Here is a 72,089-nt window from a genome sequence, read left to right as displayed (position 1 = left end):
ACCCGTGTATATAATGTAAGATGATTTATCGCTTCAGAGCCCCTTAAGCTCCACCAGTTCTATCATCATAATATATGCCTTAGAGAGTAACCTTAGAAGTACATCCCGCCTTGATTTCGAAACAGAGAATCCCCAACCTCTATTAATGATTTAATTCTAAATATATAATGTAATATGCTGTAATATATGTATTTCAGCACATTCATTTGTAATTCTGTATATGCTTACCTTGTCTGCAGATACAATGGCAAAGAACTGGGGAATAACTTTTATCCGGTCAACCTTAAGAAGTTAAACTTTGTCTACAGGTTGTAGCTCTTCTGCTTTATTGATAAATGGAACACTGTTAGCAATGTCCTGTGATTAAGACTAAGTATTTCCCACCTTTGACCTGTCTATCGTCTTTAAAGTAAAGCTGATTCCAGTTATATCGCTCTGTGGACAGCTGCCCAAACGCTGTAAGCCCATATGCTGTCTAGGCCGGGATAAAGCCCTGGTTGTCACCTGTGGGGTGAAGCGAGATGGCCAGCTCAAGCTACATAATAAATTGCTATTTAACAAGGGTTGTGAGTGCTGAGCTATCAAAGCCGAATTTAGTCCCCATTTAAGCTATTAAAATGCACAATCTGGCATGACATAAAATGGAGGAGGAGTTTTGGATACCGGAGAAAGAAATAGCTCTGCAGTTCATGGTGTCTGGCATCCCTCTCAGCAAGTGCTCCTAAACGCATCATGTTGTAAATCTTAAGAGAGATGCATCAACGGGAATCCGGACTATGCTTTGGTTTAAACAGCTTTCTGTATTCAGCAGTATCAAGATGGGGAGAGAGCCTCACTTTGTAATGTCTGATCTTAGACCACAACCGCGCTTGGCAGCAATTCAACCCCGTAGCGTTACCTGTCCCGTGGTTACATTGCTACCTGAGAAGTTCCCCTAATGAATCCACTTTAGCACAACCCATAAATACATCACCTCCCAACAGTGACTAATGCTCAGCTTGCAAAAACTCAGCGAGATAAATATCACATCCCTCCACTATTGAGTGCTTTGCAGCATAAACAAAGTAACAGCCCATTGCAAGGTACTTGAATTTAGCAAATGTCTCTTATCGATTACTGATTTCTGCTTGCGTTTCCATTCTGCTCATTCTCTTCAGATGTTGTTTTCCTTTGAATGAAAGAAAAAGCTCGATGTAAAGTTGCATGTATTACGTTCATTCATTTTGTGTTTGACAGTCAAGTTTTTTTCCTCTTTCACAAGTATCAGCATTGCTATCCCTAACCTTGAAATGACTCCTACGCCAGTAACCTTGTTCTCTGTTTCTCTTCATCTGTGAGAGTTGTTTTGGTGAAATAACCGAGTGTGAAATCCAGGTTTATGCCAACTGGTTCTCAATTTCATGTTTAAAAAAAAGACAAGTGTGGATATTTTCATTTGCATCACAATGGCAGGTGCACACAAAAATCAGTAATGTTTTCAAAATGAAATTCATTTTTTGTCAAGAAAAGGGTGAAGCCAATTCTATTTCTGACATCCTAAAAAGGCTATGTAGATAGCATAGCGTAATAAAATCAGGGCTAGCAGATTTTGGAGCTAAATGACAAAACTCATTCATATTAAATACCTCATTGGGAGCTGGGGGGCTATTTTCATCACGTAACATTGTTTTGGTTGAAAGCTGGTCTGGTCCAGTGTGCTGGCTGTAACAGGCTTCAAGAGTGCATTCCGGGTTGTGGCAAGAGCTGAAGCATTGATTTGCTAAGTGAAAAGTGAACTCGGACAAAGTTCTTTACACTAGAGAATAGGGGGGCTGCCTCTGAGTAGTATTTGGCGCTTTAATGGACTGAGTGCAGAGACTGCGAAGGAAAAGGGAGAGGAGAAAGCACCTTGACCTTGCTGCCGTGATTGTGAATTCCTCTGTGCTCGATGATGCTTGAGTCAGCTATTTAGCTACAGTAACACAGTTGGCTCTGACTGGCATATTGTTCATAAGGTGCTTAATGGCCAGATGGTGGAAGCAAATCAGTTACTGCGAATTGATTTTGCATATTTATGAAGTGTTGTGAATAATTAATAGGACCGAAATGGAACTGAAGGGAGGCAGAGGCCCGACTGTGATAACCCTGTATTCACCAGCCCTGAACCCGACCATCGACATTGCCATGCAAGCTAATGATGTATACTCTGCAGAAGCGGGAAGCTCCTTCCTCTACACCAGCTGTACACATTGTTACCTAGAGGAGCAGGACTATAGTAGGTATGCCATAACCCAGGGCGGGGATGGTGCCAAATAAGCTTTTGGTTCAAGCTCTTGGTATTAGTTGATTTTTATTGAACTTTCATTGTCTTTTTTCACATCTAGTCCTTTCAAGCAGTATGCTTGAATCTTACCCTAGTCACGTGTTCTATGGCAATGAAATTCACTGTCATGCTGTGCGCATCCATTAATGCTTTTAATTTGCAATCTGTATTTGTTTTGTTTACGGATTTGGATCCTGTCCCCTTGTTCGCTGTGTCATTCTGCCTTGGTGACAGGCGTGTAAAACATTTAAAGGACATTGTTGTGAGAGGTTTCAGAGTCTTGACTCAGGCTGGACAAGCGGTTGGGCGCCTCTCAGGGCTTTCCCTACATCTCTCAGAGCATAGCGGTGTCCTTAAGCGAAGGAGGAATCAGCTAATGAGCTTTTAACAAAGGCTGTGCCATATCTGTGCCATGTCACTTTGGAGACTCTACAATCAGGGCAGGTCAGTGTGGAATGTGCCCACGGGGGTGGAGCAAAGGACTCGTTTCGGGCAAAGTGTTTAATGTGAAACAAATTGGTTGCCCAATGCAAAAAAGGGGGAAAGAATGTTGAAAAAGTGGAATGATTTACCACTCATTCGCGCTCAGCTGAATTCAGAGTCCCTTTTTTCTTACAGGAATAACGGTTGCAATTTTTCAAGTGAATTACAGTGTGTATCTAAAAACAGACCCCCCCCCCCAGGATATGCTGTACTGGAAAAAATTAGGTTTGTCCTATAAAAGTGGTCAAAAGGATTATTGCTGTTTTTTTACTGGTGTGATGGAGAGGAAAAACTACTACTTATTGCTTTTTGTGGCCCTGCAGACTGATTTCTTGGAAATATGTGTGTTTCTTAATCATATTGGACAGAGCTCATAGTGCACTTTGTGAGTTGTTGTTTAAACTTCCCTGAAAGTCCAAGGATGAAATTTTAATTTTCAGAATCTCAGCTGGGATTTACTCAGAGAAATATGATACGATATAATATTAATTCAATTTTACATTAGCTTTAATTTAATTTTGTGAGGTTCAAAATTCAAAATCATTTCAAAATCGGTTAAAGCATTTTTACAATCTGTGAAATAGGAAGACTCTAGCACTGGCATTTAGCCAGTTGTCTAAATAAAATCCACATCATGCAGCAAGATTAAAATACAAAAGCATTTTCTTTTGTTTCATATCTTGTTCATGTTTTTGTATGATTTTGTATTGTCAAAAATGTCTAATTAGGCTAAAATTCCAAGAGAGGTGTCTTCACTAGAGTAAAATAGCTGTTAATTGATTAAATGTACCAGATCTTTTTCCAAGCAATTAAAGATTAGAATGTAGAACTGTTAGATTTCACTTGTTCAAATTTGTTCCAGCTCTAGTGTCATTGCAAATGAGAAACCCTCACTACCATCTGGATAAACAGCAATAAAACAATTAAAGCTCACGTTTCCTTACCAGTTCTTGCTGATCCCCACTGTTTCTTACACGCTGACTTTGCCATGAACTCACTTAGAGTTCGGTGAACTATCTCTGGTGGGTTTTACTCAAAACACAGGAATGGCCTTGATGTTGTCTGCTCCTGGCCAGACAGGACTGTGACTGTGAGGCCATTGTTCCTTCTGCTGCCTGGAGCATCTCAGGTTGCACTGCATATCGATGCCATAGATCAATTGGATGTTTATCTTTTCATGTACCAGAGTCAGAATAAACTCAGAAATAGCAGAGTTCTCTTTTTCAGTGCACATTGGAGGGGAATAATGCTCTTTTGTGGTAACAACTTAAAGAACAAATGCATTTTCAGAAGCACACTTGAAAAGCAGCCCCTGGTCTGCATTTTACTGTTGAAGAATTAAGCTGCTGCTGCTGAGTCCTGACAGATGTTTATGCATGCAAAGAAATTGGATGTTTTGGAGGATTCTTAACAAGGCATTGTAATAGTGGAAGAAAAAAATATTAAGTAAACAAACCCCAGGGTTAAAAGAGGCTTTTCTTTTTTTGTAGTGTGTGACTGAAGTCTCACTTTTTCCTGAATCCTGAAAGTGCATAAATCCTCTGCAAGTGCATTACCAAATGCATTATTCAAGTGTAGCGTGTATCGCACAGTTCTCCCATAACCTTCACTTCCAATATGAAAGTGTATTGTTTGTACAGTCATGTACGATGGATTCTTGGCCATTTCACAGACTCAAAGGGGACTATGAGAAGATAGAGGGAGAAGCAGCAGAGGTGAGAATTGTCCTGCATGCCAGAGTGAAGCAGCGTCCTGAAGGCAAAGCCCATGTCCTCTTTCACACTGCCTGTCTCCTCCTGCTCACCCCAGAGAGACATGCGGCTCTGAAGCACTGCTTGCGAACAATGCCCTATTTCATGGAGCCTCACAGAACAGTTTAGCTGTGAGGATCAGAGACTCCCCAGAGGAGTCAGACCCCCACAGCAACCAAAATAATTAGCTTCAGTTTTGTTTTCGGTTTCCTGATCAGATTCCAGAGCGCTGTTGTCTTTGCACTTCAGAACCGTAGGGGAAACCATGAAAGTTATTAATTTCCTACAAAGCATAACACAGAAATAGTATATGCACCCATGTTTAATTAATAACCAAATTAGGCTCTAAAAATAAATAATAATCAGCAAATTATTTTTGCAATGATGTGTTTATCAGTAACGGATGATTTCATGTCCCATATTCTCTCGGTGCCATTTATTAATAGCCCCCTTTTGCTACTGAGTTCTCAAGAAATATACGGTTCAATTTCTTAACACGCGGCCGGGATGGGGCATCGAGTACATGATGTCACATGACAGGTCTGTACTGTGCCCTTTCAGCCAGGCTCAGTGTTTCAGACACAGTGTTTAGCGTTCAGAGTTAAATTGTGTCAAGCGTTCTGGGTAGCAGACAATGACAGCTCCCATGTTTGCCTTTTAGTCAGAGAGCGCGGAGCATCTCCTGCGGCGATATTCCTCCTCTGTCCCCTGGCAGAGCTGTGACCTGTCAGTGTCGGGCCAGACTGGAAGGAATGCAGTTCTGTTTGCCTGGGTTCACAACACTTAAAGACATGCCCCGCTAGTCATATCCTTTCAGTCATTTTGTTCTGTGGAGCTCAAGGTGCTTACCTGGCCCAAAAGTTTGTTTTTTTTTTTTTTTGCATTGTTTTTTTTTTCTCAGGGTCCTCTCATTCTCATGTGTCTGCCTCTGCAGAACATGCTGCATGCTGTCTGAATCAGAGTTCAGATTAAACTTGCTGTCATGTTAATGTATTAAGTGTATATTTGCTGAGACACATATAAGCTCATCACGTTTGCCATTCATACCATGCAACAATATTGCATTTTTGAACTTAACAGGAATTACATCACATCAGTGGCCAGTGCAGTGCTGAATGTTTACCATAAATATATTTACCCACCAGCACCATACGACATTTACAGAAACATACAAGCCTAAATTATACATTGCAGCAATTGGTTTTAATACATTGGTGAGAAATCCTGAATGATAACCTAAGAAATTGACACCACAGTTTTGGGATGAGAGGCGCTTTAGACTTTTTTGTGTTTTCCCTTCAGCTGTAGCTGTTGGGGAAATGTCCCACTGGTTTTCATTGGCACAACAGATTATGTCTGGACTCTTTACTGACCTATAAATAGGTAAGGTTAAATGATCAAGCTTTCTTTATGCTGCTGTAAAATGGTAGTTATTTACCCTGTTTCTGTGTATCGAAACATTCTTTAATCTGCTGGATTGTGCCCTTTAGTGCAATCTGCATTCTAATTGACATGAAAGAATTCTGTCGATCTCGCTCTTTATTGTCCTTTTATTCTGCTTCTACTCTAAGGCCATCCATGAAAGCCTGCCATGGATGGGAATCATTGCACTGCTACTCTTTTTCCTTATCTGTTCCTGGCCTGACACACAGAGCACAGGACAGGAACACAACATTAAAGTAAATGCAGAGCCCCCTGCTTCTCTGTCTCGTTCATCTTTCCATCCTGGCCCCTGAATCACTATCGGCATCACCAGCGACAGCTCAGTTTTTGATTCGACAAATAAGCCATTATGGTTTTTTGAAATGGTTCTCAGTAGGAGGATGCTGTGTTGGCTGGGAGCTCCCATAGAATAAGAGACAAGATGGAACATTAATCTCATTGTCAGTGTGTGGCATATGTGGGCATTCTGTGGCGTGCATTGCTATTCAAACACGGAGCCCACCCAAAGAGCTGATGGCAAATAGCAGCTGATACTGAGCGATTACCCCAGGCAAAACACATTAAAATCTCAGAGTGCATGTCGAATAATAGCTTTCTTCACATTCTGACGTACAACAACATTCACCTCCTAATGTGTAAAGAATCATTGCCTCATGCAAATCTGCAGGACAGCTTTTTTTTCCAACCAATGTGTATTCTGAAAACCTCATTTGCCCTCTTTTTCTTTCCTTCACTCTCTGGCACAATAGGATATCTGTGTTTCTTGACAGGCAGAATTAGCACAGGTTTCTCTCCATTAAACTGACAGTGCATTACAAAAGACGGGATTACAATCCCCAAGCTCGACCATGGTCTTGTACCAGATTGCACACTTGGCTTTTACAGGGTTGAAATAACAGCTGCCCCTTGCCCATTTTATAACAGGGAGGAGAATGAAGAGTAATGAGTTTTGACAGGTCAAGAAACAGCTTTGAAAGAATTGAGAAGTTAACAAGCTGCACATTTGAACTGTTTGGAGCCCCTTACAGAAAGAGAAGATTGAAGTGCAGATGCTCAAAGTTGTATTCACATTAATTCCTTTTTTTAGACTGCTCACAGGAGATGGTATAATAGTAAATTAAATGTTATCTCCGTAAGCATTGCAGATTTGTAGAAAAGTATATAAGGAGTGTTAATACTGTTAATCTTAGTTTTAAATCCTCCTAATTTCTTACACAGTGTGATAAGTACAGAGTTACAGAAGGGGCAGCTCTTCACCTCATGATCAGAGTGACTGAACAAATGCAGCAAGCCCCTGTTGCTATGCATCAAAAAGGGGTTTATGGCAGTGAAATGACAGAACAGAATGCCATTCCTGGTGAACAGATCAGAATAACTGCTCATGCAGAAATGAACTTCATCTCATTTTTTCCACGGTGAATTGGTGATCGGCAAATTACAGAATATACGTTCACCAGTAGTGAGCCTTGAAACCGTGGCTAAGAGATATATCATATCATAAGTGCTCGCTCCATTTGCACGGTGTCAAAGCGACGCTGCACATCTTGTTATCGTAATCCCCTCTTGGCTTCCCTGACCCTCATCATATCCTTCAAAGTATGCATGAACTAAAAAGTTACCCACTGCCTTTTGACATTCCAAGTCAGACTGCCGTAATTGTGCAATCTTAAATGATTAGTTTGCAAATGTTTCACACAAGAACTGGATGAAATACTAATGGATTTCACAAACAATTAATATTCATGTTATGCTCATCGTCAATCTGAACTTCTTCATTTAAAAATTTCTTTTTTTTACCACATATTTTCCTAGCACACTGTATTACTCAACATTTTTGCAATCGCATACTGGATATCAGGTAATATAATGTTTCTGCAACATATACTGTGCTGTGTGTGGAATCCTGAACACACCTAATAAAGTAAATAAAATGCATTGTTTGGGTACATCATATTTACTGTGAGGTTAATGACAGGTACCATTTATCTCCTCAGGCCATAATAAACCCCAGACTTTATTGTTTCTGTATCATTAAAATCTTATTTGAGTAATTAAAACACAAACTACAACTGTGTGAGCTTAGACTCTGCTCCATATTGCCTCCAAGGTGGTCTGTGAAGTCTGTGCTTGTTTTTACAATGTCCACAACATGTTTCAAGCCAATATGTCCGCAGTTGGCTATAAACAACAGAAGACAATGGAATGGCTTCAGTAAATGCCTTTTTAACTTTCAGTGTCCGATTATATTCTAAGAAAACATTTCTCGCTGGTAATTATTGCCGATGAGACAGGAGGAAATGTTTAACACCAGCAAAAATAATGAATTGCTGCATCTGCTAATGTCTGATCATCAGCAATTGAAGGATATTAATTTGTTTGATATCACCTTGGGATTGGTGGAGAATTTGCAAGGTCAGTTTGAAATCATTCTGAAAACAGGTCCCTGTCGGATGGAATACAAGAATAATAAAAGGTGTGCAACTGTTGGGGGGAGGAATCTCCCAGTCGGTGGACCTGAGCATGTGATTTCAATACAAAACAGCATAGGAGTCAGTCAAACAGAGCTATACATGACAGAGCTATATTTAGTCTACAATTTATCTCAGTTATTCCCGCACCATCTCGGATGTATTGCCAGCCACCCCACCCCCCACCCCCTAACCCCCCCTCCCCTGAGTGAAATGTATGATTATCATAGGAAACATTGGTGGTGTTTTGCCACACATATAAGCTATGTTACTTCTTCCGTCAATTAGAACTATGAAGAAGTAGTGCAAACTTAAAGCTGAAACACAGCTGATCTTCATTTCCATAAGTGCTGGCTCACAGCAAACGGACAGCATCTGATAGTGTTTTGCTCCTCTGCAGCCCAAGGGCAATCAGTTAAGGGAAGATATTTAAGGAGATTTGCATTTTTTGCACATACTGTTTTTGATCTAGTGGAAAAAATTATTTACTGGATTTTAAGAGTGGTATGAGGAAGAGGTTTCTAAACACAGATTTTTTCTTTCAGTAAATGGGTCGATACAAGAAGGAGCCCATTTTGAATCTTTGAAGCTGCACTTTGTCTTTGATTTCTAGTCCGTGCTGCCATTTTCCTTGGGGCTGCACCTTTAAAAACAGAGGGAAATACAGAGTGTTGACACATTTCCCACAGGGCCTGATTCTAAACCGGCAGTAGAGACATTCTCCTGATATGGCAAAGTCAGACAGTGAGGATATAAAATAGGCCGTGGCACTATTGTGTCAGGTCTACCGCCTGAAAAGGCTGAAAGACAAAAATCCCACCTCTGCCAGTCAAGTTGATAACGAGGCCTAACCTGAGCAGGCAGGGGGGTTCTGGGGCCCAGCTGCAGTTACAGAGGCCCCTGGTACAGGACAGTCACTCACAGAGCCATGCAAATCTCCCAAATCACGAGTCACAAACAGTAGCACTCAGCAGGGATGCTCGGGCAGATTCCCCTGCAAATTATTTATGTAAGTCAGTTTTTTTCATCATTCCCTCCCCTGTGAAAACGAGTTGCACTGGTTCCAGGGATCTGAAGCCTTGAATGTGAGTGCTCGCCTTGGGAATGGAAAGCCAGAGCACTGTAAATGTAAATTTTACTGTTAGCCATGCCTTACATTAAGTATGGAAACAAACAGAATAACTTTAGCTAAGAAATGCATGCTTTTAGCTGGTTGGGCTCACACCAACAATTCCAGCTACTGGGAAGAGGGAGAGGAGACAGATGTAGAGGAAGAGGAAGTACAATGATTTTTTATATATATATATATATATATATATATATATATATATATATATATATATATATAATTTTTTTAAATTTTTTTTTATTTTTTATATATTTTTTTTTCCTTTATGAAATATTATTACATACATACTGACATACTGGTACTAAGTATATATATAAAATTCTGTCAGAATGAGAGCGAAGTTTCCAAACTGGAGGCAGGTGCCAGAAGGCCAATTTTGACTGTGTCTGCGATTTATGGTGTGAGGGCTCAAACATGGCTTATCAAATACATTGCACTGGTGAAAGGCATAATCCATCAAGGCCTATTTGGCTTCCCACTGGCACTTTCCCCACAAATGTTTCCATTCCAGGGACAACTGGGAGACTGGCCTGATTGACGCAGTTGTCAGTCCAGGTATCACCTAGAGAAATGAGCCTGACTGCTAGTCCACATGCCCTGCTTTCAAACTGTCTGGACGTGGCTATATATGCAGGTGTTGCTATGAAGGTGTGACAGTCACAAAAGGCCAGTAGTGAGGGTAAAAAGCATGTAGGTTTGAATTGTGCATGGGGCACTACATGAGCAGAACTGAATTTCTTCACCATAATCCACTTGTATGAGTAAATAACCCTTTCTTCTTGAATGAGGGTATATGCTAACCAAATACCTACCAATAAATGACAGTATATATTTCATCGTTCTTCAGTTGGGGGCTTAGTTAGATGTCTGCATTATCTCATGTATTTCTGAGGAGCTTTCAATGTATTTTTCCACCTGTACATTTGATGCCTCTCTCCGTTTATGTTTTGCACTCAGTTTGGTGTGAAATTTTTGTCATTATCTCCCTTGTGGTTGCTTGAGGAAATGAGCGGTGTGGCTCCTCACTTCTCTACCTCCAGGTCTAACTGGGACACAGAGTCACTCAGATGTGAAATCAAGTTCACAAAAATACATTCTGTGTCTTTGCAGCCATTTCTCTGTGGCTTGGCAGAGCAAAGCTCCTGAATAAAAACATAACCAAAGTCACATGCTACTTTAACCTCCATTTATGTTTATTAGAATTTTGTTTTCCGCCTTGTCCGCTGGTTGCCATCGTGGTTATTATACAAATACAATTTGCTTTGGAGGAAGTGTGTTACAGAAGTATCATTTTGCTTTGCTCTTTAAGTGTTTAATTTTAGTCAGCTGTGTATTTCTTAGGTATCTGTCATCATGCAACGTGAATGAATTGCTCCCCTGACCTGCTGTCTGGTGGAACTTAACCTCTGTAACCCTGTCTCCACAGTGAGTCTTCCCACGTGTTCTCCTTTAGAATGTGTCCCTATGGAGCGGGGGCCACTAGGGTGATGTTCTGGTGAACTGAGGGGGTGTGCACTAAGGTAGTTCATCTCTCCAGGAAAGCAGCAAGCAGCATGCAAGGTGCCAGAGTAAGAACCAAACAAACCCCATCGCTACAGTTTCCGACCCAAAGATCAGCACTTGGGGTTCATTCAGCCAACAAAGGATATCTTTCTTATAATGCCCTCCCTCATCTATGTGCTCCCCATACCCCTTGGTGTCTGAGTCTCTGTCTTTTTGAATATTCTCTGAGTGCCACACTTGCATACCAAAGCCCCACACTCAGGCATTCTCTCTTTCTCTTCGCATTTCTGACAGGAGCCCCAGGCCTTTTTTAATACCGATTATTTTACTTTATATTTTATTCCTAAATATTTCATTCATTCACATACATTATGTAGGCATTCTCAAAAAAATTTAAGACTTGCACAGTTTGTACCTTGACTGATCTCTCCGCTGGTCCACGATAACACCATTCATCAGTATTGTATTATATTATTTTTTTAATACACCTTAACAGCCACTACCCTAATCAAACATATCTACTAGAGTAACTGTTGTTTCTGTTTCTCTTATACTCCTCAAAAGAATGATGCTTTCAGTTCCCGAAAGCGCTGGCACTCTGTCTTTGCAAATGAATTAAGTTGTGCTCTTTGTAATCTGCCTTTTATCTATTCATAGTTTTTTCCCCCTTCTGTGTTCCCCCGTTCACGACGCAACTCAGACTGACACAACTGAAGTATGGAGCATGTTGAATGAAAGGACAAGGATTGTGTTATGATAGCTGAGTTGACAAAATAATTAGCTTTTTCCCCCCTTTGTGTTCCAGCGCTTTGAAGTTTCACACACTGTGAGAAGCGCTGGCTGCAGGGGCACACAACAGTTCCACAATCACAAGTTTCCGTCACAAAATTTAAAAATCTGCTCAATACCGTAAATGACATGTCATTTGTTTTGCTCTCTACTTTCTGCCTCCTTTTCAAAGCTTGTCATGTTATTTTTAAGTACACAGGGACCGGGGAGGGCAGCAGTGCTGGGATAGCCTTTGTAGTTACCCCTCAACACAATCTGCCAGAATTCCTCTCAAGTCTTTTGCAGTTAGGTCTTCATCGCCGTGGCCGTGCAGATCACTGCCCTTTGTGAATAGGCACAGTCAACATCAAAGGCCATCCAGAGTGCATGTCTCTGCTGTTTCGCCAGAGGTTGTCATAGGGCCCAGTGTCTGCTCCATCAAGCATCCCTGCTCTCTATTTGTGTCATCTGCATACTAGCCCAGCAGGAATTCTGCACATTCACTAGGTGGTGTTTTGTCTCTTCAGTGGTTACTCATTAAGGTTGTGTCATGACCTGGATGTGATTGGCGTGGACCAAGTTTATGACATCACTTTAGTTTGATGTTTTTAATCACAAAATTGAACACACCATACTGTTTTTTTTTTTTTTTTTTTTTTTTTTTTTATCACAGCCAAACAGTAGGATCTGATATTTTACCTAACGATTGATTTTAAAACATCAAGACCACTTTCACAACCCTTGATGGACATCTGTAGTTAATGCATCACTGCTGGGTGACATATGTTCTATGGTGGTACTGTTTGTAATTTAGCCAATCTCTTAAAACATTTGCATAATCATTGAAAAGAAAATATGCAGTACATGGCAATTTCATATCATCTAAAGGCTGCAAATGAGTAGTGCCGGGGTCAATGAAAAAAATATGAAATCATGGTATGTAATAATATTCTCTTTCATCATTGCATTACTTTCATATTGTTAATTACCTGTAGCCTTTGAGTGGCCTCAGGTGGACCATAACCATTATGTGGACCATTAATGTTGCAGTTATATGTGTTGCAAAAGCCCTTGCATCATGAGGTGGAGATGATCGTCTGGTTAGGATCATTTCCATGGCATGTAATATGCTTTCTACTGCATACAGTCTCAGTTTGGACAATTTCAACAACAAAGTATGTTGTTTACCACTGAGTCCTTTCAGATCGTAAGACCCCATTTATAAGTGACTTGGTGCTTAACTGTGGGAAATAATATAGCAGAATGTGAAAAGACTGTCATGAAAAATAGGTTAGATTGAGATCCTGAGATACAGCACTGAGTGTTTTCCAGATTACCAAATATTTCATGATTTTACTTTAGAATTCACAGGGTAATATGTATCTCTAAATCCTGAGTTTTGTATTATGCGATGTCAAGGTAGATTTTTGGAATTTCAAAATCAAGATAATCTTCTGGTGTTCATGAGATAACAAGCCACAGAATTATTATTTTAAGATGGCCTTAAGGGCTGAATGCAGTAAAGACTTGAGACTTTTTGTCTTTATGGTCCACCACCTTTTCAGAAATGTTTACCCTTTTTTCTTAACATTACACACCTCTGTATAGTCTAACAAGAGTATGCATACACTGTTTATCATTCATATCAATCCAGTTGTCCTCATATGCATCTTGACAGGCTATTTTTGTCAACTTCACATAACTCCTGTCAGTAGTGGGCCAGAGTCAGTCAGTCATATTTGGAATGAACCATAGCTCCCCAGTGTTAATGTTTAGGGAGTGGAGATTGCTCCAGCTCTGACAGACCACTGGGGGTTACACCTCCCTCCCTGACTCCCCATACCCCACACTTCATGCATATCACAAACAGGGAAGGGACTAATTAGAGCAACACAAACCACATCTGAGGAGGGAGGGTGTTAAAGGAGTCTGTGCTTGTGTAAAGGGATGCACTTACAGACTCCTCAGTACCCCCCCCCCCCCCCCCACCACCACCAACTCCCCTGTCTGATTTATGGGTCATACTAAAGAGAACACTGTACAGGCTGTACCTGTTTAAGGAAACACATTTGGAACTACGAGAGGCATCCATTAAAAACAGGTCAAATTTACATTTACATTTATTCATTTAGCAGATGCTTTTATCCAAACACTTATCCACTTACAAGTGAGGCAGAGTACAACACAAGTAAAAAGCCATGTAAGGAGTCAACAATATTAGAAGCGCTGCATGAAGTTTCAATAGTTGGCCAGACAAGGTACAAGCTAGCTGGTAGAGGGTAGAGGTCCAGGTTCACAACATTCAACACAAAATCCTCTCTTTACAAGGAGAGAGAAAGAGAGACTAGGGACTGAGAACAAGAATGAAAATAAGTAATAATAACTCTTGAGGGAAAGAGAACTGAGGAAGACTCATTTTTATCTTGCTTTCTCATTAGCCCAACTGACACCTGTCCAAAGACCATCATTTCTTTCTTTCTATTTTCAGTGTCTTTTGAATGTCTTTTTACTAAATATTAATAGATGTACAAATTTTGAAAAAACTATTCATATCTTTTCAATATTTGGCTTAATTCCAAAATTTTCTAGGTTTACTAAGTGACAACTGGATTTTTAGGCAGGGTTCATAAACCCCACCACCCCCCCCCCACCCCCCCCTTAACATTGCCTTTGTGGGACAGTAGGGTTTAACTCATGGTAATCTCTTTTACGGTGTTGTTTCCACAAGCATAAAAGCAAAGCCAGCCTGTACTGAAGTGTACCTTTGCACAAAGATCAATAGAACAGTGGTACCGCTAATACACTAATGGTCATTTGAATGTTAAATGTGCTCATATGTTGCCTTTGATATTTCCTTCATTTCCCTCAAGCTTGTTTTGGAAGGCTTTTCCAGCTCCTGGTTAAAGGTGGGCCAGGGCAGCTGCAGGATGGATGGTGCCAAGGGCGCTCCACTTCCAGTGCCTGTTCAGTGCCATGAAACGGGTCATTGAACAGCTAAATGGAATCATTATGATGAATAATTAAAAGAATGGCGCACAAGATTCCAAACTTTTCCTCTCCTCTTGGTCTCCCCACATTCAAGTTTTCACAGGCTTTCGCTGGATAGCAGCTGCCTTAGGCACTATAACTATCACGTCTTTCACTGAAATGCAAATTGCATCCTTACCAGCTAATTAAATGACATTATCTATAGTCCTTGGGTTTATTAAAATTCTAGCTGCATTCCAGATTTCTGTGGGAAGCAAAATTGGTTTCAGGTTAGGCTTTTTGATTTTTTCGAAGGTGTCACAGGATATGTCACAGGAAATAAAAAAGGCATTGGGACTGCTATTACAGAGGTAGCCATAAAACATGAACAAAGCAAGAGAAGTAAAATCAGTTTTTGTTATATATATATATCTGTCTGAAGTGGTCCCTATGCCAGACTTCAGTGTATTTTTCTACGCATGTTATCTGGCAGTTAATGCAGTCCAGTGTTGGGTATATAGAATCAGTCATTAAGACTGAACAAAGGACAAGGAAGGCTAATATTATTCCATAGTCACTCTGAGAGCACATGATAACACATTTATAGAATGGATACCTATATATCACCGCAAATATTAGGATTGGCATTACAACATTGCATATTTGTGACTAAAGCAGATTTTTTTGTTCCTGCCTCCCTCTGTTGTAACTAAAGCACACTGACATCATAGGAACTTATATCAATAGTGGCAGCATGACCTCGGAGATTGGATGAACTAATGTGTTTTGATGTGCAGCTCCACGCTATAAGCAAGCCTCTATTATTGGCATAGCTTTTTTTATTATCTTTTCCTTATGAATGGCATGCTAAACATAACTGTATCACTCCACTTGTCTGTAATCATCACTGCATCTTATTGGAAGATGGCATTTGAGCAATTTGAATAGAACACCTTTTGGAGACGGGAGAGCAAACGACTGAGCTGCACTCTGAAAACCCTATGAATCCTCACTTGTGAGTTTGTGAAAAAAGATGGATTTCATTCAAATCACAACATTGCCTATTCAACTAAGCAGCTGTCTGGAAAAGAACAGAACACATTTGCAGGGAGAACATTATCCTAGCCAAGACCTTTAAATACCTAAAACCTTTATGTCCAATGCAACATGAAATTAAGACTAATTGAATAAGATACTACCTGACTCTGTATATTTTATCCCAACCTATACCAATTTCACCAAATTCCTAATTTTAAACACATGTATTTTGTGTTACAGAGATATAGTAGTGAGTTCTGTTCTTAAGAACTTAGAATTCTTTGAACACATATATGCATGCATGTACTTGTATGTATATACGTACAGTATGTATGTATGCATGTGTGTATGCATATATACCTCAATTCACCTCTTCAAGAGAGATTATTATGTTTATCTTGTGTATTATCTGTGCTGTCTGACACCATTTGAAGCGTATTGGAACCAATCCCCCACCAACTTGTGTTTTCTTGCAAAGCACCTGTTATTTTCAGGTCCATTTCCATTTCATTTATCCAGATATAGTTTAGAACATTAGGTCACAGCCCTTGTGTACGCAGTAGTGTCCTCTCTATGGGCAGTGAGCACAGTTTGTACAGAACATCATCAGAGATTATTCATTACCTTAATTAGCTGGACTGGCTTTCTCAAGGCTTCACTTTGGAAGTTAAAATGAGTGAGCTTATTCTCTTAATAGAATTTTATGGAGTGACTATACATCCAGTCACTTGAGACATGGACACAGTTATGAGACTCATTTTAAAAACATGATTCCCTTTTCATTCCCTGTTCTACAGTTGATTTCAGATACTGACAGCAATATATGACAACAACATAAGTACAGCTGCAGCACATTGCATTACTGAAATGAAGTGTATGTTGACTTTCAAACCAATATGATCATGTTATGGGTTTTGACATCATTCCTGGAAATTCAGTGATATTATATCATAAATGAGATGAAATCAAGAAATAAAACATTTTCCCTCACTGCCCTTGGCATTCGCTCATGCTCTAATGTTGGGATCTCTTGCTTCATAATAATATTGATGCTATTACTACTGTTAACACAACAAATTATATGTGTAATATCATTCTGTTGTTGTAGTCTAATCATTAACTATATGTCACATTAATTAATTGTTTGATGATTGCTAACTGCTAAATGATAAGTTCTTACTGATGGCCGTGCCCAAAAGATATGCATCAGAAACAAGCTTTACCACCAAAGTGCTATGACTAAAGCAAAAGGAAGAGTGACACAGACTTAAGTGTACATCATCATTCAAATTGTGTTATGTATCTACAACAGTGTGGACACATGTTAATCTCCCTAGATGTGTCCAATTTAAATATTCTTACCTTTGAACATGAGGAAAAACCTCCTGCTGTTCCCTCCCTGATGCTGGCTGATGTTCCTATGTTCCTGCCTGCCTTTTTACCCTTAACAATGACAGCAAAAGAAACAAAGAGGGTATATTAGTTATACTAGCTAGCTTTCAGTTCCCATATATGAATGATATGAATACTAAAATATGAATACTAAAATCTGACAATTTCAAAAATACAATAAATGCAAATAGTGAAATATGACATTAACTATTTAATTAGACATTAGTTCAAAGTGAAATTGCCAAAGTAAAATGCAGCTAGCCTTGCAAAGTTTTATAATGCTTTAATAACATTAGCTTACTAAATGAGTTTGCTTGCCGCCAAGTTAGCTTGCTCCTAACAGTTAGCATTAATGTATACTAAATCGTACTCATGTTAATCCGACTAAACGTGGTTTTGATGCTGAAGGATAGCTGCTATCAGATGTTCTGTGAAAAGGAATGACACAAATCTATTGCAAACTCAATTAAACTAAGATAGCTTTCTAGCCAACATTAATGTGTTTGCATTTTAGACGACGAGGCTAGCCTTTTAGGCATCTAAATGGTATGAGCGAGCAATCAACAAACTCTTACATTAGCAAGCCAATCTAACATAACTGATGTACTATATTATACTAGCTAGTATATCAACTAGGTTCAATTAGTTGTCCTTGTTTTATAAAAACATAAAGTGATTGATATTTATATAGATACTTAAATGCTTGCAACTTCTTTGGTATTTCTTTTTATCTTGCTAGCTAGTTACAATGTAGGTAAGGGAATTTTGCCCACATTAATTTAACTTGTTAGATCAGACTGCAATAGCTATTGGTATTGTCTTGCTACATTCTTCTTCTTCTATGGGTGTATTGATCAGTTTACACTGGCTTTGAAAGTGCATATCACCACCAACTGGGATGAAGTGCAGTCTGCTCCCTGAAATCCATCTTGGCTGTAAAACAATGGCAAATGAAACTGTTGACTTTATAATGACATACCAAAATATACTAATAGACATGTAATGGTTTTGATGCTGTAAGCAGCTGCCAAATACAGCTTTCCAAAGCACTGTACCAGACCTGTTTTGTGCCAATCTGTTCTGTGATCTTCTGTTTTCTTGTCTAAATGTCTACTCATAGGATGTTTCTCTAACTAGGAATGCATAAATACTGTCTGAACACATGAATAAATCCTATCATGCTTATGTTAATTCATCACTTCAGATGATGACATGCAGGAAAAAAATAATAAAATAAGAATTGTGTTTTGGTACTCGGAATAGAAAGAAAATTTCAGAAAACTGTCATTTTTTCCTGCCTTTTCTCCTTTTTCTTCAATAGAGAAAGCAGAGGAAGCCAAGAAGATGAGACAAATGCCTAAATGCAGAGAGGTGAATTCCTGTTGGACAATTTAACCCGAACTGCCTGGGTGAGCAAACACCTTGCCATGACTCCATTATCTTACAGAGTTTGACATATTGTTACAAAGCACAACATGTGGCTCTGAAAATAGTTAACAAATGACCTCATAAATTTGGTAGCTGCACCGCTGCCCAGTGAAACAAATACTTTGCATTAAATTTGCTGAACATAGTAAACTGTGTAGAAGTATTTAGTATGTGGACTGTGTTTAAAAGGTTTTCCACCAATATCGTATTGCACTTTTAAAATGACAGGTGCAGTATTTATCTTACTGCAAATAAGATAATGAGCTCAAGACCTGCAATTCACTCCAATATAAAAGTTGCACACAGGAATGGATTCATAAAGGCACTATGAGTAATTTACAAAACTAAAACCGGTGAAAGGCAAAGCATGTCTTATGTTGTTGCTAGGAAACCATGTGATATTCATGAACAGGCATACTAATTTTACATTTCAAATATAGATATTTGAGTTTGTTATTGCCCTTAATTTTCCTAAAGCTGTGCCCAGTCATCCATATGCAATATTCCCATCCTCTATACTGTATTTAAATTATTACTACAAATGTTTCCACACTAATTGTTTGTATAGACAGATGAATAAATGCACACAGAGACACACGTGTGCACACACACAAAGGAATATATAGATCATTTAAAATAATAATACTTATAAATAATAAAACAATAATGTAAATATTTTACCTATTGAGAATATTTCAAAAGATTCTATTCTATAGATATTAGAATAGTTATATGTGCCCTAAGATCTAAAAGACTTTATGTATTTCTTTTTGCCCAATTCTTTCACTTAGCCTGAGAATTTAGAAACAGGTGTACTTGATATTTAATGATATGGGTATTAACTCTGGATTACTAGTTACTAATTCTGGTGAGAATTTCAAATATACATTACTGTATTTTATTCATAAAGTATTTTTATCTTGTTAATCTTAATCATAAGAATTTATAGTGCATAGGCAAAAACAACATATTGCACTACCACAACCATATACTCTTCTTATACTTTCATATACTGTTGAAAGTTATTCATTTCAATTTTACCCTTCAAACAAAAGGCTGAAGAAAGAGGACTATAATATTGCTTTATATCTAAACCTTGTAGCGTCCTTATACTAAACATATTAAACCCAGGATCTATACAGCTGTATTAAATATGGAACCTTGGATTTTCATGTGAAGTAAATCATTCATACTATCATGCAAATCAGCTATATATCAGCCATGTTTTATATGGTGTCAATAAACAATATAGGGCCGTTTCAGGCTTGAGATGTGTACACATAAATCCCACTTTAGTTCCTCCATAGAGAGTTGCGTACTTCTGTTGCTACTAAGCAAACTGAGCCTTGGGCTGCTTAAGCTCCCATGTGGGAGATGAGTGTTCATGGCTGAGTTTTTTCAAAAATGAGGGCATTTTGCTTAAAATGAGGGGGCGTCTCACTATTTTCTAAGATACAAATATTCTGACCCGACACCTGAGTTTGTTTTTTTTTTTTTCTCAGCAATTCATACACATACAAAAAAGTCAGTAAGTCCTAAGCTACCATAACAATAATGTGCAACAGCAACATTGTTGGTAACTAGACTGGCAAAGTAAATTGAAAATCCGTACAATGTTGAAAACTCATTTTCCATTTTACAGATTTTGCCTTTCAACACATTTCATAGAATCGTAAATAGCATTCTTTACTTTTATGGAACATTGCTTAATATTCTGAGGACTGAAAAATGGAAGCACAGAGGGGAAATGAAATGCCTCATTCACACACACTCTGAACAATCAATACTTAACTCAGTGAGTGAAATAATTTCCCTACCCTACCTTGATCATTGGTCATACATGAAGGCACATGTGTAACTGCCAATGATGGTCTCTACAGTTGTAGCACATTGTTGCTTAAGTGCTGTTATTTGAATGGGGAGATTGGTATGACAATTTAGACATCTATTTGTCAATATTCCCTGGGGTTTAAACAGCAGCTAGCTCCAGACATGGTACACAGTAATGTGAAATAGTTGACATAGTTGGAACAGTTGGAAAGTGCTGCTAATCACTTTTCCAGTTTGGTACCTAGCTAGCTAGAGGTCCAGAGAGCAAAAAATTACAACCTCCTGTCTCTGGTAATGGCAAAGGTGTTGGAAACAACTGAGACGCAGCTTGCAGAGCATGAGAGTGAGGCACCAAAGAATTGGCAGTCTCATTTACTGTACATGGCATAGTGTTGATATACATTGTTAGTGTTCAGGTGGATGAAGCATAAAGTTATGGCTGCTCTTCTCCGAGGGTGTTCCAACATGGAATCGTCACTGCAGTCTTGGTTATGCTGAAAAAACAGTGACCTTTGTTCTGATGGCATAGTTCCAGCTAGCGTCAGGGTACATTGTGATATATCTCCAAAACCTGAAGTCCCCAAAAGCAGTGGCAATATTTTGTGGAGGCAACCTTGCTAGTAAATTGTCCAGTGCTTCCTAAACATACTTTTACTTATGTCTCAATTGTCTCACTGTGATGCATAAGCTACACCATGTCTAGCAATCACATTATAGTGTGTTCCTTTTTTTTTCACAATGTGGTCCTATGACATAACTGAGCAGGAAAGAAAAAATCTGAAAATATAATAACTAGGACAATGTTAAAGCACAGTGTGTCAAAATAAGGTAATTCCCTTTGGTATTTGCTAGCTATCTAGTTATTGGTTTCAGAGAAAAAAATAGCACTGATTCACATACCTCAGGAATGTAAGAGAATGTAGTATGAGAGACATGGGGGATTATTTTCACAGAGCACCATAGGACAGGGGACATTTTTCACAGGCATGTCTGTTTGTATGTATGTGTGCGTGCACCTATGACTAATAAGCTTGTTAGAGCAGCTAACAGGTTGAGTTAATTATGGAATGTTCATTAGTCCCTGGAGTCTGTGCCTCCACTCAGACCTTAGAGAGAATATGTCATCTTCAGAGAAGTTCAGTATTTCATTGATATACTAATTGTGCAGGGTTTTGAATTGGTTCAAATGTAAAATTCAATGTGAAATAGAAAATCAGTTTTCTATGTTTATTTTCACTGGACTTTGCCTGTCTACTCATCAACAATGTTGTTGTCACACACAATAGCCACTGCAGTGCATGAATTTTTTCAGTCTTTACAGCCTCATTTTGGGCAAACTCCACCGCAGCTTTAGCAGCTTATGTCTGAATGTGCTTAGTAATAACGGAGGCATGCAACTCTCCATGGAAGCACTTAAATGAGGTTTACATGCACGTAAATCAAGTCTGAATCAGCCCCTCCATGAGAAAATCTAGGCTGCAGAAAAGGATGTGTGATTTTTCAGGGCATTTACATTTATTCACCATGGACAATTTTTCAGTGCCTATTTTAAGAGATATACGGGTATGTATTTTTAAGTACTGTGAAACTGCTTGTTTCCAGCTAGCTACTCTGCAAGCTTGTGCACACACTTGGGATTGTTAACCAATAATCATATTCCACTATAGGGCTTTAGGGCTACCAGACCAAATTTATGATGATGCATGCTTAGGTCTCTAGATTTTAACTTACTTGAGAATAAAGTGTAAAGTTGGTAGATTGAATAGAGACTAAATATTGCTTTTAAATATCCAGAATTGCGTTATGTCAGACACAATGCAAAAGGACTTGCAGTGACCATGGGTTTTTGCCAATTCTGAAGGCATGCCTCAGTGCATAGCTACCATCGGACAAAGTGGAAGGATGTTGTAGTAGTAACAAGCACGTGTTGCAGAAAGTGAAAGGAATACTGTATGTATATTCTGTTGCTTTACTGTCCAAAACATCAACAGAAGCTTATACAGTATCTAGAGCTGATTTACAAAGGCGTCATGAGGGAAAATGACAAAATCTCTTTCAATTGGGCTAACATCTTTTTGAAATTTGCCATTAACAGGGGCGAGTGAAAACCACAGGCTAGTAGAGAGCATGGCCACCTTTGAACACAATACAATCTGTATATCTACAGTACTCCAGGCTTAGCACCAGGTTGCAGATGTTGCCTTTTGCGATTCTCTCCCATCTCTTATTGAGCCTGGACAAGTTCAGGTCCATTCACTGGTCTCTGAGCATTAGATGCACTAGACACTACATCATCCCAAAAATATTCAATGAAAGTTACATCTCCAAGAATGTTGTCATGCTGTCAATAGCAAGTGAGCTTCCAGGACATATTTGTAACCCTTCATCAGTTACATTGACATCAGTCACTAATCACTGCAGGTTCTGTAGCAGCTAGTCACTCATGGCCAAACCATCACACTTGGACCCATAAATCTACATCACAGCTTGACAAAGAGGCTCCATTGTAGGTGATTCCACCAGAGGCATTGTATAGATGAATATTGGTGTAGCTGCATGGCAGTGAAATGATAATAGTATAGCTACCATTCACAGATGCTCTTCTTCATTTTGTATCAGATTATTTGGCAGAGGCCCAAAAACTGGCCAGTGATGATCTGTCAGCTGAGTCGCTGAAAGGGCTTAATGTTGTCAGATACATACCTGATTGATTGCAGAATGAAATATCTTGCATTAGTATCGAATCTGCAGCAAGCCTGATTTTACCAGTGGGTTTTAATATATATTTCATCTGCTTCAAGTGAGTGAAAAACCCCTTATGTTTTCAGTTACCCTGTTCTGTAGACACTGTGACTGACAAGCAGGGTTTTTGCTAGGTACAGTGAACTCTCTGTATTTAGCCCAAAGGGTTCCTGTTACCATGTGTTCACTGTGGAAGGAATATAAAATACATGTGCATACATTTGTCTGCACTGGGTGATGCAACCCGGAAAGTGCTAGAGAAACAGTACTGAGGCAGAGTGCTGATGTTGCTGGACCTATGGCAAATATGTTGTTGAGGTGGAACGTCAGCAGCTGTGCATTATTCAGTGTATGGAGTACAGCTACAGTTGGGTATCAGAATGCAAAATTCATGTAATGTTCCTTGTACCTCGAAGAGAAGGGGAAACATATTTGGTTGCTTTTAAATCAGATATTAGGAGCTGAATGGTCAGGTAGAGAGAAATGCAACCCAGGCCATTTACAGAAAAAAAACATTAAACAGGAATATCACAAGCACTGTATAATAGGAATAATGGCCTTTCTTAAAGAAGGGTTACTAAACATGTGGCTTGAATATATAGTCTTAATATACACATTCTTTCAGATGCAGAATCAGAAAGAAAATCTGTATGTGTATATATACATGCATATTTTATGAGCTGTCACCCAAGAGTTAAATACATTAATTGTAATTATTAAAAGAAGGTTCCATTCTGTACTTGAATAACTTCCTTCCATTAGGAATGTCTATTATACTATAGTGCTCCTTCATATCTTTTTTTCTGTTAAAAGAGTAGCTAGCTGCATAAGTTAACAAGTGCTATACTTATTCTTCTGAAAAATTATTGCAGATATGACATAAATCTGCATATTTTGGGACAAAGCTAACATAGATAAAGACAAAGATAAGATAGTAAGAAACATCATAGATCAGTAAAGGACATGTGTTTTGTAAATACTATGGATTGCAATCATTAAGTATGTCATCATCTTAACTGGTCACTATCCTTTGCTAGCCAACTAGTTGACTACTGCCTGTTGTAGCCTGATACATGAAATTTAAGTGATACAGAATGCTTAGCTGTACAAATTGCCTTTACAACTGAATTCCATACTCATCAGAGACACTTCAAAAATGGACACAATAGTGATTCATGCCAAATGCTCAGTAGAATAATCTAACAAATGGTAGTGAAATTAACTAAAAACTACTAACGTACTGAATAACTCAATTAATAGGAAAAAATAAATAGCTAATGTTTTTGTATGACTGACAGCCCTAGAATATAGTCTCATGTGTATGGTGTGGTAGCTCATATTACATTGAAATTGTTGAGTGTGTACAGCCTTAGTCTTCTGGATTAGTCTTCTGAAACATACTTTATTGACATTACACCCCTTTTAACCCTTACTAAAAACGTGTGTGTGTGTGTGTGTGTGTGTGTGTGTGTGTGTGTTTGTGTGTGTGTGTGTGTGTGTGTGTTACATTTATATGCAGTACATTACTTGCTGTTTGGTGGGGAGAAGTGGAAGACCTGGACTCCTTCTCTAAGAATAACAGATGTATAAAGTTTGATAGTGGAGAATACGTTGTTCTGGGATTATAAATCCCTGAAGTGTACTGCAAACAAACTCATACATGATGAACGGGAGACACGGATGAAATAAATATAGAAGAAAATAAAAACAGCCTTGGTATTTTTTTCCTGTATACAAAAACGGTATACCCTACTTACATATGAAAATGATGTCATGCTCTATATATATATGTGAATCCAAAGAGGAGCTGGGTCCAGAATTATTACATACATGTAATGAGGTGATGTGTAAGTCCCCACCCACCCATTCAATTCACCAGTATTCAGCAAGCACTTGCAGAAAGGCAAGCAGGCATGTCTATACACATGCATGTATGCATGCGTTTGTGAACATCCAGTCATTCCAAAGTCAGGATTCCTCTTCCAAGGGAAACAGCTCAGGACAGTGCCCCTGAGTGCTCCCGGTGAATGTATTCCATGTGCATCCAAGCACTGCCTCAGCAGGGTACCACAGGGACTGTAAATCTCCTGCTGCACAAGTGGGTCAGGGAGCTGGGAACCTGGCTGAGAAGTATCAATATGAAATCAGGGAAGAGCCCAATGATTGACAGGCTGGTGAGGTGTGTGTGCGTGCGTGCGTGTGTGTGTGTGGGGGGGGGGGGGGGGGGGGCATTTGCAAACGGAGCAGCTCCATCTCAGATGAAGAGGGAACATTTATAATAAGTGGTAGCCATATTGCTTTAGTGCCCCATCTGCACACCAGCTGTGGGAAAATGTTCTTAGGCTTTCATTCCTGTGGAAGACAATGAGCGCCCTTTCTCTTTCCTTGTCTGCATGATAAGGGATTAAAAATGTATACACAATGACTGGTCCAGTACCCTTTTCAGAATTCATGTTAAGAGTGTAGGCTACCAGAGCTTGCACTGATCACATGTTCACATTAAAGATCACTTACTTCACACAAATATGGACTTTACAGTGTCATCATACAAAATATACTTAGGATATATTTTAGATTATATATTATTATATAACAATATAATATGTTATTTTATATTACATACTTTAAAATACACTGATTTTTAGCTGTGTATTGGAAGCATGTAAATGACTGCCTGTAAACTGCAATATATTTCTGATTTCTGTATCTACATTTTAAATGTATATGAAATATATTCTCTGGCTGAACAGCATATTTTTACATACATTACAATATATTTAATTTTTTGTATGGGTAAAAACTGACAAAAAATAAAACCCTTTCAGCATATTTTGTCTAAAACGCAGCCAGTTACAGTATAGTTCCATTTTGCTTTGTCAAATCTTATGGTCAATTAAAATGCATATACCTTCACCACTAATCTCATTTTGGCTTTAGAATGTGATTGGTAGGATTGGTGAAAGGATGTTATGGATATCTATAAATAATGTAAAATAAGGGGATGCAAAAGAAAGGAATACAGTTATGTTTTAATAGATGTGATTGTTATATGAATATGCATAATATCACAAGGCAGTACATAATTGTGAATGAAATCACTCAGCTTCTGACAAAATGGAAAATGGAAAATTGGGACTGGAAAAGTAAAAAAATGCAGTTTTGTGCTATCCCACCCCCTCATGTGTTATACAAGACCCGGTTGCCTTTTCTGAGTGCAAATTGGACTGATAATGCATTTATTGTTAGAGTTGCTTGCTATGATGCTCACTCAGCCAGAATCTCATCTCTGATCGTGACATGGCAAACTGCTTAGAGCTGTTATCACTCTAATCCTTGAGTAGTATTTATAACTGCTCCACACTTTTATCTTTTCAGCCTTTTACACTGATTCTTTAGTACATTTGCCACTGTGCTTTTTTGTCACAAAAAGAGACAGCTAATTGGAAGGAGCTGTGCAGTGCAATCCAGACGGACAATACGGCCTGTCCTACTCCGTACCGCTAGGCCAGTTGCAAAATGTGTCGTGACACGCCGAAATGCAGGTATTATACACCATAATTGCTTGGATGAACATTCTCACCTGGATAGGCAAACATGTCAGAGCGGAGGAGTCCATGTTATTTTAAACAGGCTGCTGTAGTAAACTGCCCAAATGCCATTATGTTCTACATGTTCTAATGGCAGTGGAGAAGAAGCAGCATCCCTCTCCAAGCCATTAGCCTCCCTGTACAATCATTTATTTATACGCAGTATAAAAAAGAGACGCTGCATCAGCTTGAAGCAGTTATTTATTTCAAATGACTTACACTTCACATGCTCACAGCATCACATTTGGAGAGGAGGGAAGATTAATTAATTCCAAATGCACTCCCAAGACTGTCAACACTGTGATATCAATGTGGATGCAATTTCCATCGCCTTTAGTGAGAGCATCTATCATGTAGTGGTCTATACATCAAGTATTCTGATATGTATATTACACAATCCATGCAGGGAGAAAGGTGCCATAGTTTGCTTGTAACATTTTATCATTATCTTATTTATTTAGATTTTATTGTTGTTTGTGGTCAGTCAACAATATGGCTGTAAAACGGACTTACAAGGTAACGTATGTTGCTACTGTATTATTTATTAGATGAAAGAGCAACAGTCATATGGCAATTTATTTGGTGTACCTGTGTGTGACTCCAACAAACTAAGTGAATGTGTGGCTGCACAGTGCTATCCTTTATACAGGCAGCTGCAGGAGCCTATAACTCAGTCATGAAGAGGGAAAGCCAAGTTAATAAACAAACAGCTGACAGAGATTCAATCACCAGAGTTCTTTTTTATAGCACCAGCTAACGAAATGAATTGTGGCGAACAATATTTCCAGAATAAAAAGGGTGAATTTAAAATTCAAACCCATCCTCGGTGCTATGAATAGCAAGTCTTTTTAATACACACGTGAAGCATCTGTATACAGCATTACAATTCCCCTGTGTCGAGCCAATATGCTCTTTGATTTTTAATTGCTAAGACCTGTTGTCTAATTAATTAAATTTATTTCACTTAATATAGACTCCACTTAGATTTCATTGAATTTGCAGAATTCAAAATAGACATTGTGTGTTCTGTCTCTCTGGAAGGGCTGTATGTGCATCTGTCCTGCAAGAGAGAAGGAGTGTGGTTAGTTTGCAGGCCACCTAGTCATTAATTACCAAGCTTACACATCACAGCAAAACAAACAAGGAGAAGCACTTGCATCATAGACTAATTTCTTCCATTTCATTATAATCTCGTGATTTCTTTGATAAAAACTGCTATGGTGCTCCTGCTGGACAAGTCTTAAACATCAGCAATCAGGGCTGTCTCTGGCTGACCTGCCAATCAGTGTTCAAGGTTATGAGTAGAGGGTGGTTTTGTATGTACAGTACAGGTGAAAGATAACCTTGCTGACTGTCCAGTCCATCTTGTTCACCGTTTTAGGTCACGCCGGGCTCTTACCTTAATCAAAAGAGCGTAGCTGATGATACTTGACTCGTATTTGTGCAATGCTAATTATTTTACACTGCTATTATTACTTTATACTATTATCATTTCCACCTCTTAATAGGGATTATCCTGACTCTGAACCTTTTCCTCTCCCTGCCATACCTGCTGTAGGACTACAGATTACGCCTGTGGAGTATCTTAGCTAGCTGCATAGATCGTTAAACATTGCTAAAAATATACTGTCCTGTTCTAATCCTTTATAACCCTAAGTCTGGTTTGGCATTTGAAGATCAATTGGTCTTTTGTTTTTTGGTCATTTAAATATATGAGGACAAAAACCGTGGTGTGTGGTGTCTCAGGACTATTTCTGTAATGTGGACTGTAATCATACCCTCATAGGTCTGCTTTGTGAAGAAATAATGGTGCTCTGAGTAGCTGGATTAATCAGTCACAATTTAAACCTATGTTTAATGTAACAGATTGTCTGGTAATGCATTAATAATCATCTCCATATGACCACATATGACTTACACACAACTAAGGTGTTAACTGCTGAATTTGATGAAGACTGTGAATGTGAGTGGTATATTTACAAGTGTGCCTGAAAGCCCTGATAATGTACAGTCCTACGAGGGCTTAGACCTGAGGACACTCACCTCAAAAGCAGGATCTCAGACCATCTGCTTTCACATCACATGGCAAAGGACAGAAAATGGTTACCAGTGAACGCCAGACTGAGCAGCTCTGAAGGACATGGGAGCAAAACTGAATATTTCACATTATAAATTCTTGGGATATAAAAATATAACATTACATTCCCTTTCTATCAGCGTTGACCCACACTTATGGAATAGGATATTCGATTCCCCAGTGAATATTCATTCACAGGGGAATCGAAGCAGCCACTGTTTCATTATAACCCCTATTTTTATTGCACCAGTAGTGCTTAGCCAAAAATTACATTCAGACCACTAAACTCGAATACCAGAAACCTGAGTATTTCTTCAGGACAGAACCTTTTATAACCTTAGTTTTGAGAACAACCCTCAAGGTATATCAAACTTCCCAGCCAGTTCAATGCTGGCTACTTTGAGCAGGCATTTGACAGTGTTTTGCTGTTTATTTGTACCTTTGCCATTAAGAAAACACATTTGTTTTCAGCAACAGACAAGTAACCTGTTCTTTTTTTCCTGTTAGTTATTGATAATCTGATTTGCACCTGAAGGTTGGCACTGAGATGTTGCCAATGAAACAGGTATCCCACCAGCTGACCACCCCACACTTTCCATTAAATTTGTGTTTTGTTTTGTTTTTTTCTTTCATTTTTTCTTTGTTTCATTTTGTTTATTTTTTCTGAAAAGGGTTTCATATGTGTTTTGTTAGAGTCACAAAAGGGCATTTGTGACATCACTGTGAGAGCTCTGACACAGGTTCTGTTTGAATTGATTTTGTTAAGTGCCTCAACTGGCTGTGGTGTTCACACCCGCTGCATAGCTTTGTGCTGGATGTGGCACTGAGACACGACATTGATACGTGCAATATTGCAATGTTGATGAGATCGTTCAGACCCAACACCCCATGTCTGTTCCCACTGTGCACTGTGTGTGAAATTGGGCAGCAGCTGTCAGATCAGGACACTTCAAGGAAGAGGGAAAAGTGCCATCTACTGGCAGCTGATCTTCACTCTGTACCATCTTTGCTCTGCATAGACATCTATCACACTGTTGCTCAGTCAGCTTCTGGCTACAGCCTGCCACTCTGCGTTTCCTGTTTTGGAGAGCAGTCTATACTTTGTTGATATTAGCGGGCTTCCTGATGCCATGGTTCTTCGCTGGATATACATTTCAGTGTGTGAAATACAGTTCCTGTATTTTCTTGGGGAAAAACAAAAACAACCTGTCACTGTTTTCATTGTTAGAAAATTTGAATGAAGGACATGGGCTGTCATTGGCAAGTTGACTAAATGCAAATAGTGGAGTAATTATGCATTCGCATTTCTCCCGTGCATGATTCCCCCCTGCTGCATTCTCTTCCATCTGGCATCACAGGGTCTCCAGCTCCCCCTTGAATCGTGTCTTCCTGAGCGAAAGTCGTGCTGTTCTTGCTTCCAGATACTATGTGGAGATTCCAAGTGAACATTTCAAACATGACAGTGTTTGACAGTGTCTCAAACTTCCATTGGTGTCTTTGGTGCCACCACAATTTGCTATTCATATTGACCAATTGCAAGCTGGGTATGACACTGTTGCTTTCTCTTCTTGGTTTAAAATAACCAGGTCTGTGTAGGATTCACACAAGAAGAAATTTAAAAGGGAGCATCTGAGGAACCAATTCATAAGGCAATATCAGTGGTCTCTGGATAGCTATGTTTCAAAGGGGTTTATGTTAAATGGTGACTACACTTACAATCTGACATTCGATGTCTTCCTCCTTACATTAGGGGTATGCTGAGATACTGGCATATAAAGACAAGCCTATACTATATATACTGGATTACACTATATTCACACAATTTAGAGTCTTTTTTACATTTTAGAGATCAAGAACAGTTTTGAAAGAATGACTAATAACATGGAATATGAGATAATGTAGAGGTTAACACTACATTATCTCATTGGACCCTGAAACAGGGAATGAAACTACCAAAATATATCAAATAAGTTTGCGTTTCTAGTTATAAATACGGGAGAGGATATGTAATATATGAAATAATGAAGAGGATATGTATTATATTAAAAGTATCATATTTAGCTTTAAATTTGCTTTGAAAATGTATTTTGATTGATCATGTTGGAACTAAGACCGAAAAAATCATTCAGAATTGTGCCCTGCAAGACGTATCCTTTTCTAGATGTGTCAACTGTTATTGTTCATTCAGAAATGAATGGTTAACAGTTTGGTAACTCACCTGAATATATATCCTTAGAAGGGCCTATCCTAACATGTTTGCTTGTACACTTACTATGCTTCCTACTGCAGCTCCTGACACTTTTTCAGACCCAAAATATAGAAATATATCCCCTCCATCAAGTCGTATTGAGGAGATATCCTCTCTGACGGCTTGTGTCGAATTCTGAAGTGGATGTCAAGATAAGCATGTGTCAAGATAGACATCTCTGATAGTCAAGTGGCTGCAACCTGGCAGACAATTTTGAATATTTCTTTTTGAAAGATTGATATTTCTGCAGACATAGGTTTGATCATGTTGCTAGTATGTCTGTAACTGTGGCCTTTAGTGACAGTGTGTCAGACTGAGTGCTGCTTGGGTGTACTGTCAAAGACTGACACTACACAGGTCAGGTCCTCATTGACAAAATAAAGTGGTTTTGTTTTTGTCTGCAACAGGCACAGTGAAGTCTCTGCCAACATTTTCTGTAACCTGGCATCCCTGTTAAGACAGGTACCACTGGTTGCATTTCAGTTGTGTACACACATGAGAACAATGGGATCCTGGCTTTACACAAAAATTATCTACTGGCATTATTGCAGATAAAACAAGAAAACTTGTTTCAAGAGTCCATTTGTATTTTTTACTAAGCAATTGCACAAAAATTTAGATGAATGTTATTGATCAATGACTCATGAAATTTCTCTCACAAAAGCTCACATACTTGGCAACACAAGTTGCATTGTAACTTCATATAAGCATCCTGTATATCCTATATGCTCCTGAACTCAAATTTTGAAAGAACAAGACTTAAAGATTTTGAAGTAACTTTTTATTCATTGCTTTCATACCAGGACAGCCTCAAAAGCATAATACGGTTGGCTTACACCTGCAGATCGTATACGATTTTTGGGGTTCAACCAAAAACATGTGCATGTCCATAAGCAAAGATCTTGCATATTAAAGCTGTGTATAAAACTAATCATCAACATGAGGGGTTCAGATGATTAGCGTTAAAGTAAAATTAAAGGCTCACTCTCCCAGCAATTTGCATAGCTTATTACTGCTAAAAGTACAGTGCAGTAATTTATATAAACTGTAAGATGTGTTTCCTAATCTTAACCCTGAAGTCTGGAGGGAGCCATTTGCTGATCTGAGTGACAGTTAATTGAAAGTAGTGATGTACTGTAAGCTGTGGGTTGGCCCTTAAATATATCTTCTGTACTTATTGGTAATCAATTATTTAAATCAAGAATGTGTGGTTCTTTATTATGTGTAATGGATGTTGTAATAAAAAAGAATAGGGAGCGGACTGGGATGTTACTACAGGAGGGGCCTTCTGAGTTAGTGACATGCGTGGAGAGAACATATTGTTTGAATTGACTGTGGTCTGGTCTCCTGAAGGATTGTGCAGATGGTGGGGGGGAGCTCATCTGGGGAGTAGGGGCTTTGAGTGACTCACTGTCTCCATGGGGAAGACAGCTGGAGATGTGGACGCTTCTGCACCACGGGGTTTCCAAAGTCCCGGGCTCAATGATGGAAACGGACAAGTGTGCCATGTTGGGAGCTTTTTGAATCCAAACTAGCATATTCGTAGGTTGAGATCTCGGGACAACCTGACAGGATTGTTGTTTTTTTTTAATATCAGAGGGGAATTTGGAATTAGTGTTCAGAATTTTTTGTGTTTCACTCAAAATGGCATGTTGCATAATTTCTACTCTTTGTTGAGTAGGGCTGGCTAACTCAGAATACCAATTCCTGGTATTATTACTGTCAAGTATGTGAGAGCACTATAGATTTCTATGGGCAGCAGCAATAAAAATGCAAATATCAGAAATCTGAGCAGCTTTGCATTGCAACTCTATCACAATATGCCAATACAGTCCTGAGTCAGTCAGCATTTTGAGACAGGTGAAAGTCCCACTCATTGCATTGCTTCTCATTTAATAGCACTGTCATCATACCCGCATGCATTTTCATCTGCATTCTTTCCATCTCTCCATTTCTCCTCGGTTCATGGTGCTTCAGACAAGCAGGCAACCTAAGAGCCTTTTTGTCCATTCACTGTACAGCTTAGCCGCACATCATTGGACACTGCTTTATTTACCCTCATGTATCACTGTCTCTCATCTTCTCCTCCCTGCTCTGGACCTACAGGAATAAACCCTATGAAATGACTTCATCAGAAAAGCGAACATCTTATTTCCTCACACATCCATCTCACTAGCATTTTCATTGTTTCTATCCCCCTCTCTAATTTTCCATCGCTGTCTCCATTCCACAATCTGCGTCTTTTGTTTAGATCAAACGCGGGTGGCGGAATTGTCTGACAGACCCAATGTCCTCGCTGCCAGCCACCCAGGATGTGATTGATTCTGTTTCCTCAAGCGTCTTCAGCTGCTCTTTTTCTCCAAACTTTCACATTTTCTCCTGTTTTCCCTTCTGTCAGCAAATAGTCCCATGTTTTTATTTTTTTAAATAATGATTTTCTCACATTTTTGTCTCTACGAATAGTCTGTTAATACTGTATAATTCAGTCTGTTAATATGTTAATAGTACATGTTTCATTAGTGATGGTTGTCATTCTGTCTCCTTTTCTGACAGAAGTCTTCTCAACTGTGCGAATGTGCCCAAGCACAACTTTTGCAGATCAGAAAGTGAAGGCACTCTGGTCAGATATTCCCTTCCTGATAAGAAGTAAGTCTCTTGCCATAGCGTCATCATTAATGTTCATACTTTCATTGTTAATGTCAAATTTCAATTTCAAGTCTTTGTGCATAGTAAGAGGGTAAATTATCAGTGTGATTTATCATAATAAGAAGAACTGCAGTCATGGAACATTGGAACAGAAATATACCAAACTCTAAAACTGAAAATAGGAAACAGTTTGACAATCACCTCTCTTGAAAAAAAAATCAATTAAAAGAGACAGTCAACGTAAGAGGAAAAATCCTGTCATTTTTTTAAATCCACATTCCATTCCACATGTTCTGGCATGCTTTTGATAGGTGCAGTGCCTGACCTGGGAAAAGAACCATTGTGCATTAAATCTGACAAACATAAAATGCAAAGCACAGAAATATACTTTGAGTGAAGACCCTCAGCTGATGTCCGAAATCTCATTTATATAAACATAAATCACACAGGGTTCCAGGTACATATTGCTCAACACACTATGTTTTCATGATTTCTTGTGTTTATTGCGGATGTGGAACAAACCATAAATCAGGCTTTGGCCTGAAGGGGACTATGTATCCTTTTTAGCAATTGTTATCTAAGGATGGTGCCCCTTAATTACTCTAGCTTTATCAACATCATGAAGTGTCCCTATTTTTTCCTGCAGCAAATTACCTTTTCTTAAATCATGGTGAAACAAACATATTTGTTATTTTTGCCATTGTTGCCCTAATGTGGTAAATTCTAAACATCCGCTGGTATTGCTATACAGCATTTGATTGACACTTCACCAGCTACTCTCTGTGCCCTAAAAGCTTGGGATCAATCAATAGTGCAGTGCCTGGTAGAGAATGCTACTGTTAATCATGTTGGTTTTTAACACTCTACCAGTGTAGACCTACATAGAATAAGAACCTGAAATGCTATGTAATGTTTCTGTCAGGAAAGGACCTCTTCACAAATGACGTCATTCCCATCCAATGGGATTTTAGCTGCTGGAAAGATGATTTTGGTTTAGCAAGCGTCTGAGCCAATCAGCATATCTGCAAGAATGGTTCCAAAATATGCATTTTTCTATGATGATTAAGTTAAATAAATCTGGGAACTCGATCTGAAGGGTTTCCAAGATTCTAAGTAATCTTAGCTGCTTCATGTGGCTGCATAAGTTATGAAGTCAGACAAGAGCGCTGTGGGGTATTAGCATTGTTTATGGAAGAAGGTGAGAAAAATCTCTCCAGGTCCACCCACAACAGGAGACTGGTAGGGGGGAAAAAAGCATCTCATTACCATTTGAGTGCAGTTTGTCTGTAAACACTGAAAAAATAACGATTAGGAAGACAGAATATTAAATGAAGCAGCGAGAACTAGATTACCTGTGGGCTCTTATGTTAATGTCTTTTCTCCTTCTCTGCAACTTCTGTGATTCAGCTCTCAGATCAGAGACCCTCTTTATCTCCTGCATGGCAGTTGAATCTGTGCAGAAGAAATCGGTAACGGCTCAATGGTTGGCCCCTCTTTTCAGAACGGCACCCCTTAGTTGTGTCGTGCGGCTGGATTATTTCTGGAAAGGATAAAGAAACTATTTGTAAACCTTGAAACCAATTTGAAATCACTGATAACAGAACAACGGGTTCCAATCAAATACTCAAGGGACTGTTAAGCCGCCAGTGTTGTTCAGAATTCCAGTCGCTCGGGGGGGTATTTTTTTTTTCCAGGCCCCGGCACACTCCGCAAAAACAAACAAACAGTGAAATTTCATTAGCTGTGCAGCGGTAATAAAAATTCCAACGCCCCTATCTGTGCAGTGTTGGTACTTTTATCTCCCAGCAGTGTTATGAATAATGATGGATCACTACATAGGGGGAAAGAGCAGTACATTTTGGAAATGGGACTGCTTTGTATATTGTATGCTTGTTTACAGTACCGCAGTGGTAGCCAGAGAATAAAACAGATATTCATCATATGATTTATGTTCCACCATTATGAATAGTCAGTTGGTATGAATTAAAGAAGTTTTCCCTGTGCAAGTATGACAAAAGAAAGACATCAAATTATAAGGGCTATTGCTTACTGAAATATCACATTTCCCTCTGACATGCTTTCCATGGCAGTACAGTGAAAGAACAGATCCCATGGCTTTATATTCTGGATAAAGAATATGGATTTGAATTCAGGTCATTTTGTGTTGCTTTTCCCCTGCTTTTTTTTCCTCTGGCTTTGCCACTGCCTTTGAATCCTATTCCCCATGGTATAGCCAGAGACACTTTTACTATACTGTATAACCGTACTACACTATATCCCTAAAACACATTTTTACTTTACATATTTGATATACAGTGCAAGTGGTTATTTGTGTGCATATACATTTAGAGCAGAACATATATTAAATAACATTTTTTCATTACAGTATGTTAACTTTGGAACTAGGCAGAATCTCAGTATGGAAATCCGCCTTTGAAAGTAAACAAATGGGATTTGCATAATTCTCCATGTATCATCAAAGGCCAGTGGTGGGCTGGCATATGTGTAGTTTTGCTCTAGGTCTGGTTTAAATCAGGCAGCTGATGCTAGATGGTCTTGCTTATTAGGTTTGGATTGAACGTGGAAAGGTTAAGACCTCACAGGGCCCATGCAATTAGAATGAATTATCTGTATGATAAATCAATATGGTCAGGTGCATGCAGCGGATTTCCCTCCAATTCTCTGGCAGCATTCTATGCATTTTAAAGGTCACCCAGCGCTTTTCCCAAGCATCGTCATAGATGTGCTTATTTAATTCAAAGCCTCACTCACTGCTACTCCAAAGCCTGGAGGTAGCAGGCTTTCACACAGAGGTGTGAATTGCATGCTACTGGTATGAAACAAGTAAACAAGTAAACGCAGGATTATTTTGTGTTGTTGCTGTTTGTAGCTTGAGAACAAATGGAGAACATTGTGTAATGTTATCTTGTTTTTGGGGGGCCCAGTCCTTCTCCAGAGGCATGGATAGTGACAGTATTTATTTCCAGTGGAAAAAAGAGCTTTCTCCTTCAGCATCTGCTTTTGGTACACGTGTTCACTGCAGCCACAGAGCTGCCCTTGGGTTAATAATGAGGGTCTTTCTAGAGTGAGCATGTGGGCGTATCATATTTCTTATTTTACTACAGCATATAAATGCCCGCATTGGGCAGTGAGAGCTCAGCTGAAATCAGTGCCAAAGTGGCTTGCGGTGCGTTCCCAGAGAGATGAGATTGGAATCTCCCATAGACAGCTTCACCCCCCCACCCCCCCCCCCACACCACCTTACCGCAGTTCAGGCAAAGCATGTTAGAGCCCAGGGAGAGCGAACCGCCTTTACAGCCTTCCATTCTTTGAGTAGTGACAGTAAGGTGGCCAACACGCATCTGCACATTGTCAAGCATGCGGGGGCCTCGTCTGATGAAAGTCTTGCGTTGTCCCATTTTCCTGCGGGCTCTTGTCTTGAAAAGCAAGCAGAGGGGAGGCCAAAGCCGCAGTAACAGCAGGCTCCCTCCACACCTTTAGGCCACTCGTGATTCTGCCCGCTTTTCTTTAAACAGCGCCACCTTCATCCCTCAGCCCTGACCCTGGTAATTCAATTCTCCGTACCTCGTTGCAGCTCCCGATTCCTTCTGAGCTCCGTGGCTTTCATTACGGCCCTTAATGCGCACGGGTCCGCCCGACAAGCTAAAACTGATTCCGTTTGATAATATGACAGCATTAGCTCCGGCCCAAGGCGTGCAAAATTTAAATTGTATCACTATTCGCTCTACCATTGACATGGAATAATTGCGGTCCTTAGCACATTAAACGGGAAGTCCGGGGGTTGACTAATCAAATTTCTAGATGATCCGTTGATGGCAGAAAAAAGGTTTTCTGTTTAATAAATATTTTTGTTTTATCCCTGGTCGATGATTGTATCTTTTTTTGATATGACCTGTTCATTCTGTATGCTGTGGGTGCCAGGAATTTGGAAAGCCCTCTTTTCAATTTTTCTTGATTCAAAAGACTTTTATCCAAGGTGTAAGCTTTCATTATTGGATAAGGTATGGTATTACTTAAATTGAAAGTGCACGAAAATGAGAGAGATCAAACTCTGTCAAATGAGTGCATCAGTGTGTTGATGAAAGAAAAGGTCATGTCTGTGGGGTGCAATTATATCAATCTTAGTAAAGGCTACGCAAGAAAATGAAACTTTTGCCGTCAGTCCTGATGCTGTTTTTTTTATAAAACTGCATGACTCAGTTAACCTTGGTAGGTGTTTTCCATAACCAAAGCTAAAACTCAGCTGGAATAAATAGCTTGCACCGAAAGGTTGGACTTTTCCATGCATATTTCTGAATATTATTTATTGTTTAAGTCCAATGCTGTAAAATGAATCTCAGGATATCTCGGGGTGCAGAAAGAATTTCACCTCTTTAGTCCAATAGTTTTTGATGACAAGAGCTAATGGAGCTAAACTTTCAATTCTCCCCTTCCACACAATCTGTGTTGCCAGTTGCAAATGTTTATATTTTACCTGAACAGGCAGAAGAGCAGTTCTCATTTTCTTTTAAAAAATGAAATGGAAAGAAAATCTACACTACTACAGCAGTTGTCCTAATGACCTTGTCATTAACTCTTTCAAGAAACATCACTCCCTGAATGCTATTGCAATTTAAACTTTTTCATTCATTTAATTTTTACATGAGGACTGGATTTTCTTAAATGACCCATTTTCCATTCACCCTCCCCATATCTATCTGTGCTGTAATGGCAGAATGCAGCAGCAAGTTCAGTTCAGCTGTCTCTTGTATTTCGCAGATCGCCAAGACAACCAGTCAAAAATAAGGAACAGAAAAGAAGGCTCTAGCTTTGTTATACAATCAAATAATGAAGCTCATATAGCTAGGGCTAAATATCCTCTCTGGCTGGTCTGGCTGCTGAATGCTGAGTGCTGCGTCATGCCAAAGTGGATTTGGCTCCAGGTGTAAAGGAGCTCTGCCCCTGCAGCCTCATGGCCTCGCTGGGTACGGGTGGAACAGAGCCCGGTCGAGCTTGGTATGCACAGAGTGTGCCTGTCACAACAGGTGATGCCCAAGCCACCAGGTCCACTCTGACTCCGCCATCTGAGCAGCAACTGAATGGCATCCAGAATTTGTGTGGCTCTCCCCCAGGTTTTTAGGATGGGTGGTTTTTCACACAGCCAAAATATGAGTTCTGGTGTGGAAATGGCTGCACGAGAGGAAAAGGAACTACAAATGGAGACAGGACAGAAAAAAGGTGCTCTGTCAGGCTTTCTTTCCTTAATGGAAGCCCTTGGACACACTGCAGCCTTGGGACAATTAGGTTGGCTGTCGGGTGTGTTCTGTTAAGACCTAATTGAAATGGGGACCCTCTCGACCTGTGTCACCAGGTTAATTGGTCAGAGAAATGCTAAACAGGAGTGATGGAGAACTTCAATGACAATGACAAAGTCCACCCCTGCATCAGCTTCCGCATATGTCAGATGCAGTGCCAGGGGCAAAAAAGGGAGTATTTTTGTTTTTCAGCTATGCTTAAAATTAGCATTATTGATACCACAGATCATGGTTCCAATTCCAGCACAGCGAATATGAAGGTGGACTCCAAGACTTGCCTTTTATATACAAAACAAGGTTAAGCCTGGTTTAAACTAATTTCACCTATGCACAGTCCTAATTGGATTCTGCGCATTGAATTAATTTTGGTCATAATGTGATGAATCCCTAGACAACATAATTTATCTTGTACATAAGCTAATAGAAAGTTGCTGGATGACCTTATGAAAAACTTTCTAAGGTAGAGTGAATTAAATGGAAACTAGTGGTTGGCGTTTTGTGTGTGTGGGTGTGGGAGGAAGGGGGGGCGGGGGATGTGTGTGACTGTTTTAATTGTTTTAATTACTACCATATAATTGCGTCAGATAGAACCAGTGAAGAATTTCCTTGTGAGTCCAGGAGGTCTCTGCTGTATGGCCAACAATCTTTCCATACCTAATAAAGGTTACAGTAACCTTTTAGCAGCTGGGCTATATCACCTCTAACCTCACAGACCACATATAATATGGAAAAAGGCCAACTGCACTGAGCTGTACTATTGTATGTTCCAATAGCTCTGGAATAGGTTGTACTGGTGTTTACCAAGTAAAGGCCAATATTGGCACCCTTCTGAGGTTTCTTTAATTACCAAAGCACAGCACATTATGTGTCAACTTCCCTTACTCATTTTTCCTCTCCTACCACTGAATATGTGTAAGGATATATTGTACATGCTTAAGGCTAGCAACACTGAGGTTTTATTTTTAATTATGTGACATCCCCTTAAGGAATATTGAACTTTAAGGTATTTCTTCGTGTCAGGTGATTATTCAATCAATACTTTGTCACTAACTTTCTATAAGAATGGAATTCTCACCTGAAAATTGCTGAATTAGTTTTGTTTGGCCTGTACTTTCCTGACAAAATTAGAGCAACACCAGTCTATTATTGCACAAAAATTATTGTTAATTTGATATTCTGTTATCTCTTGTACTGTCACACAGGCCACTACGACGGCACTGTGTGTCTAAATCTGTCCTCAAGGGCAGCAGGTGTTCAGGCACTCCACTTCAGCTCTTAATCACTTGATTAAGGGTCTAATATAGATTGCAACTCAAATCACATGTGTTTGCCTGGCCATAATCAATTACTAATGGAGAGGCACCTCTTAAACCTGCATTATCCAGGACCCTTAGGCTAATATTAGAATTCTCTATCCGTATATACCCAGTAGCAGCATACTTGAATATAAACTGCTATGACTCAAAGGAAAGGGGTAGAAAGGTTACGAATTAAGGATTTTAATGTAGCACATAATTTGAATATATTTGAATGTATGCAAGCTAATCTGACCACCAGATATAAGAATGTGTAGCATTACATTGCCAAAAGACTGAGGTAAGCGGTGATGTTAGTAACCTATATACACACATAGATTTTTATATACAAAATGCAATTTAGAAGCAAGATGAGCTAAACAATAAATAAAATGACAGAATAAAAGAGAACTATTCATGAACTCACGCAGCTCTGCTTAACAGATGCACACAAATCCACACACATGTTCACTGCTCTGTATATAGCATGACACAGTGTTTCATTTATTTTTTAACATGTCATAAATCACATTTTCGTAACCCTACCTGCACAACATCATGATAAATTTTGAACAGGACCCACATTTTGCACACAGTAATAGACATACACAAATGGGAAACAACCACAGATAAGAAAAACATAAATTACAACTGACCACATTAAAAATGCATATGGGTGCTTCTGTCACAAATAGTGGGAAAAAATGTGAAGGCACATTACCTACATAACATCAGTGCACAGTTCCTGTGCTCATTAGTATTTTTCCTCAGAATATTCTGCCATTTACAACAGTCACATTCACTCATTAATACAAAGTCAAGACTTTTCCAACAGTTGAAGGTTTTAATTTGAGTCACACAGGGCAGGGAAGCTTCTTATTTGATCCTATTCCAATTCTACATTGAAACATCTCTCGTAATAGAATGCTACACTACATTAAAAAACATTGCTAGCTCGTAGGCATAACCTATAAACAGCCTGTCCATCATGCTGGTAGATGAATGATGAAGGAGGGTCCTGCTCAGCTTTGTCACATGGAAGTCCAATAAAGTCCTTCCATTAAAAGCATCATAAAGTCCAGCTGCACCATTTAAATTAAGTTGCATGTTTGTCAGTGTTAGGTCATCAGGGTCCCACAGACAGAATGATGTTCCACACCGGTAATGGAGGAAAAACAGTGAGTTCTCCCAGCTGTGACGAGTGTGGCTTCGGTGCACTATCACCACAGCACACTAGCTCACAGACACAGCCTTCTGTTCAGTGGAGTAACCCCGCAGACTCACGGGTATCGAGGACGAAGCTGGCCCAGTGGCCGTGTCCTGAATCAGCGCTGGAAGAAGTGACGACTTGTGTGCACTCGCCGGCAGCTGTTGAGTTCACAGACCAAGAAAATGAGCACTGGCTTGATGGTCTGGAAAATTGTATAAAAACCTGCAGGTCCTATTTCCTGTTTCCATCCTCCTCTTTTCCTTTTTTACATTACTGTGCAGAAGGAAACAGGAACAGAGGCTCTGGTCCCTGCTCTAATGACAAAACCAGGCCTTTTGTCATCTAATGATTTTCTATAGATAACAAAAATGCAGAAAATGAAACGGACAGGTGATCAATTGGAAATGGTTTGATGCCAACAGTTTCAGCTACAGTCCTTTATTGACCACCTGCCTTGAGCATTTGGAGAACAGCACTTCTACTGCTCTTTAGCTCTTGCTATAAAATTTAAATGATGCTATTGGCATCATTCATTCTGAGTATTACCTGTTGTGCTGTTGTGAAATCAGCAGGTGTTCTTTGATTTTACTGTTGCAGTGCACCAAATCCTGAAGTAATGCTTAAAAGCATGTCTGCAGTACGGAACCAGCCTGTCCTGCATGCCCCTCTAATCAGCACTGTCTGTGCATAATATCAGAAAATCAAATTCCTTGGCTTTCACTTCACTTCTAAATGTGGAATTTCATATGCACAAAAGCATCTGTTTTTGCTGATTCTGTCACTATCATTCTTTTTCCCTCCAGAGATAATTAGATTTGGCTCCCTTTTTTTCTCTCTTATCATCGTTTCAATAATGAATCTTATCTCCCCGTACGTGGCTTTTCATTTGGATGTGATTGTGCCCAGCCCCTGGATAGACTGGCTGCTCCCAAAAGGGTCAACAGTGGGATGAAGGGCTCTTGATCAAATCAAGCACAATTGTCGAGCATTCTGAATTCACTACAGATGCCAGAGTGCAGAAACTCATTTAAACTTGTGTGTCATACAGGAGAAGCATACCAAATAGTTTGTAAGCAGAACTTTACTTTACACTACACCTCCCTGAGAGCTCCACTAAGGTTTGTGCAATGTAATTATTTCTGTCAGTCTTTCATATCTGATGTGTCAATATCTGTGTGTGTGGGGGGGGTGTGTGTGTGTATGCATGTATGCATGTCTTTTGTGTATATGTATTTGAGTTTTCACTCAATCTACAACAAATGGTAATTAGGAAGACTGACTTTTTTCTTACATTGTCAGCCAATCAGCGTAACGTGCTGATTCGTTAGCATGGTGTCGATCGAGAATCACATTGCTGTATTAATAAAGTACCCCTTGATATTTCTTTCTGATAGTTCTAGACTAGCTGTTTATGTACTGTATTTGTTTCTGCACTGGTTTTGTAGTTTGCTCTCAATGTTAATAATTAGCAAAAGCATAACCATGTACCCAGACTGTCTCCTGTGTTTAGTTTGGCATCATTGCAGTACAGTACTGCAGGAGGAGGTGGCCAGTCCTTGTGTGAAATGTTTATTTCTTGCTATTCAGTGACTGTCCCTTGTTTTGGGGAGCATGTAGCTATTTTCTGTGTCAACCCAGATCCAGTTTTCCATGTTTTCTTTGGCATCACTGCAATGCAAAAAAGTAAGGCACATGTCTGGCTAAAGTGGCTAGATAGCTAATTAACTAGATACAGTAGCTCTGCATGAAAAGCATAAAAACATAAATTGTCTTTTTGTGCTACTTTTCTTTAAAAGTTTTACTTTCTGCTGTTCACAGACTAGCCCCTGGGTTGGGAGGAATGTATTTATCTTAATTTGGTAAAGGAGAAAGGAGACCGGACTGAACCAGGAAATTATAGGCCTGTCTGCTTAACTTGTATCACATGCAAAATACTGGAATCCATCATTAGGGATAATTTGGAATTACTCCTGGAACGAAATGGTGTTCTAAATGATAGCCAACACGGTTTTCGCAGAGGGAGGTCGTGCTTAACAAACCTCCTGGACTTCTTTGAGGAAGCTACAGCATGTCTAGACTCAAACCAAGTTTATGATATTATCTATTTGGACTTTCAAAAGGCATTTGACAAAGTTCCGCACGAGAGACTCATATTGAAAATGACATCTGCGGGAATTACCCGTAGAGCTATCACCGAGTGGGTTCGAAGTTGGTTGTCTAATAGAAAGCAGACTGTAACTGTGGGAGGAATTGTATCAGAGCAGGGTCCTGTACGAAGTGGAGTCCCGCAGGGATCGGTGTTGGGGCCTTTGCTATTTCTTATATACATAAATGATCTTGATGCAGAGGTTAGAAGTAAAATAGTAAAATTTGCAGATGACACAAAACTAAGGGGTCTAGCCAACAGTATAGAATCAACTAAGGTAATACAGGAAGACCTAAACAGCATCCAAAAGTGGGCAGATACCTGGCAGATGACTTTCAATTTAGATAAATGTAAAGTCTTGCATGTAGGAAATAAGAAACTTAGACAAGACTACTTCATGGGTGGAAAAAAACTAGAATGTGCTCAATTTGAAAAGGACTTGGGAGTAATGGTTGACCCAAGCTTAACAGGATCTAGGCAGTGTGCTGTAGCAGTAAAAAAGGCCAACAGGATGCTGGGATATATAGCCAAAAGTATTGAGTATAAATCTAAAGAGGTTATATTGAAATTATACAATGCCTTAGTCAGACCGCACCTGGAATACTGTGTGCAGTTCTGGGCACCGCACTATAAAAAAGATACCGAAGCTCTAGAAAAGGATCAAAGAAGGGCAACTAAATTAGTTCCTGGCATGAAATATAAATGCTATGAGGAAAGATTCAAGTTACTTAACCTATTTAGACTAAGCGAGAGGAGGCTTAGGGGTGATTTAATTGAGGTTTTTAAATTTATAAAAGGAATCAATAAGGTTAACTATAATAGATTCTTTAGGGTGAGTTCAGGCTGTAAAACAAGAGGACATACATGGAAACTAGTTAAGAGTAAGTTCCGCACTGATATAAGGAAATATTATTTTACACAAAGAGTTATCAATACATGGAATAGGTTGCCAGGTCATGTAGTTGAGGCAGAGACCCTTGCTGTGTTCAAGTCTAGACTTGATGCAGTTTTGGATACTCTTTAATTAAGAAATGGCGAGCTTAGTTGGGCCGAATGGCCTGTTCTCGTCATCATATGTTCTTAATGTTCTTAATGGTATCAGATCTTGAATCAAGCCATGTGGAGACAAACTTTGGGGAATATGCACAATGCATATTTTCAGTAATGCACTTCAGCATAAATTAATAAAAATGTAGGGCTTCCTCTCTCTGTGCAGGCTGGTAAACACAAGCATCTCCCCCACCCAAACCACACCAATAAATATGCAGGAGACCACATCAAAGGCTGTGGGAAGACACTTGACAATCATATGAGGCTTGACCAGAGTGGTTGCAGTTTTGCATATGTGTGTTTATGTGTGCATGTATGTGTGTGATCATGTATTCATTGATGGACATTTAAAGTAATACTTGTATTGGGTTATTTTGAACATTTTAATGGAGATTTATTGAAAAAAGTATGCCTGACATTAACAACTAAGTATGTTTAGAATTCTGTAACACTTTTATATAAAAAATGCCCACGATTAAACAGGCAGACAATGTACCGCATTCATTTTAACAACCATTTAAATTAGGAAATCTTCAGTTTGATAGGACTCATTCCCTTTTCAGTGAAGAACAGTAATCACTGAGGGTGTAACGATACCAAAAACTCACGGTACGATAATACCACGATAAGAAGTTCACGATACGATATTTATCGCGATAGTAAAAAATGAAGAAAAATGATGACTTGAAAAAATGTCCTTTATTAAATAATAAATCAGCATTTTTATTCATATAAAATTTGTTTTTCCTTAAACTTAAAGTGCTTCTGCTTTCCTTCTTTAATAAAATAAAATAAAATAAAAGTAACCAGCCATGACTTAAACATGTGCAAAAATGGGCATGAATTGTCTTTGGCAATGAATGATTGAACTATGTATGTACAAGTCAGTGGCGGCCCCTGCATAATGCATGATGGCTAAGGTGACCCATTCAATAGGTAAATTAACAGCTAGCTAACTAGACATTGTCACATTGCATTGTGCAAATTAGTCAACTAGCTAACTTGACATTGTCACATTGCAAACAAAGCATTAGCTACTTCGCAGCCTGCTAGCCACGTTTTGCACTCATACCAGCCCTACGAAAATCCCTGGTTATACGATTCCCTCCCTTTCTCCTTTTGGTGGTGTGTCGGCCAAACATCCTAAGGAATAAACCGCCCCTGGTACAATTGCAAAACAAAAACAATACAATTCTCGACAAGGAGAGATAGTAGAACGCAGCTATACTAGCGAACAAACATGTAATATCCTGGTAGATTTCATCACAGTCCCACAATGGTATCGAGACATTTTTTTATATCGATATCACGAAATTTGATATATCGTTACATCCCTAGAATCACTGAATTCTTAACACTGAGCCTTGGACTGAACTTATTTATTTACTGCGACACTTATTACATTTCAGTATTTCTGTGCAATTTTCATATTACAACAACATAAGCAGATGCAATTGCCAAATGTAGTAAGTTTGTGACCTGAGGGAAAGTGCTGTAAAAGTACATTATCATGGACATACATCTCATTTTGGCGATGTTCCATACAGTAAGCACTGTTGTTCTGGACCTCAGTATGTATGAGGAAACAAAGTGAGTAGTTCTGAAAGAGAAAAAGGTTTTTGTCCAGGAAACAAATTAATGTTGTGCACACACAGGCAGCACGGTGTCTCGTTCTCATCAGAGAGGGCCAGTCAGATAGAAATAATTAGTGCACAGAACCTCCAGGAGGAATCAGCCCATTGGGGCCCACAGCTGTCTGCGTGCTTGCATTAACTGAGCTCAGGAAAGATGTTGGGCCAGCCGAAGGAACATGTGATTGAAGCCATAGAGGAAGCCATCCTGTTGTATTGCAGCGTCCAGAGTGAAGAAGGCTTCCATGATTCATTTCCACAGACATTATCAGGAAGCGCTATTCATGTCAGTAGTGTGTGGGAACCCCCCCGCCACACACACACACACACACACAGATACACACACATATACAGACACCCTCCCTGAGAAACTCCTCCCTCCCCTAAGTAGTTCAGAAGTTGTTCACTGAGCTGAATAACTTCCTCTCCCAGGAGGAGCAGTTTCATTTTATCTCCATTGTTTTGTATTCCTGGTCTCCCCACATGGTTGTGCTTCTGAGGTTGCTCAGCGACGCGCTCATGCATTCTCAATGGCTCACGGGAAGTCAAGGGCAGATGTCAGTGTGACAGGGTCTTGGGGGGACAGAAGCACCTTCACCAAAGAGCAGAAAGAGAGAGAGTCTTACAGCAGAGAGGGATGGTATAGAAAGAGATATGCAGACAGAACAGAGAAAGAACTTCTAAACAGAGAGATAGGAAGAGAGGTGTAAAAAGAGAGAGAGAGAGGGGGATGGTGAAGTGAGGGTGAGAAATGACAGCTCTGTTACCCCCTTGTCCCATAATATCTACAGTGAGATGAAACAGGAGCAGCAGTAAGCTGTAAATGTAACTGCTTCGTTGCAGGGTTTTGGAAAAGCTACTCCAGCCAAGCCTCTCCTGGTGCTGCCTTGAAGCACTACCTCTTATGCCACTGTAGCATCCCTAAGGCTCCTCACGACTTTGCACTTGCCAAACTGACGATCGCAGACCTAGCTGAGAGCAGAGTCTCTGCGGTTGCAGTGGATCTCTAAAAATCAAAACACCAAGGCTTTACTTAGCAGATAGTACAGCAGAGAATAGTAGTCACTGGGATGACAGGACTGAAAAGGTGATATATGTTCTGGCATTAATCATTTACAGAGTGAAATCGGTATCAGATTACAGACACTGCCTTCACCTTTCACATATATTGAAAATCCTATTCATATTCAAATCAGAAATACACTTTCCAGTGTTATTTCTCATTGCCATAGAGAGAGTAAATACCTGTGTTTGTGCTTAAATGTGCTTAATCTGTTAACCATCTAAAAGGTCATTTGAAAGAAATGTTCAGGTAGTAGCCATCTACTGGAGTTATATGCTTAGGGAACAACAGACCTTTCTTGGATGTAGTACTCACGTTTGGAATGTGTATTTGAAAGCTGTTAGAAACTGAGGAAATTAAGCTTAGTGAATATCTCTGTGCATATACCAAAGGCTTTACTGGGTGTTTCATTAATGATGTTTTGGCTGTGTTTTGAATAGTATGTCACCAGGGTTGGGGAGTAACGGAATACATGTAACGGCGTTACGTATTTAAAATACAAAATACGAGTAACTGTATTCCGTTACAGTTACCATTTAAATTGATGGTAATGAAATTACAGTTACATTTTTAAAATATTTAGATTACTGAAGGGATTACATTGGATTTTTCCCCATTTAATTTTTTTTTTTTTTCATTTAATGTTTATTCAGTTGGAAAATCTAACCAATGATAGGCAACTAGATAGGGTGTAGCCTATCTTCCATATGCTCTTCACGAAAAAAAAAGAAGAAAAAAGCGCGCAGCCTGCCTGACTCACTAGACAATAGAATGGAGAGTGAGACAGAAAGCAACCAGCGCAACCTGTTTATGTCATGGAAATACTGGGACCGTTTAACTTTCAAATTTGGCAAAGGTCGCAACATAACAGTACAATACAAGCTGTATTTGCCAGCGACCAAACTGCTATCCGCTTCAAAAGAGTCAGCCTTTAACCTGAAGAAGCATCTTGAAGTAAGTTCTCTTTTTCATTATTTAAGATAATATTGATCGCTAGCTAGCTATCTTACATAGTTTGGCTGCACTGGATTAGCTATTCAGCTAGCTAGTAGGCTAGTAGGTATAGTATTAAAGCTAACCAGCTAACGAGTAGATACAGTGACAAAACACGTGAAATTTCACATGTTCAAAACTGCGATTACTCCAACAATTTTACACTACGCATATTATACATTAAATTGTTAAGCTACTCCTTTCTCCCTCACAATGTATTTAGGGTGACTCGTGCCTTTTCTAACTCGTGTTTTCGTGTGATGTACAATTTTTGAATTAACATTTAGCCTACAATTAAACTGCGATGAAATGCCACGGGGGTGCCCAAATGTTAGCCACAACAATGCTAAGTGAACATTCTAAAAATAACCGTTCAGAACCTTATGCTACGTTCACAGTCAGTTCAAATCCGATTTTTTTGCATATCCGATCAAAATCAGATCTTCCTGATTGACTGTCAAAAGTAGTGATCGGATCCGATCCGTGTGTCCAGGTGGCAATCCTCATTTTCGGTCTTATCCACATTGGTAATGACATTGCACCCGGAAGTAGAAGTAGGCCTAGTTGACTAAACAAACCAAATTGGAGGGTAATGAAATGGGCTTGCTTATTTAGGACAACATGGCAATGTGGAGCTGCGGCGCATGTTTTGTAAAAATAATGAGACAGCGTCAGAGATGGAGGAGGCTTGCCAGCTCCACCTTATTTCGTGCAGCCGTCACCGCCAGTATCACTTTTCAATGGCTCCCTCCACCACCAAACTAGCATTATTCCTGTAGCCTATGTGTGATGTACTCGTGAACGTATTCTGCAGTTACCCAGTTTGTATAGCACAACTGCGACTCGCATTGTGATAGGAATGGGAACTCCAACTGTAACCTCCTGTGGTGCCATGTACCCCTCCGTCATTGAGCATAACTTCATGAGTGACTGTCGTGTCATCCTGAAGTTGTCTCGCCATTCCAGATCTGTAAATGCATGTAGGACAACTTTGTCCCACCAGTCCTTGCTTCTGACTTTCATCCACATCCATCGTGTTTTGGGGGACAGAATGCGCAGCAAAGGTATTGTTTTGTACAGGACAGTATCCCGGCACAAAACATCCCGTGCACGCATTCTCTAATTCAATATCTGTACGAAGAGGAGGTTTCTTTCGAATTGTTGCTTTATTAGAATTGAGAAAAGTTTGGCTATAGTGGCCTATGCGGCACGTCCATATTTGCAGACGGCTACACGGGAATGCTGGATGCGTGATCTTGCGCATGTCAGTCTTTTCCGATAGTACGCTTGAGACATGTAAACGTGCACAAACTATCCAATCGCTTTCATGTAAACAGTACGTTCGGAGGAATGATTTCGTTCCGAATGAAAAAAAGTGTGCATGTAAAGGTAGCTAGTGTGAACATAGCTTTAGTCAGATGAACATTCTTTAAAAAACCGTTAAGAACGTTCTTCGGATTCCATCTTGCTCTTTCGAGTAAGTCTATTAAAATATTTTGAAAATTACTTTTTTTAAAAAATAGTCTTTTCCCTTCATCATAAAACATATTGGTAATGAGAATTATACTGGGGCACATCCTTTTAAAACTTTCATAACTCAAGTTTAGCCATTTAGAATTTGACATCACGTGGACATAGTTCGTGAGAATCACCCAACCAGTAGGCTATATGCCACAATCACACTTTTACTTACATACTTTTAAAAATTAAAAACACAGTGTTCAGAAAATAATCCAAAGTATTTAGATTACGTTACTTACCTTGAGTAATGTAACAGAATACGTTACAAATTACATTTTAGGGCAAGTATTCTGTAATCTGTAGTGGAATACATATTAAAAGTAACCCTCCCAACCCTGTATGTCACCATTGGAACAATACATTGTTTGAAGTTTTGCAATCTGCAGTTTTGCTTTAAAGTAATTTAGGAAATCTAATTTAACACTCTCCAAAGCATTAGGAATTAAATAAGCATTTGCTTTGCTCCCACAACACACTAAAACTTATTAGTTGTTTATGGCTCTTAGCTGAACCAGTTTGAAAAGCATTTTCGCTTGAGAGAGTACATTACACACTATGGAAGGCAGCACTGTACATTGGAGACATGTTTTTATTGCTTAGCTTTGGAAGTACACAGTGGAACAAATTGCTCTTTTCACAAGTGTCTCTGAAGCTAGAGTCTATGCAAGTTTCACACAGTTTAAACTGCCACTAACATTAGCATTGAAGGGAATAATGCTGGTAACTAGACATGGAGAACACTTCACTTGAATAATCAAATACCAAGTAGCATAGACTCTAGCAATCAGCACTGTCTATGCATTTGATTTTTCTGTTTTACTGTATTGTGTATATATACAATATACAGTGAACTCACCTGTATATAGGGAGATCACTGGGACAGAATCATTGCTTTACTTAATCTGATTGTAAGAGTCAAGCAGTCTGCTCATACGGATCATTTTACACTCGATGGAACCATGCACTATGGTAATCAATCGAGCGCAATCGTGCATAATAAGAGATGTTAAATGAAATGACAATTTGAATACAGTGAATCTTGCATCTCACATAAATCACTGTAGCATCTAGCACATAAAACATTTTGGAAAAAAGTCACACAGTAAAGCTAAGTGCCTAGAGGCAAGGTGACAAAGCAGGACACTTCCTGTTAACGAACCCCTTTTGAGGCTTATGATAGTCCTCTTAAGACTAACCGAAGAGATGCAGTAAAGAAACGCATGTCAACCAGCAAGGCACCTGTGATTAAGGCTGTTCTTGTCTCACAATGGATTTTGAGATCAGAGAGTGACAGCCCCATGGCATTATAGCTAAACACCACCAATCATCACTGAAGCACTCAGAAATTTACACAAGCCAAATTACTATTTCATGTTTGAGAGGATTTTTTAATAACATTGTGACTCTCCATAAAATTTTAGGCATAAAATTCATCATTTGTGAACAATATGACTTTGCTATGGATATATAAATACTGCATGAGAGAGAGAGAGAGAAACTGAGAGATATGTGTCTGTGGTATATGATTTAGTTCTCATATTTCCTCAGATTTCTTAAATGCCCTCAGATACAGAGAAGAACCTTGCAACGACATTTTAAATGGCTTCTCATTCAGCCGGTGAGCGGGCCTCAAATAGCTTTGCTTTATAAGATCACCTACTGAGGATGGCATGGCTCTTATGTAAACCCATCATTAGCCTGTGTGCAGCAGAGCCCAAATGTCACTGAAGCTGAGAGGGGGCTGCGCCATTCAGGTGGGAGCAGCATGCAGCCCTGGAGACCTGCAAACTCTGCCCAGACCCTCACAGGTCCACCAGGAGACTGTGTAGGTGGACACTAATTGGTAAAAAATTAGTCAGGAGATGTACATATGCACCCAAAACTCTCAGAGGGTTGCGAGGAGAGAAGGTCCAAGCGGCTGCTTTCCGTCCATTTATATGAGTTCAGTGGGGGTGCGTTACATGTGACTGAAACGCTTTCTTCTGCTTTCAATTTTATTTTTCTCTTGTGAACTATGAGATGCAATGTAAACGGGAGGATTTGACAAGCCCAGCACCACCAAACATTGTCCTCAACAACTAAGCTTGTGTGTACAATAGTTGTTGGCTCATGCAGAGGACGTTTTAAAATCGTGCTGCAAATATGTGGTGATGCTGGATCTAATTTACTGCCGGGGAAAAAAAAGAGAAAAAAACAAAGAATTAAGCAGTAATTTATTCTCCTTTAATTAGCAGAGACTGCAGCGGTGAATCGGTACATAACCCAGCAGAGTGAGTCAGAGCGGACAAATAGCAGCAGCATGCATTATTAATGGCTGATGTCCCTTCAGGTTTCACTGTAGCTTCATAAAGTTTACACTTAAAGGATTCCTGCTTCAAAGCCCTGCTGTGAGGGAGCTTAGGTCAGGTTATCCACACATTCAACATCTGACATTTGGTGTTTACCTGAAAGGTCATGGACTGGGGAATAAAGCAGGGAGAAAAAATGCTTAAGGTTATTCATTTCCCTCTTAACAAATGTATCACCTGATGGCAGCTGGATCCATTTTCAAAGCCTGTGATTTTCCAGTTGTGCTCAGTGGCCATTTGGGGTTGAATAGTATTGTTTTTCTGTTGTGTATGATTACCCACTGCAGGGGTTTCCCCCCCACCTCCTGTGTGTGAGATGAACCCAACCATTGAGATCATAAAGGCAGAGAATGTTTTCCAGTTGAGGGGCATTTATGTGAACGCTTGCTGCATTTCAGTTGGCTGAGTCTGCTCTTTGTTCTTGCAATCGGCCTCACGTGGAGGCCCAAGCACCTTAAGGATGCGAGATGAGGCTTTGTAAACAGGGTCAGGAAAGAATGCCGCATGGTTCAAGTCACTGGTGGTTGCGGGATTGGAATGAAGACTCTGTTGATTACCTGAATAAAGGTCAGACGAAACTTCAGAGCGGTGCTAACCTTTTCGCGAGGAAGTGTTAAATGTTATAAGTTGTTGCAGGTTTAGCCCTCTGGCATTTCTGCTGTTTCAGACTCCCTTGGAACGTTGCTGTTTGCAGAGAGTGGAGAGGTAGCGGTGAGCTCTATGTGCATTGGCTGAGCACAAGGCAAAAGATGGGCTGCTTCTCTGGCTCACCTTGAGTACGCTGGTGAGCAGAGAGAGTGGCTGAAACTACAGGCAGAGCCTTTGTTCTTAATCATGTCTGGTGTACTTTGATATTCATCACATTCCACCACTGGCCTCAGATTTCGCTGCTGCATCCCTCTCACAATGTAAATTCCACTTAAGACAGCATAGAGGTATGGCTTTCATTGTCATATTGTGCTAACCGGTCTACATTCAGGTTTTGCAGCAGCCAGGAAGTTTGAAAGCTCTTTGTTACTGCTTTAATTCAGCAGAGGTGATATTGAGCTGCCTTATCCCTGCAGTCAGCAGATATGCTGGAGAAAGGCCTCTCTCTCTCACGAAATGCTTCTCACAGAAGATACATAAAGAGATACAAAGACACATACATGCATTTACATTACGTTAAATACAGTTTTAACCCCTACTTAGCTCAGAGAGGTTAGAAATATGATAAAATAATTACATAGTACCATGACAGATGGAAGTCATTGGACCAATGTAAAAATCTGGACAGTATAAGTTGTATAGCAATTTCAAATGTGTTGATTTGCATAACATTGAATTGAAAGAATATGTATAAACTTTTTAGTCCTTTTCTTTCCTTAAAATGCTGCCTTGCAATAATTATAGTAGTTTCTATATACTTGCTTCATGTTTACCCAGCTGGGTCAGCAAAGATGGCAGACTGGCAGATGGAAGACTAACTTAGTTATTTTGATAACTAATCGTGAACGTTGCAACATACTCTATATTGCAAATGTCTTGGATTTGTAGTTAAACAAATTCATCCATATTTTCATACTATAAGCCCCATAAATTGAGTAAACAGTCTGTATAATTGTTACATTTTGAAGAAGTGAATTCCCTCAGCAATTTTAAAGTATATGCTCACCAATAGACTTTTTGCCATGAAAACATTTTGTAATATTTGTCAAGGGTTCTTGAGGTGGCAGTACGTACTGAAGGAGTTAGTGATTTCGATTGACGTAGCCCACTGGTTTCTGGGGCGTGATTAAACAAGCTGTGACAGAAAAGACACTGAGCAAGAATGTTAACTGTTTTTGAAAGGCTAAATCCCGATTGTTCCCTCTGTGTATTTGCGTTATTACTCCATTTACTACATCAATATTACATCATTTATTGGAATTGCACATCTTTCTGAATGACTTGCATAACTTCCATTTTTTTACATATTAACTTATTACGCAGCTGAATATTAAGGGGGGCAATCCAGGTTAAGGACCCTGGGCTCAAGGGTACCATGTTTGTGCTGCACCTGGGAATCAAGCCAGTAAACCTTTGGTTACACCACACTGATGATTTGCCCCTGAGGTTCCCTTCAGAAAAGAAAAGCAGGCCTATAGTGCAGTCCAGCTGGGTAACAATTATACAGATGCAATTTAAAAGACAGTGGAGGAATTTGTACTTTCAGCTTGTTACATGGAGTCATTTTAGGAGGGATTTCAGTTCAAGCACAAAGAATTTTGGCTTTAACTTGTATTTTATTTAACAATTTTAAAGCACTTTCTTTTTTATGTAACCAACATATTTCTTCTCTTTCAGTTTATGATGTTCTGCAAATTATAAAAATGAGTAACCCTGCCTTACTATAAATTTGTTACTGCAAGTTAAGGCCAAACTACTTGGCAGCTTAACTGAATTGCTCTGGATATTCCTTGAATTTAGGGGGTTTATCTCTAATAAACTCCCCACTTGAGCCTTGTGTTGTTCCACAGTTCTGCTTAACTTTTCTATGACTTAAATCTGTTACTTGCTCACCCCAGCACACCCCCCATTTGTAGAAAAAGTAATAAAAGCCACACACCTCCATATATTTCTGCATGAGAGTAGTGGAAGAGATTTGTATGCATTGTTTTTTCCCCTCTGGGAAGTGGAGAGTTCACAGGACTGGGGGACTAAATCGCTGTTGGACAGGAGTGGATCTTCGGGATGTGAGGGACAGACATCAAAAGGCGCTGCTCTTCCTAAACTGTGACCGTTTCAGATAGCTGTGGGATTAACAATGTGAAGTGGCCTGGCAGTAGCTACACAAGCATATCAGCCCATGACAACTCACAGATCCACCCAGAGGTTTTAGGAACGCTGAGCTGCTCACAGCACATGGCTGTTTTGCACCTCACCAGGCATCAGACATTCTGAAGGACCGTTTCTTGGAAACAGTGTCACCCCACCATATCTCTAAATGGCATACTGCAAAGGATGATAACCAAATATGCACAAGCTAAAAACCTGGAGCACAGGAAGGAGGGGATGGAAGTTCAGAAAGAGAACAACACATCTTAAACATTTTATTTCGCTATTCAAATAAACTTTTTGTTTAATTTGTATGGAGTGCAAGCATGTGGTGGAAGAATTTTGTTAAAGATTTGAATGTAATTCACCATTCAAGTCATCCCTCAAAGCTATGTGAAACACACAGGTTTTGTGGGGGTTAAACATTTTACTTCCAAAATAGGTATGATATTTCCTATACTACAAACAGAAAAATTCCTATAAAGAGATTGGTATATTTCAGATGCTCACTGTGATTTGAAAGCTTTTTGCTTGATTACAGGGAGGAAAAAAGTTAATATTAGCATTTTAATTAAGTTAATGGTTTGTCATTGTATTCAGTCTGATTTTCATGACCAATATCTACAGTTCCAGAGGTTGAAAATAATTAAGAGATGAGTTACTATAGGTGTGCTCCAAACACATGAGGATTAATCTGTAAAAAAAAAAATAACTAACTAAATAAATAGGAAATATTCTGTAATAAAGAATGATTGAGTGGGTGCCTCTGGAAAAAACTTTGCCCTTAATTAACTGCTTTTGGCTAGTTTTGATCTGTGAACCTGAAACTACATGTTTAATGCAACATGGCTTATGGAGCAATGTCTGAAGTATCTCTTATAAAGAAAGTTTTAAAACTATCTTCAGCTCTCTCTAAAAAACTAAGCAGAATCCAATTTTCAGCAGATGCTGCTTAAAGAATCACAGGTGATGGATTAGAGGATTAGAATGATGGAATGAATAACCATATGTCACATTCTCCAGACTGTGAGCTTGGTACTTTGCCTGTAATTGTTCTGCTACACTTGTTATGTCATCCTAAACTACAAGGGTTTGGAGTCTCTTCCCACCTATAATATACAGTCATGATTAATATCATAAATTAAATGTTCCTGGAGACAAGTCCTTTCATTCGTTTGCTGTTTTATTTTATCTCATCCCTTAGAGCTGTGATAATTACTTTGCCAGGCAGAGTAGTAAAACCTGTCTCTTGGTTTATTCTCCATTATGATGATGCATGTTTGAGTGTCTTTCTTTGTTTTTTGCTTTTTTTCCTCTGGACATGGGCCCATGATACTCCACTTTAGTTGAACTATTTGCATAAGGTGATTGTTTTTTCCCTCCTCATATGGTTCAAGCAAAATCACATCATATCTTCTTGTTAGTTATCAGCAAAAGCTGCATGTTGGAAACAGAGATGCTTATCAGCACCATTGATTCTGCCCATCTCAGTATCAGATATCTCACTTTGTTCTGAAGACATTGACACTCGGCATTAGCATCATGGGTTTGCAAAAGATGAGAAACCGTACAGCAGCCAGGAGGTGAGAAATATCACACCCTCTCCCCGAGACCATGGAGGGTCAGCGAGTTAATGGGCTTTTAAGGTAAATGGGCAGGTTGGCGCTTGCACTGCAAATGCCGCCTTTGTCTCCCCTGCATGAGGCTGTCACATTGTATTGTGAACAAAATATATCAAAAACCCTATCAGGCTCAGGTCCGCTATTGAATCTTCCCAAGCCCCACCAGCCCTTCCAAAGACATCAGGAGGAGAGAGCTGAAGGGGGTGACAGGGGTACGCCGATGTCTGGCACAAGCGCCAGTGGTGCCATAAACACTCAACCTCAGTTCCTGTTTTTCACAGAATCGTGTGCGTGTGTCCAGGTATCATTGCGTCACAAGGCTAACGGGAAAACAACGAAGGACCAGGGGAAAAAAGAACCATGTTAAGGATTACATGCATTTGTTGTGTTTTCTTCCTACTGGAATCTTTACAACAATAAACTCTAACCCCGTACTTTTTGGTCAGGGGCAGTCTTCATTGGGCTTGTTGTATTTTGTATGTTAATGGGAGCAGGAAACCACGCTCAGGACATTGCATAAATTTCCCTTCCCTCAATGAGCACGGCACAGTGTGTGGCATTGCGTTAATATTCTGCATGGTTTTATTATTTTTGACAGATTGTTTACCGTTATGCTGACCTTGAGAGGAGACGTTTCACTTGTCCTTGTCAATGTTTGTTTTACCATGCTAACAACGCTGCTCCCTTAGAATCCTGTCAGCCGTGATCCCAAGGTCACCAAGGCGCAGATGAGAGTGTGAAAACAGCACTTCCATCTGGGGGGTGCAATCAGAGTTATTTAGTGTTGAATCCCTCCCTCTCCCAGGCCTCCCTCCACATACCTCTGGCTTTCCACTGTTTTGGATGCTGCAGGACTGCACAGCTTTGCTGATCCAATCCTTTTGCCATGTGGCAGTGCAGAGAACAAGTCATGCATACCAATGAAGTTAGCCAGATCAAGAGCCGACTATTTGTCATATTTCACAGTGGAGCTTGCCTGTTATGAACAGCAAAGCTGACTTTTCTCCTGGGTAATAGAGTCAAATGTGAGCATTTAAATCCCAAAATATGTTTTGGAATGTTAAGAAATCTTGTAATATCAATGAGTCTAAGAAAGGAATTAACTAATATGTCTAATATCGCTCATAGAATTCAGTAACTGATGGTTACGAAAGGCTAAGGAAAAGGTAGCAATGACACTTCATTAACCACTGGGTGGGTCCATTTAGGTGTACCTAAGGGGTACTAGTTCATTATATCACAGTTCTGCTTTCAGTGGAAAGACTGTACCCTGGGAATGCCTCTCCTGTATTCTGTGGCCTGGAAAGCTGACTGGTTCAAGAGCTATTTCCTGGGTCATTTTCAATAAACCCTTGACATTCTAGTGATAGGAGCCATTACTCTTCAATGGCACACACTGAAAACACAGCCTCCCAAACACAAAACCAGGGGCATGGTCTGGAAATCTCAGCTACTCCTTCAAAATGACATAGACGATATATAATATAGACAATAAAATTCCATTGACAATATATCTGTCATGCATATCTCAATGTGTGTCTGTACTTCTACACGTTTATTAACAGATATCATGTTAAACTTAATTTCCTAACTTAATTTCTTCAAGTTTATTAAGTAAAACATTATTCTCACTCTTGGCATAAAATAAATTAGATTTTAATCATAGGTTATGTGAAGCAACAAGAAGCATTTGCAGAACTCCAACCCTTGGATTATTTCTCCCTGGATTCATCATGAAACAATAATTATGTCTCACAAATCTAACTGAGTTCCAGTTCATTTGTTTTTAAACATTGTATCATAGTATTAAGTCTTGATCAGTAATCTTTGATATATAGACTGTCAGTCAGACTGTGGTACTTTTTGAATGTAACCACCCCAAGTGGATAGACAACTCCAGGTTAATAAATTCCTTTTAGTGGTAGGTTCAGAATTTTACACTAATCAAAACTGAAGAAACTTACAAGATTTACAGATACTTTAATATTGAGCAAAATAAATAAAAAAATAAAACAATTATCATAGCAGTTGCATTGTTCTTTAGGCACAATGTACAAGTGTTAACCAAAGGTTTGTGAATAGTTAGAAATTTTAAAAAGACAGAAAGAAAACAGACCGCTGAAGGAGACCTAGGTTTGCTGGCTGATACTGCAGCATGTTTATTACAAAGAAAGCCTTCCACTGTGCCACAGGGTTCCTTTCTCATTACCCAAGGTCCAAAACAGATGTTCTCCTTTTAGAGATTATTAACCATAAACTGGTTTCCTCCAGAGAGGGCTTTGCCAACATTAGCACTGATGGAGCTGTTTATGAACGCTGGTCTTTCGCCCCAGTTATGCCACTGTGTTGAGCAGCATCGGGAAGAACAGCAGGCCTCCCTTCACTTTGCCCCACAACTTATTACTGTATTTAATTCTGGCTTGCTACACCCAGATGTACTTGTTCCCCCCTTGTTATTTTCTCAAGGACAATTGGCTTGGCTTCAACAACTAAAGGTTAGGGATGCTTAGATATTAGTGAAAATTCAGCCAATGCACGCCAGGCACCACATAGGTCAAGCTGTGCAAAATATTAGCCCTTGCCAGGAATAACCTCTAATCCATAGGAGCCGATGGCTTGGCAATTAAACAATCACGTCCCTCTATCATTAGTCTGTCACGGCGGCCCTGTCGCCCTTGATCCTACATGTTGCTGGTACACGGTGTGCGCTCTGCTGCTCAGAGGCAGATCCCCCCCACCTATCGCGCCCGGGCCCCAAGGACGTGCAACCTGGAGCCTCGTCAGAGCATCGTCAGCAGGAGGACTCAGATTAATCAGTCTCTCACAAGGGGCAACACACAGGGGCACGCATTACGTATATATCTGAATTAAACCATACAAAAGCTTTCCCGCATGATTAACCTGCCCATCAGTTTGCAGCCCTGTCTCAGTGGCTCTTAAACTGTATTCAGATTAAATTATTGGCTGTCACAAGGCTATCACCTCCCGGGGCCTCATGGGCACGGCTTAAGCATCTGACTATTTGATAGCGTCAACTTGTTCCTTCAGTTGCCAGACATATAGACAGACTCACTGATGCAGGTGATGATTTTGGAGGCACTGCTTATAAACATACTTCACCGGTTCCCATTATTTTGAACTGGCTTGTGTGGTTCAATTTGAGTACAGTGCAGTTCTTTGGCCTGGTCCTCCAGATATAGTAGATTCTTTGTGATTCTCCTTGACTGTAGCACAAAATCCCAGGGACCTTCAAAACCAGATGTCAGCAGCCCAGTCCTGTAGACAGTTAGATCAGGAAAGTAGGCTGTTCATCACATCAGTGATTCACAATATGAATCTGTAATCCGGGAGGGGGCGGATTTCCCCAGAGCCAGTAAGGAAGACACAGTCCTGGGGGGTAAACACGACATGCGAGCGGAGTCATTTGTTAACGCAAACGCAGCTTAGCAGAGGGCACAGAGCTGATAGACACAAGATATGGGTTGAGCTCCAATAAGTGCTCAATTTTGGCACAGTCTGTTTTCACACTTTTGTGTGGTGAAGATGGCCTGCTTGCCACGTGTGCTACTGTGGGATTGCACTGCACCCTCTTCATTCCAGTTCATCAGGCCTCTCAAGCATGCTCCTTACCACTGTGTAGTGGAAATTACTGCATCTTTTTAGCCCCTTAGCTTTTTTATCATTCTAATTAATTCACATCCTCTAAAGCTTTCAGTCTCCCTCTCTCTGCAATGAGGCTTCCATTTCATTGCCCCTGATCGTGTCAGGTCTGGCTGTTTTATCACCGCAGTGTTACGGAACATGCCAAGGATGCGGCTCCCAGCATGCCTCCACCTCTTGTTTCCTACTCATACTCTTCACCATGTGCAGCAATGAGAGGACAAGCAGTGAGTTATGATTTGTTCTGCAAATTTAATTGCACCAAAGTAAAAACAATACATTTCTCTCTACAGCACTACACGCCCTGGGGTAGGTAGTTGTGGCCATCCTCCTGCAATCCCTGGCCACATGTGGAAGTATATAGCAAAAACATAATTTTAAAAATGGAAGAGCGCAATCTGATTTGAGAGACCTTTATGGAGCTGGGATGTGTATCACAGAGGGAATGAGCGGCCAAATCGTTTAGATTCGAAAACTCTGCCTGAGGCCCCAAATCACACAACGGGATTACATGTTCAGTGTTCAGAGGGGGAAACTTTTAAAAGTCTCTTAAAACTCCATCCTGTAATTTAACAAACCATTTTCTTAACCCACTGGCATTCCTCAAACCCTGTGACCCTCTGTGGCCAGCTTATTTCCTCTCAGTTTACCTGTCTGTGCAGTAGTTTAAAAGTGTATCCAAGGTGCTCCACGTTTGCTGATGCAGCCTGCTCTGTCTCTAACAGCAGACCTCTGCTCTGAAAGTGGCAGAGAATTCATTTATTTCACTCTGAAATCATTTTAAAAATTCCTATCACAAGGATACACACTGGCACAGGATTAAATGTAGGTTAAAGAAAGCATTGCAAATGTGTGCTTCTAATCAATTTTGAACCCCTTTTTGAAAACCTTGCCTCTGACTTCAAGTATTCCTAAATAGGTTATCTTCCCACAAAAAAGAAATATGTGTGAGGCAGCACTTAATTCTTGTTACAATACAGTATTCTGTAACACTTGGAATCTGACTTTATGCTGAGATTTTTCAAGTTTGAGGAGCATTTTACTAAAAAGGTCTGTTAACAGAATAAAAACACTGGTGAATATTTCATGCGCTGGAGCCCAATTCTCAGTTTATTGAGCAAATATTTGCATCAGAGTTTTGTAACCTAATAGATTGAGAGATCCAGCTTTCCTGATCATAATTACAAATTTATTTCAGTTTAGTGCTAGAATTCTGCATCTTCATTGCATTAAATCTTTTGATTATTCCTCAGTTTGAAGTTGTAACAGTTGTATCGGTTTGGTGCTGTATTATTAGGCATCCTGGGACCTTCTCCATGCCCCCAAAATATTTGAAGGCAGCCAAATGTACTTTTTTTTGAAATGGCATGGCCATAAAATCATATTAGCGGTGTCGATTTTTGTGCTTGACCATGAAATGTTTTGCTGAAGCCAGTGAACAGGAATCATAGGGCCATTCTATTTACCTCAGAAACCGTTTAAGAGGTTTAAGTCCTGTAGGTATCCACACACACAAATTTTCCTTCTGCTTTACTGAGTGGCGAATGCCTGCATAATTCCCCCTTCTTGGCCTCCTCATGTGATATCTAAATCATCCCCTCAGTGACGCCTGCATGTATGTAGCTCATAATGGGCCGTAGACAGCAGGAGGTGGTGTGTCTCGGTCCCTTTCTCACACGCACCCTGCAGACGCACCATCAGGACTCAGTCGCCAAGGCTGGACTGGAGCAGTCGCTCCATCTGTCATTTGGAGCCACTCATCTTCACTGAGCTCCTCAGGGCCCATGCAGAGCAATATCTCCCCTTGTGCTGAACACCATTGGTGCGTTATTGGGCCCCACAGTCTACGGGTATCAGAACAGTCTCATGAGCATGCAGACTGCCACAGACACTAGAGGTATGACCTGTCTAGATTTTCATCCGTCGTTGTTTTTGTGTCACAGTGGCCTTTCATCACTTTCTGGGATATCCAGTTTTCTGACGGTTTGCAATGGAGTTCCTGGTCGTAGCAGTGGCTCCATTTGACAGAACAGTATCAGTATCACCATCTGCTACAATAGGCTCAATGACAGATCGCTGAAAGAGAGCATAGACACTGTCATATGAATTTTTTTTTATACAATGAAGGACCTTTAAGAGAACAATCTGTGCCTCATGGGGTTACCATGGAGACAGCTGTTATATAAACTGAACGTAGAACTACAAATGTATTTATTAATGGTTTATAGCTGATTTAATATTATGTGACAGCTTGCATTTGGATTTATATTAGAATTTATTTCACGGAATCTCCTTCTTTCTGTGCTCCTCCTGTCTGGATAAGACCGAAAGTAACTTTGATGTCGTCTAGTCTTGGATCACGCAGATTCTTTATTTTGCCTTTTGGGTATCATTGGAGTTGCAATGACAAGTATGGTTAGTGTATGCTTTCCTGCTGCATGTTGCTGAACTCCCACACAATGAAATGCGCAATGATTTATTACACTGAAATTTGCTTAAGGACATGTGTACAGCTACTTTACACAATGTCGAATGTTAACATATCTACTTAAATGTGCTGTGTGAGCAGAGATTCTTTGTTATAAAGAGACAGATTCATACATAAAAATAGACAGAGTACTTCAACACAGACAAAATCTTTGTCCCATACACTGAGATACAGGAAAGTGTCCTGTTAGGGCCTCTGATCTGTCTTGGGCTTGATGATGCTTGTTCCTAAAGGAGAGATTGGAACAGGGTAGTACTTCTTATGTGTGAGTAACCTGACATTTTTGTATGCCAAAAGCTTTATTTGTGGAGATATGAATAAATCCAACCAGGCAATAGACACTGTAACATTATTTCCAGGTTACATGTATAGGGCTTTTTGGATCTGTATTCATGTCTGGAATGCAGTATTTTATCTGAGCTAACTGCTTTTTCCACTTATCAGAATGAATTTTGCCAGCTTGTCAATGTCAGTTTATAAGCTAATGCTCCCCAACTGGAAGTCCGTCGATGTGCTGATATAAGTCCAACCATAAAAAGATTTCCTACATAGTATTTTATGTTGACTACTGTTGTGTGTTATTATTTTAAGATGGCTTTGAGAACACATTTACAAATACTTCAATAACTACCAAACTCTTTGAGAAAAAGGTTAAAAAGTTATAGCCATCCAAGTCCTCCAATGCACAATAAATGTCATATAGTTTCTTCAGGAATGCAGATAATGTGAATTAAAATACTTAACTAATTCAGTTGTGACGGGTTATCTCTTCTTGAATATGTTTGAAAGATGCAGTTAGCCGAAGCTCACATCTTATGTTTTGACTTCTGGAAGCTGAGAAGCCCACCACCAAATGTCAGGGTAGTTGGGGAAACACACTGCTTCCAAACTTTGATGGTTGTCATCTGAAAATAAATTTTAAATAATGGGATTTTAAGGAAATGATGTCTCATGTATGTAACTGTAGCCTCAGTCATTCCCCAAAACTATTTTGTATAATTTTGGCTTCACACTGCAATTGAGTTGTACTGTAGGAAAAGGGCACATGTAGTAAAAGGTGAATTTAATTTAATATTGGAATTTTGAGGGTTTACAGTAACAAATTAACCCTTTGATCTGTTCATCAGGGAGATGCTATATTCTTACTATAACAGAGTTGGACAGTATAACTTAAAGTATTCCATATAAATGTCAAGGGGTAATGTGTTATACACTGACAGTTTCAGACACAACTGTTGTGTATGTATTATTTTAATTATGTATTCATTTAAATTGAAATTTGGTTGTTGTTTTTGTTAACGTACACTCAGGTTAATGTTATCCTTTGCCATTTTTTTAATAACTGGAGTAGAAGGTCAATCTGCAAGTAAAAAATATTTTGCCTTGAAGCAAGCCATACCAGTTCTCTAATCTAGTATTATAGAGTCATTTATCGATAATAGAATTCAATACATCATTTGTTTTGGGCCAAGGCACTAAACAGTTTACATCTATGGCAAACAAACTATATGAATAAAGGTGACCCTAAAGCAATCCAGAATTGTGGTCCATACTGTATGGCAGTGTACCCTACCACATTTTATGAGGTCTGATGGAGTCAACAAAACACACAGATGGACTCAAAAATGTTTCAAAAATGTAGGTGTAAAATATAAAGCTGAATTCTCAAAAGACAGAGGTTTAATTCTGAAGAGGTGGGCAGATATAAACTTTTTTATAAACATAAACTCTTAGAAATGCAACAATGACTCATCTACCTTGAGAAGAAACCATATAAATGTATTCTAACTTGAATTATTACAATTTCTGTCATAGCTTATTTTTGTGTAGGTAGGGGTCATGTTATATAAATACAAAAAAAGTATGTAGAAAATATAGAAAATGTCAGACTGCCGCATTGTATTGTTTGGAGGTTGGAGTTTTTTTATATATATATATACATTTTTTTCTCAGTGCAGTGGCAATGCCATGACCAAATGCCTCTAGGATAATACTAATACAGAATATCATGCAAATTAACATGATTAATCAAGCAACATTGATTTTCTTCCAAGAAGAAATAAATGGCCCCGGTAAGATTTAAGAAGGTCATGCTGAGGGCATATTTTGACCAGTTTATACAAGAATGAATCCATAGACTGTAGACTTGAAGGACTGGAAAACAAATGAAGAAATTGTGCTTCTGACAAAGGGAACCTGTCCAGCCCTTTCTTAGAAATATATAGGTCTAGATGTTTTAATTATTCAGGTTATTCAAAATAGTGTAAAATATTATTTTTAGCACTGGATACATGTTTATTATAATTTACTCCATGTTCCTATAATACTTCAATGAAAAGTTTATAAATGTCTAAAGACCAGTAAAATGCCATGTAAGAACAGATTTAAATGCTTATACATATATTTTCCCAATCCCTTAAATGTATACACTATCAAAACAATAAATCCAAGGCCTCATGGACACCCCATTTGTTTTTGACTGTCTGTTTATTATTATTATTATGATTATTATTATTATTATTATTATTATTATTATTATTATTATTATTATTATTATGGAATACATGCTCAAATGTATGGCACTAAAGCCTCCATTACTGAGAGGAAAGTTGAATGCCCTGGGTCATGTAGCCACATCCACATAAACGATGAGATGCCTTGCATACTCTCCAGGACTTATTAATGCTGTCAATTTCTTTGTGCATTACAAAGCTAATAACCCTTCAAAGGCATTGGCCATCCAAAATAAATCCTTCTCCCAGGAAACTGATGGTATTAATCACTGGAATATTTGTGAATCGGTCAACAAAAATCATGCATGGATGTTGCAAATAAAAAAGCCGTTCTGATTTTGACCAAAAAATCAAATTAGAGAAAATGTTTGAACCAGATTAAATGCATGTAAGGTTCCACACATCCTTCCATATGTAAACCGAGACACTGCCTGAATTATGCTTTTTTTTCCATCTTCAAGGCAGAGTTAGGCTATTTTCAGCACCCCCATATGATAATGGATTCGCTGGTTCCAAACATGCATCGTGCCGGCAGGGAAAACATATTGAGTATGGTAAAAATGATATTAATGTCTTCATATTTTCAGCTGGGGATACTTTTAGAGCCCTATCTGGATAGCTGCATTCATCATTCATGGTAAAGATGCATTGGCAGAAGTGACACATAGGCTACTGTGTGCTGTACGAAAAATCCTGGAAGTAAGACTCAGTGTGGAACGGTGACCTACAGCTGCTTGTGCTGGGACACAATCAAGCCTGGATAAGTCAACGTGATTAATAAAGCAATATTGATTTTCTTCCAAGAAGAGACAAATGGCCCCAGTAAGATTTAAGAAGGTCATGCTGAGGGCATATTTTGACCAATTTATACAAGAATGAGTCCATAGACTGTAGACTTGTAGGACTGAAAAATGCATGATAAAATTGTGCTTCTGTCCAGCCGTTTCTTAGAAGTAACTTTAAAAAATGAGAATCATTCAGACTCATAATGACAATAGCATAGATACTGCCCATGAGACGTATTATCCATAAAGATCACCCGGTTGAAAAGAATGCATTGAAGGAATATTCTTTTACACTTGAATTTTGATTTTGCAGGTAAACTGTACACATTTGTAAGAGTAAATCTGAGTTCTTCAAGAATTGTCATTTATAGACAAAGCAATGTACAGCAAGACAAGACTTTAAGGCAAAGTTTCTATAATGCCATTCTATAATGTTGTGATGGTGGGCTTGTCCTGATAGGGGCATGTATGAGATAATAGATTTTGAAAACAAAAAATACATTTTGAATGGCAGCAAAATTGATATCTGGTGTTTAAATTCAAAACAATGATCAAATGAAAAATGCCCTGAGCATTAAAAACAATGCATTGAAATAAATATACAATGATTTGTGTCTTACCAAAGTAAAAAGGGGGAAACAAGCTGAGTAATTCCCTCAAAGCAACATATCCAAATTCTCCACTTAACAAATTGCTGCAGAATTTGAGAAATCACCTCCTTATGCTGTTAGACTGAATACAATTATAACTGGTACAGTAGTCCTCCACTGGGCGAAATTTAATTTTCCTTCAATGCAGAGCTCATTACTTGTGTGCCACTGCCAGTGACATCATCAATAAAGACCTCCATAATAAACTACACCAAGCTTTCTCAATATTGAATAACAGATCAACTCACCTCAAGCACTAATCAGCACATGCCCGTTCAAACATCAATCAACCTTCAGCAAGCAGCTCCATGGCTCGTATTTACCCAGGGAAGTCGACACAGAGGCCAGCCTGATGGGATCTCATTGTGCTTCATGTTCATGTGGGGTATCTGCCGAGATGCAGAGCAAACAGTTCTAGAAATGTGTGGTATGCTGTACATTGATGTACGTTGTGTGGTAGCAATTCCCAGATTGACACACATTTTGATGATAGAGGAACAATTGTACTATTTATGTAGGGTTTGTTTGCCATCCAGTAACAGTGCTATCCCCTTCAGCTTGAACTGATGAGGGTGCGATATACAAAGCATTAGTGTACTTTGCAGTGTGTCTAAGTGGTATGAATATCTGGGAGTTTTCACACTATAAAGAGACCACAGGTCTCTGCCTGGCTTCAAACACTCTTGAAAGTTAGTCAAATCTCACTGCTCTTCCTACGTTTCACAACAAAATCTTGCCCCCCCTACTACATGTGGGTTCCTGTACTGCACTGTACTTTGTTTGAAATATCCAACATCAATTATTGATTGCACTGACTGGGTCCCAGGGCTCACACCTTGGTCGTATGGCAAAGTGTAATGTACCACTGGGGCTGTCAGATGGGGTCTTACTGCCAATGTGTGAAAGACTACTATCCCATGGTGCCTAAGTACCATTACTCATGAGGATGTCTTGTGTGTTATATCTACAGAGAAGAGTACACTATACTAATGGTGTTAAAACAAGCACACACTATTTTCTTCAACCTGTCAGGTGGTAATGGACAAGTGCAATGTTTTTAAAAACACAATCAATAAAATCTATTTACAATAAAGAATCCATAGGGACTGCAGCAGTATTTGAAGAACTTAAATGGAGGGCAATTTAAGTAGATGTGAAAAGGAATGCAGAACATCCATTCACTGATGTGTCAGGTGTCATGTTTGCCATCAGGACATACACATCAGTTAGCACATTTGTTTAAGAATTAATTCACAGAATCAATATATTTGAACTTCACATACCTTTTAATTTCAGTCTCTATACAATCTATTTAAATCACCCATTCAAGTGACATTTACTGTGATCATTACAGGCTTGGTAATAAAATTTATTTAAAGTGCTACCTAAAAGTCTATTATGTTTATAGCTTTCTTGTTTTCTTGTAATACTGCATATACAGCAGAAAGGTTGGATGAATGTATATTGAAAAGTGGATACAGTTGGAAAGTTTTCCTATTTAGTTGTTATTGATATTCATTCTGGTCTTCCTTCTTGTCCAGATGGAATCTATGTGCATTACTTTGCAAATTGCCCTTTTCTGTTAAGTGTCTGAAAGCTTTGTTTGAAGGACCAGACAGAAGTTATATGCTTTTCCTACATGCTGATTTCTGTTTAGTTTCAATTCAGTTTCATCTTCGTTCCACTGATCTCATCTTCTCCTCTTTCGCAGCGCTGACCTCAGAGTCATAAATGAAAGACCAAGAAAGGGAGAGGAAAAGAGACAGGAATTCAAGACTCATCAGAAATGTTGGCCACAAGGGAAATAAGCACAAGCCAATCTGAAGTGGTGATATACTGATGCCCAGAGACCAATCTCAGTACCTCACGCCAGCCGACAGTCGCATGCGGGAAGAAACCTAAATGCATCAGCTCTGTCCAGTTGCCTTGTTTAATACTGTCTGGGCCATTCAATACAAAATCATCCAGGTTTTTTCACTGCATTGGTGGTTAACAATGGACTCTGTTGCCTGAATTGAAAAAAAGAAAAAAAAAAAAACGGTAAAAGAGGGCTGTAAGATTCCATATTTACATCTACCAGGGAAGGGGTCCGATCTTGTTGATGGTATCACCCCTGGGTAGCTACCAGTAGAGATCATGCATTCCCAAGAAGCACAGATGGCTTACCACGGACGTATGGCGATGAGTGCCTTTTTCTGGTGGGTGGCATTCCTTTTTCTGATGCAGACAGCTGAGGTTAGAGGAGACTGTTGGCTCATTGAGGGGGAAAAGGGTTTTGTATGGCTCGCGATTTGCAGCCAAAACCAACCACCTTATGAGGCTATTCCACAGCATATCAACAGCACCATTGTGGATCTACGACTGAACGAGAACAAAATTAAAAGCATCCACTATTCTGCCCTTAGCCGCTTTGGCAACCTGACTTACCTAAACCTGACTAAGAATGAGATCACCTACATAGAGGACGGGGCCTTTTCTGCCCAGTTCAACCTACAGGTCCTTCAGCTAGGCTTCAACAAGCTGCGAAACCTGACAGAGGGCATCCTCAGGGGTTTAGGCAAACTCCAGTACCTCTACCTCCAGGCAAATCTGATTGAGACCGTGACACCCAATGCCTTTTGGGAATGCCCCAACATCGAAAACATAGATCTCTCCATGAACCGCATCCAGCAGCTAGATGGGGCAATTTTCAGTGGTTTAACTAAGCTGACTACCTGTGAGCTTTACACTAACCCCTTCAACTGTTCCTGTGAGCTCCTAGGCTTTCTAAAGTGGCTCGCAGTTTTCCCCAACAGAACCAATGAGCGTATGGTGTGCGATTCCCCTGCAGGTTACTCTGGATACAGTCTTCTCAGCCAGAACCCAAACATGCCCACTTTTCGTAATGCCCTGCACATGCTTTCCACTGTGTGCACAGAGGACTATGTGACTTCATATATTCCTGGCACCCCTGACACCACCACTCTCCAACCAGACTCCACCCCCTGCGGAGTGGAGGATTGCCCCTCTGGGACTGGGCCTTATGACATTATCAATATCAGCCCACCGTACATTGACCTTGAAGTGAAGCCTATCATGAAACTGAAGCAAGTGACACACACTAGTGCAGTTATTATGGTTCAGATCCCTCATCCTTTCAAGAAGATGTATATTCTGGTTCTCTACAACAACAGTTTCTTCACTGACATCCAAAATCTCAAGAAGGAAAAAGAGGAAATAGAGCTGAAAAATTTAAAAGCCCACACGGATTACACCTACTGTGTGGCCTCCATACGCAACTCTCTTCGATACAACCACACCTGCCTGACTATCTCCACGGGCCCCAGAAATGGAAAGGAGAGAGTGGCTAACAACTCCACTGCCACTCACTACATCATGACCATCCTTGGGTGTCTCTTTGGCATGGTGATAGTCTTAGGGGTTGTCTACTACTGCTTGCGAAAAAAACGGCAGCAAGACGAAAAACACAAAAAAGCAGGCAATATCAAGAAAAACATCATTGAACTCAAGTACGGAGCTGAGTTGGAAGGTGGAACTATTTCCCAGCTGACACAAAAGCAGATGATGAGTGGAGAGAACATGCCCCGGATGCCATACCTGCCTTCCAGCGGTGAAATGGAACAGTACAAACTCCAGGATATCAGTGAAACCCCTAAAACAGCCAAGGGCAATTACATCGAGGTTCGCACTGGGGAGCAACCAGACCGCAGAGAATGCGAAATGTCCATCCCTGGAAACAACCAAGGCTCAGTGGCGGAGATCTCTACCATTGCAAAAGAGGTGGACAAAGTTAATCAGATCATCAACAACTGCATAGATGCCCTGAAATCGGAGTCCACCTCGTTTCAAGGGGTGAAATCTGGAGCGGTGTCCACTGCAGAGCCACAGCTAGTGCTCATATCAGAGCAGCCGCAGAGCAAGTCTGGCTTCCTGTCTCCTGTCTACAAAGAAAGCTACCACCACCCTTTACAGAGGCACCACAGCATGGAAGCTGCCCCCAAGCGTTCCAGCACCTCCTCCAGTGGCTCCATACGGAGCCCGAGGTCATTCCGTTCAGAGGGCACCTACAAGTCCGAGGCCAAGTACATTGAAAAGACGTCGCCAACGGGTGACACCATCCTGACCGTCACGCCAGCAGCTGCCATCCTGAGAGCAGAGGCAGAGAAGATCCGTCAGTACAGTGAGCACCGGCACTCCTACCCGGGCTCCCACCAGCCGGAGCAGCTAGAGGGCTCTGGAAGCCGGAAGCCCTCCATCCTGGAGCCTCTCACTCGGCCCCGCCCCAGAGACCTGGCCTACTCACAGCTCTCCCCCCAGTACCACAACCTTAGCTACTCCTCTAGTCCCGAATACTCCTGCAAACCATCCCACAGCATCTGGGAGCGATTCAAGCTCCACCGCAAGCGCCACAAAGAGGAAGAGTACATGGCAGCAGGACATGCATTACGTAAAAAAGTGCAGTTTGCCAAGGATGAGGACTTGCACGACATTTTAGACTACTGGAAAGGTGTATCAGCTCAACAGAAATCTTGATCTCTCACCCAGACCACCACTTCTCAATCTGGACCAAAATAATACAGATTCAAAAAGGTTGAACATGACAAAATGATAGATTCAAAGGGAGAAATATTTAGATCATCATGAAACTCCTCCACAGCTATTTTTATTCAGAGTATATTACTGGACAAAATGGAGCTATAACTATGAAGACTATTCACATTTGTGAGTACGTGAACCAAATTAAGGAGCAAACATTGGAAAAATCAACCGTATTAAATTATCCTCATTTCTTTTTTCTAGAAAAAAGAAAACAAACAAAAAAAAGCATTGGAATATACTTATTTGGGTATCGCATGGCCATGTCCTGTGACTGTGGATTAACTGTTTGTGTACTTTGAGTGAAAAACAGGCAACAAAATATGTCCGCTGAACACTCTGTGTACAAGACTGTGTATATGGTTTCCTTTGTCAGAGAACTACACTCCCATGCACACACTTTTCTCACTCTGCATTGTAAAATTACTATTTATCAATGCATTCTACATAGGAGAAGAACTATGTACATACGAAAGTTCTATATTTGCAATGTTTGCTGTATAAAAAAGAAACAATTACCTGTTTGTATCAGGTTTTAACCATGAATTTTAGAAACAGCTTCATTATTTTTTTCAGTCTCAAATGAATGTCTCCTGTCCTGATGG

At 39.7% G+C, this 72,089-nt stretch overlaps 1 protein-coding gene and 1 long non-coding RNA gene across 2 annotated transcripts; both read left to right on the top strand.

Moving 5' to 3' along the window:
- The first annotated feature begins 18,575 nt into the window (after positions 1-18,575).
- LOC118770711 lies at positions 18,576-68,829 on the top strand. The gene is made up of 3 exons (XR_005004566.1): positions 18,576-18,653; positions 33,710-33,802; positions 68,600-68,829. It is a non-coding gene; the product is annotated as an uncharacterized LOC118770711 (long non-coding RNA).
- A 118-nt stretch (positions 68,830-68,947) lies between these two features.
- On the top strand, positions 68,948-71,535 carry elfn1b (extracellular leucine-rich repeat and fibronectin type III domain containing 1b). Its single transcript, XM_036537995.1, has one exon. It carries the CDS (start codon positions 69,025-69,027, stop codon positions 71,419-71,421), a length of 2,397 nt encoding a protein of 798 aa, XP_036393888.1. The 5' UTR covers positions 68,948-69,024; the 3' UTR covers positions 71,422-71,535.
- The last annotated feature ends 554 nt before the right edge of the window (positions 71,536-72,089 follow it).

Source organism: Megalops cyprinoides, chromosome 1, assembly GCF_013368585.1.
Source record: "Megalops cyprinoides isolate fMegCyp1 chromosome 1, fMegCyp1.pri, whole genome shotgun sequence".
NCBI lineage: Eukaryota > Metazoa > Chordata > Actinopteri > Elopiformes > Megalopidae > Megalops > Megalops cyprinoides.
The sequence above is the reverse complement of the archived record's forward strand: the minus strand, read 5'-3'. Positions and strand labels throughout refer to the sequence as shown.

Coding starts and splice junctions, on each gene's coding strand:
- elfn1b (XM_036537995.1), top strand. CDS start 69,025: ATGCATTCCCAAGAAGCACAGATGGCTTACCACGGACGTATGGCGATG.